Source organism: Pan paniscus, chromosome 21 (genome assembly GCF_029289425.2).
Source record: "Pan paniscus chromosome 21, NHGRI_mPanPan1-v2.0_pri, whole genome shotgun sequence".
Lineage (NCBI taxonomy): Eukaryota > Metazoa > Chordata > Mammalia > Primates > Hominidae > Pan > Pan paniscus.
Window position 1 is genome coordinate 39,780,655 of NC_073270.2, and position 72,089 is coordinate 39,852,743.

At 45.6% G+C, this 72,089-nt stretch overlaps 1 protein-coding gene and 1 pseudogene across 2 annotated transcripts; one reads left to right on the forward strand and one right to left on the reverse strand.

Moving 5' to 3' along the window:
• Positions 1 to 3,488: 3,488 nt before the first annotated feature.
• Positions 3,489 to 26,394, reverse strand: EIF2S2 (eukaryotic translation initiation factor 2 subunit beta). Of its 2 annotated transcripts, XM_008957195.4 has the most exons (9): positions 26,136 to 26,394; positions 19,416 to 19,593; positions 17,499 to 17,602; positions 12,545 to 12,680; positions 11,460 to 11,560; positions 10,705 to 10,853; positions 7,727 to 7,783; positions 4,566 to 4,651; positions 3,489 to 3,954 (listed from the first exon to the last, which is right to left on the reverse strand). In XM_008957195.4, exons 1-9 carry the CDS (start codon positions 26,148 to 26,150, stop codon positions 3,779 to 3,781), a joined length of 1,002 nt encoding a protein of 333 aa, XP_008955443.3. In that variant the 5' UTR covers positions 26,151 to 26,394; the 3' UTR covers positions 3,489 to 3,778. The 2 variants fall into 2 exon arrangements, with proteins under 2 accessions (XP_008955443.3, XP_034802832.1); XM_034946941.2 differs by lacking the exon at positions 7,727 to 7,783 and having other exon boundaries at positions 26,136 to 26,362.
• Positions 26,395 to 36,509: 10,115 nt separating this feature from the next.
• LOC100984429 (small ribosomal subunit protein uS5-like) lies at positions 36,510 to 39,860 on the forward strand (annotated as a pseudogene).
• Positions 39,861 to 72,089: the final 32,229 nt, after the last annotated feature.

Below are 72,089 nucleotides of genomic sequence, written 5' to 3' on the forward strand. Positions count from 1 at the left end.
TATTATTACACACACACACACACACACACACACACACACATACACACATATAAAATGTATTTTGAGATCAGGGTCTCACCCAGGTTGGAGTGCAGTGGCACAATCTCTCGGCTCACTGCAACCTCTGTCTCCCAGGCTCAAGCAGTCCTCCCACCCCAGCCTCCTGAGTAGCTGAGACAACAGGCATGTGCCACCACACCTGCCTAATTTTTTTGTATTTTTGGTACAGATGGGGTTTCACCATGTTGCCCAGGCTGGTCTTGAATTCCTGAGCTCAGGAAATCCTGATCCTGAAATTCCAGCCCAATAAAAGGAAAATAGTTCTATGTGCCAGGCAGGCCTGGGTTAAACATACTATCTTACCATTACCTCTTTAAAGTGGACATTTTCCCACTTTACAGCTGAGAATACAGGATAATAATCAGTGGCATTTGGGGACTGCCACTGTGGACTGTTCAAAGCCCATGCTCAGCATTATCAAGAATGAGCAAGCACTTGCCATTAGGGTACTGACTTAACAAACTATGGCATAATATGGATGGACTCTTAAGTAGTCTTTTAAAATTATGAAGCCTGTAATAACTTGGAAAAATGGTCTGGATACTAAAAAGTTATATGGTGGTAGGATTATGGGAATTTAACATTTTAAATTATAATCTCATCTTCCCAATTAAAAAAGACCACCTCACCTGCTACAAAGCCCAGCTTCTAAGAACACATTGCAAAATTTAACGTTCTGTTCAATTGTGAAGCCTCAGTATTGTCAGGGCAAAGATCCGGAAGGGGGAGCCCAGGTGCAGAGCTGGGACCTCACATACCACAGCAGCACTTCTTCCAGAGTGTCTGGCCCAGCACTTTTTCTGCAGAACCTATCCTGTGTTTGTCAGGTGGGGGGAGAGGTGTGCAAAATTCTGCATATTTTATACTCCCTTTAAAGAAACACATTCAAATACGTATCACCTACAACTTTCTAGGCATTGCCTGCTCTCAGTATTGGGGATACATGAGTGAACAAAAGTGTCTGCTCTCAACACTTAACATTATGGTGTGCTGGAGAAACCATCTTTATAGTGGGCAGGGACCCAAGGAAGTGTGGGAGTGAGCCAGGTAGACACCTCAGGAAAAGCTTTTCAAACTTTCCTGTAGGTGGGAGTGAGGGGCATGGAATCAAGGTTTTCTAAAAAGTAGAGCTGCAACTGCATGTTTTCTATATGCTGATGAAAATGCACAGCACTGGCCAGGCACGGTGGCTCACGCCTGTAATCCCAGCACTTTGAGAAGCCAAGGCGGGCAGATTGCTTGAGGTCAGGAGTTTGAGACCAGCCCAGCCAACATGGTGAAACCCCGTCTCCATTAAAAAACACAAAAAATTAGCGGTAAGGTGGCGAGTGCCTGTAATCTTGGCTATTCGGGAGGCTGAGGCAGGAGAATCACTTGAACCCAGGAGGCGGAGGTTGCAGTGACCCGAGATCTTGCCACTGCACTCCAGCCTGGGTGACAGAGTGAGACTCCATCTCAAAAAACAAAAGAAAATGCACATCACCATATTAAAGACTTGTCAGGCAGTTATGAAACCCACTTACTTACTCTTGACTTTTTTTTTCTTTGAGACAGACTTGTTCTGTTGCCCAGGCTGGAGTGCAGTGGCAGGGTCTCGCCTCACTGCAACCTCCGCCTCCTGGGTTCAAGCAATTCTCCCGCCTCAGCCTCCTAAGTAGCTGAGATTATAGGCGCCAGCCACCATGCCCAGCTAATTTTTTTTTTTTTTTTTTTTTTTAGTAGAGACAGGGTTTCACCATGTTGGCCAGGCTGGTCGTGAACTGCTGACCTTGTGATCCGCCCACCTCGGCCTCCCCACCACGCCCAGCCTACTCTGACTTTTCTTTACCATGGAACCCCTCCTCCTTTTCCTTTTCATAATTAGGAACAGTCCTCAACGTTGTTTCCTAAGACACTTTGGAAATGATGGTCTGGTTCCCTTCCAAAACTAGAAAGTGGCTCTTGATTGCCTTTGCTTTGTCACCACATTGCAAGGTTCCTTCAGCTGAGCTGTGTTTGGTGAGAGACAGTAGAGACAGAAGAGGTTGATGCTACTGTGTCTGAGTAACATAGGGCAACCCATTATTTTTCATGGGTTTTCAATCCAATTTAGTCAGTTATCTCAATTGGACTCTTACAGGGGCTGCATCAGTCCTGAGAATCTGCTTCAAGAATGAAGTTAAAAACGGGTTGAAATCACCAGTCTATTTGTCAACCTGTCACCAAACTGAAGAGTATCATTCCTTCTCCTAAAGGGTCCCACTAAGTAAAGAAATAAACCAAACACACATACATACACAAAAGCAATGGAGCGTTAATTACATAAGAGGCACTGATCCTTGCTTTATTCATGTAGAAATATCCAACATTGGGAATCGTGTGGGTGTAGATACAAAAAAAGGAAAATGGGGGCATAAACAGCAGTTGGGTTCATCGTGGCAGTTGGTGGCAGTTTCACCCAGTGTGTGGGTTGAGGGCCCTCTATTGCTTTACCCATCACCCTCCACTGTTTTAGCCAAGGTGTTTGACAACACTTGGCCTGTACTTTAAGGGTCACAGTGATTAAAAACAACACAGTCAAGACATTTGGGTCTGAGTGACTGCTCCTGAGCTGCTTAGTACGAAGTCGGGCAACAAGAAAGCGAGGAGCAGCGTGTATGCCCTTATCCTCAGCAAGTGAGAACAAGGCAGATCACAGCACAGACACAGAAGATGGCCTTCTCCCATGTGCCAGCGGAGAATCCCCTTCCAGCCAAATCCTCAGGAAGCAGAGCACCACACAAGCAGCATTTCTTGGTTTCTCATGGTCATATTCAAAAGCGACTTTTAAATCAGAAAATAGAAAAAGCATTTGTGGTGGGTCTTTTTCAAACCCAGAACACAAGTTGGCTAGGAGAACAGAAAGCTTCCTCTGGCATCCCTGTTTGGACTCCTCCTCCTCTTGGAGGAGTTTCCTGAATCGCACACACATCGCTTCCTCACCGAGAGAGATGCTCAACTAGGATCTTTTTTAGTGTGCCAGTTACAAGACACATTTACAGGCTATGTTTCTAAGACCTCTTAGTGGCCAACGAGGAAGGAGGGTACCTAGCACCTTGTATTCCCTCATGTGGTAACAGCTGGGGGAGGACTTGGCGGTGAGGTAGTAGCAACCATCCCCACGTACGGAAAAGAATTCAAATCTATGCAGTCATTCCCTGGACACTGAAAACAGGCAATCCTCCTAAGTCTCAAGGTCCCACCACACTCGCGTGGGAGGCCGTGTCTACTTTAACTATGTATCTCAAGAGGAGCAGAGAAGAAAAATGGCTGCCCAGATGAAGCGCCTGCCATTGTTCAGTTTCTCAGTCAGAGCCCGGCACACACTGTTTTATATGGTTGGTTTCTTGCTGATTTCACCAAGCACATTTATAGAAAAGAAAACTGAAGGACAAACCAAATTGAAAGAATCACTGTTATAATAACTTTAATTTATCTTGCATTTTACAGAAGTCTATGAACGATTTTAAAAAAGCACCTCCTTACCCCATATCACGTTTCTCTGACAGGTGTTAAAGTAGGCAATGAGTATGTCAACAGCTTGAGCATCAGCGTCTTGCAAGGACTTCAGACCAACCACTCGCCAAAAATCTTGGCAGCTTTTTTATCTTGTTTTTAATACAACGGTATATCCACTCTGATGGCAAACCTGTCCAGCCACATCTCCACAACAAGCTTTGCAAAATCAGTGATTAGCAAATTAGTTAGCTTTGGCACGGAGCTGTGCTCGCTTGCCCGTGACAGCCTGGAAGCCGGTTTTGATACTGGCAACAGAACATCTAGAATGACAAGTTTCGCACTGTAGGAAATAGAGTCGCGTGTCCTTCTGCAGGATTGTGTCCGGTGATCGGCATGTGTGACAAGTGACATATTCCTCTGCAAATAAAGCAACACACAGAATTACCTGGTGGCTGCAGTGAGGTAGAGAAGTTTCTGCCTTCTTAAATACATCTACAAAGAACTCCACAAGCCCAGGCTGAGAATTTAGCTGGGCACCCAGACCAGGGAAGCGCAGCTATTCGAGGGGTAAGAAAACACAAGCTGTCTGCTGTGGCGCTTCCGGCACTAAACATGGGCTGATACTCAATGCCCCAGGATGCAAGGAAGCCTGCCAGCTTGCTTATTCTCGTTTCTGTCTAGAGGAGAGCCACTCAAACATGTTAACAGACATGCCAATTTTAAATAACTAGGAACAAAAGGGGGCCAAGGCCAGGCCTGAATCACAGGCAAGTTTCTCTGACTTGGCCTTTAGCCCTACAATCAACCAGCAGCTTCAATCAGCTGGGCTTTCTTTAAAAATCCAAATCCTTTTCTATCTATACCCCTAGTTAGTAGGCAAGAGCCACCTCCCTTTCACTATCATTTTGTCTCTGATCTTTTTAAGGCCAGCTTTTCCCAGCTCACTGCAATCAAATGGCTCTTCCTCTAACACTGCAGCCTGATGAGAACATTTCAGGGTGATCTAATGAAATTAATTATACACTTACTGATATATCTTCTCAAGACATTTTCTATCTGTTTCTGTTGGAATCTTCCTTTGATTACAAGTTGGTTATTACCATCTATAGAACCACTATGAAAGAAAACAAAAATATCTCCATTATTATTGTTTTTTCCTAAAGGAACCAAATTCCAGCACCTTTAAACTTAATGAACTTAAAATATATTCAGTAGCATAGGATAAACTCTAGGACTGGTGCTATACTACTTGGTTTCCCAAAATTTATTTATTTATGAGACAGGGTCTCACACTCTGTCGCCCAGACTGGAGTGCAGTGGCATGATCATGGCTCACTGCACCTTCAATCTCCCAGGCTCAAGCAATCCTCCCACCTAAGCCTAGCAAGTAGCTAGGACTACAGGCACTCCCCACTGTGCCCTAATTTTTTTTTTTTGGTAGAGATGGAGGGGTCTCCCTATGTTGCCCAGGCTGGTCTCAAACTACTGGACTCAAGTGATCCTCCCACTATGGCCTCCCACACTGCTGGGATTACAGGTGTAGGCCACCACACCCAGCCTCAAAATTTATTTTTAATTAAATAGTTTGCATCTAATGATGTACCCATACTAACATCAAATCCAATTAAATCTCCAGTGATAACAATCAGATTTATAATTGATTTTAAGTCTAAAACAAACTGATTCCTTCATTGTGTGTGACAGTCCATCCAACAAAGGAAAAAATCTTTTACTGCATCATACCATATACAAAGCAAGGCAAAGGAGAGACCTAGAAATATAAAAACAGGAAAGGGGCTACGTTTGTTTTTTAAAATTCTAAGCACCAAATATTTTGATTCAGGCATGGTTAAAAGTATAGTTGATAAAAATATACTAAAATTGATTGTGGTAGCAGTTATACATATTAAGTTTAATATGTGATCATATTAAAAACCAATGGGGCCAGGTGTGGTGGCTCACGCCTGTAATCCCAGCACTTTGGGAGGCTGAGGCGAGTTGATCACCTGAGGTCAGGTGTTCGAGACCAGCCTGACCAATATGGTGGAACCCCCGTCTCTACTACAAATACAAAAAAATTAGCCAGGCGTGGTGGTGGGCGCCTATAGTCCCAGCTACTGGGGAGGCTGAGACAGGAGAATTGCTTGAACCTGGGAGGCAGAGGTTGCAGTGAGCCAAGATCCACGCCACTGCACTCCAGCCTGGGCGACAGAGCACAACTCCATCTCAAAAAAAAAAAAAAAACCCCATTGGATTGTATATTTTATTTATATATATATATATTTTTTGGTGGGGGGGTCCAAGGGTGGAGGTTTAATAGGCAAAAGAAAGAGAAAGAATAGCTCTCTCTTGCGAGAGAGACGGACGTCCGAGTGGGACTCTCCTGGATTATATACTTTAAATTTGTAAGCTGTTATCTCAATAAAGCTGTTTCAAGAAAAAAAAAGGATAGTTGAATCACAAGCCACAAACTGTCAATGGTACTTAATGATAAACTGATAGGAAACTGTTGACAGGCACTTTTGAGACAGCAAAGCTCTAGGCTAGATATTATCATTCATTCAAAATTATAAATCATAGAGTGAAACAACAAAATTCAGTCAAGCAGGGTTAAATTTCCTCCTCCACAGATTGTAACCCTTAATCTCCAGGCTACAGTGATTGCAATGCTTGATGTAGGAATTCTTTTTCATTCACTGTCAAAATAAATGGAATTTTCTCGAAAACCCATTTAACCCATTGACCATAAGTTTACTGGCCACAACTTGTTATAATAGTTTATCCCACCTCTAACAAAACCTCTAGATTATTCTAACAGTAGAAAAAACAATGCTAGCTTTTGCTCCCTCATTAGTTTGTGCAAGTTACAAATAACGATGGTAACAAATTTATATTTAAAACATGCTGGGTGCGGTGGCTCACGCCTGTAATCCCAGCACTTTGGGAGACCAAGGCAGGCGGATCACAAGGTCAGGAAATCGAGACCATCCTGGCTAATACGGTGAAACCTCGTCTCTACTAAAAATACAAAAAATTAGCTGGGCGTGGTGACGGGCGCCTGTAGTCCCAGCTACTCAGGAGGCTGAGGCAGGAGAATGGCATGAACCCGGGAAGCAGGCTTGCAGTGAGCCGAGATTGCGCCACTGCACTCCAGCCTGGGCGACAGAGCGAGACTCCATCTCAAAAAACAAAACAAAACAACAAAACCCACAATTCTTCTACAACAGAGCCTACATATCCACCACGGTCAAGTAAATTACCCCTTAACCCCACACCAAGTGTAGCAAATCCCAACAGTTTAAAGAGAGTAGGAAGAGAACACCTTAATTATCTCTGTACTGCCAGTGACGCACAGGTGTCAAGCCTGTTACGTGATCAAGCTGCAGGGACAGATAGACCTGATTGTATCTATCTTGACTGTGCCACTAACTAGCTATGTGACCAACTACAACTTCACTTTACTGAACCTGTTTCCGAACATGAAGATAGGAATATTACTTTCTACTTCATAGAACTATTGTGAAGATTAATTGAGATGGCACCCAAAAAAGCACTTGGCACAAAAGAGGTGCTCAATATGCATTAGTCATCATTATCATGACCTACTCTACATTACTTATTTTTAAAGGGACATTAGGCTTCCAGATAGTAGTCAAACTCATTGGCATGGGGTCCATGAGATCTTGGCCTTCCTGAATGGGAATGACTTGCTCAGTGCCTTCAAAAGGTGAGCCCTGAAGACAGGTAAGTACCTATTTCATCACAGATCCCGGTTTCAATGGTTTCTCCAGTGCCACTCATCAACTTACTAGCTGTATTTCTTCAATAGCCTGTTATCAATTTAGGAAAAAAAAGTCTGACTTTAAGAAAACCAGTTCCTCTAAAAATCTAATATTTGCTCCATAAAAAGACTCAAGAGTTTCAGTTAGTAACAGGAAAGTCTAAACATGGCAGTTCTGTGGTCCTCTGGTTGGTACACCAGCAGGCCTGTTCAGATGTCAACTCTGTGCCCTATTCCTAAGCAGCCAAGCTCTCCCACAGAAATGAAGTGATTTCACTCCTCCACTGGCCTAAAAGTTTCTCTAATAATCAGGTGAACATTTTCTCTAAGTGTGTTACATATCCTTTTCAAGAAAGGTTCTTATGAAATGTCCAGCAGTACTGTATGTAAATGTATATAGTTTCTTACCTTGTACCCAGTTCAGCCAACAAAAATGCAAGGAGATGTTTGGGCTGACGATGTAATCTAAAAAGAAAATCAAAATATATAAACCTTATCTCTCATGGAAATCTCACCAAACTTCTAAAAAATCTGTTCATTGTTTTGATCTGTGATTATTTAGCTATTAGGTGAACTTCACTGCATCATTTATTTAAACTTTGAAATAAAGATACAGTATATGACACCACTTTTTTTATTGTTAAGAGACAGGGTCTTGTTTTATTGCCCAGGCTGGAGTGCAGTGATGTTCATAGCTCACTGTAACCTCAAACTCCTGAGCTCAAGCCATCCTCCCATCTCAGCCTCCCAAGTAGCTAGGACTACAGGTGTGTGCCACCATGCCTGTCTAATTCTTTAGTTTTTGTGTAGAGATGGGGTCTCACTATGTTGCCCAGACTGGTATGGAACTCATGGTCTCAAATGATCCTCCTGTCTCAGCTTCCCAAAGTGCCAGGATTACAGATGTGAACTGAGCCAGATAGCACTTGTTTACACTTCAATGCCCATAAGACCATATTACATTTTATGACTACATACATGTGCGTAAGCATCTAGAAACAAGGATGGAAAACATCAACACCGACTTCAGAGAATAACAACTTCCTCTGGGAAGGAAAAAGGGGCCAGGAAAAGATACAAAGGTGGCCTTAATTATAACTATAAAACCACCTTTTTCTTTTGTTTTTGAGACTATCATAAAATAGCATAAAACCTTCTTTTTAAAGAAGTAAAAAAATCTGAAGCAAATGTGTCAAAAGTTCAACATATACCAAACCTAGGTGATGGATACTTGGATGTTATCAAACAGGCTAATAAATATATATGTTAATCCATATATATTTCCTGTGTAAAATTTTCATTAAAAGAAAGTGTATGTCTAGAAGGGTTCCATGGTAGCACAACAGAAAAATGGAAACATCTTAAATATTCACCAACTAGAGGAGTGGTTAAATAAATCCATTCAAGGGTGTATTCTACTTTTAGAAATATCTCAATATACAAAAAAAAAAAAAATGTACATACACATATAAAATAAAAAACACAAATATAGAGCAATGCCATTCAATATTTTCATTTCATTTTTTAAATCTATACTGTGGCACTGTTTGAACTTGTTCCAACAAGCAGGTGCTAACTGCAACAATTTTTAAGCTTTTTTCCCCAAAATGCAATAGGTGAGAACTGGTAAAAATATAATAAAATAGGTAAGCTCCTACATTGCTAGCGGGAGTATGAACTGGCACGACCTTGCTAGAAAGCAATGTGCTAATGTTTGCCATAAAAATATCCATTCCCTTTAACTCAGCAATTTCATCTTGCCTTAAGATTCTATTCTGAGCTACTGGAAAGATACATGTATAAAGATGTTCGGTGAAGTTTTGCCTCTGATAATAAAAACCTGGGAGCAGCCACGTCCAACTTATGGAACTGTTAAAATATGTTGTGTAGCTATTTAAAACACTTACTCAGACTAATGACATGAGTAAAACTTTCACAATATATTGAGAAAATAGGTTAAAAACCAGTATGATAGCAATTTATTTTTAAAATATGTACATAAAACTGGCTAAACAGAAAAATATTAAACTATGATAAGTTAGCTACCTCTTTTTTTTTTTTTGACACAGAGTCTCACACTATTGCCCAGGCTGTAGTGCAATGGCACAATCTCAGCTCACTGCAACCTCTGCCTCCCAGGTTCAAGTGATTCTCCTGCCTCAGCCTCCCAAGTAGCGGGATTACAGGCACGTGCCACCACGCCTGGCTTATTTTTTGTATTTTTTAGTAGAGCCGGGGTTTCACTATGTTGGCCAGCCTGGTCTCGAACTCCTGACCTTGTGATCCGCCCACCTCGGCCTCCCAAAGTGGTGGGATTACAGGCGTGAGCTACTGCACCCAGCAGTTATCTACCTCTTAATGGTGGACTTTGCAGATGATTTTCCATTTTCTTTAGCATGTCTTTATCTTCTAATTTTTCTACAATGAGTATATACTACTATTGTCATTAGCCAAAAAAATCTAAACTATTTAAATATATGTAAGTAATGAAAACAAGTGGTTATCTCTGGGTAGTAAAATTTTGAGTGAATATTATCTCTTTTGTGTTTACCATATTTTCTACAACAAGCATGTAGCACTTAGGAAATTAAAGAACAGAGTGGATAAACTCAGTGGTCCTAAGGAAACTGCCAGAAAACATGCAGCTGAGGAGCTCAGAGAAAAGCCATTCCCAGACAGTAACCCAGGGCTGACTCTGGCATAGAATGTGATGGTAATTAAGAAAGATACAATCTCATCAATTGTGTCCTGGCAATGATCATCCAAGGAAGAGGCACCCAAATTCAGGCACTTTCCCTGAGCTCACTGCTTGCTTGGCAGGCCTATCCTAGAGCAACTGATGAGCCTTTCCACTCCCTGGGTTCCCAAGGCTCCTGAGAACTACATTGAGCCTCCTCACTCTTCACTACATCTAGTTAGGATCCATCCTCAGTGGGTCAGCATGAGTTGATTTCTCTCACCTCTGAATGCACTAATAAAACAAGCCCTCCTGGGCAACACAGCAAGACCCACGTTTCTACAAAAAAAAAAAAAATTTTTTTTTAAATTGGTCGGGCATGGTGTTGTGCACCTGTAGTCTCAGCTACTTAGGAGGCTGAAGCAGGAGAACTGCTGAAGCCCAGGAGATTGAGGCTGCAGTGAGCCATGACCACTCCACTGCATTCCAGCCTGGGCGACAAAGCAAGACCGTATCTTTAATAAAATAAAACAGCCCTGAGACTTATGAATTGAAGAAAATGACAGGCTTGAACGGTGAACTCCCTCAACCCCTACACCTGTGTGTTCTTTCCATCTATAATAAAGTCGACAATAAGGACATTTAACATTCTTAAAACTGCAATGAGAATCTGGTATTTGGGATGAAGGTACTCCATTAACCAACTTACAGTTTACAGATATCTGTGAAGTTGACAAAAGAAGTTTTCTTGGTTCCTACTCGGACGACTTGTGGAGGTTTCATGACAAATTTCCTTTTCTCCCCAGCAACCATATCTGGATTCTTTTCCCTCATGATGTTGAACACTCGATTCAGCAGCTATAAAAATAAAGTGGTATTCATGAATACGCTTAGTAACTGCAGGGGTATAAAGTTCCCCTTTGAGTCATGTTGCTTAACAGCAAATACTTCACTTCTGATTAAATATACACATGCATTACTACAAGTCTGGGAGCTCCTTGAGGGCAGAGGTTCATCCCCAACCAGCATTTGGTTCATTATGCTCAGCAACTCCTTGTCCAAAGTGAAATGAATGAACAACCACTCATTCTGTTGTTTCTATGGCAAAGTACATGATACATGGAAAAGTAAGATTCAGGAAAGCCCAAACTAGCAAACTCCAGACTACCCTGGCCCTAAATTAGCTAATTCACCACTGCCCTCCTAATTCCTAGAGGGCTGCATGCCCTCAGCAGTCCACAAATTCAGGTGGGGACAGTGAGTAGTACTACATTGACTGCTGCACTCTGGGCAGGCTGCCCCACGGGTGCACACCAGGAATTGCTGTGCACTGGCTGTGTGACCTCTCTGCATCTGTTCCACCATCAGTCATTACTTCAACGGCCGTTCCAATAAGATTTATCTTGCTCTTCTTTGAGCACTAGTGAATAGCTTAGCCCCTTTTCACAACAGATTTTGTCTTACCTCCTCGTATGTGTAGTCTCTTTCTGAGCCTGCCCAAGCAGGGCCTGTCTGATTACTGAATGAGATACCATCATCTTTTTTGTTGTCTTCATCTTCTAGAGCTACAGATAAAAAAGATTTTAAGAATGAGGGGTAGGCCCTACTACAATACAAAAGTGGGGTGGGTCTAGAGAAATGAAGAGTTTCAAAGACATCTGTCTTCCCTTCCACAGCTGCATTCACAACAGCCTTAAGCATAAAGAAACCAAAGCTCACAACCCTTTTCCTTAGAAACAGGGATGTTATGACTTTCAAAAAAGGCCCTTAATAGAGACCTCTCTAATTAGGAGTTGATAACATACCGAAATGTTTCTTAATTTAACAAATCAAAGATAAAATAATGCATTGGAATAATTAGAGGAAAAAGAGTCCAACTGTTTTGAGCACTTAAGAAACATCAACATCCATAAAACTCATCTACTGACAAAAGTTCTCTAAAGCCCCTATAGCATTTAGAAACTAATAAAACTGTAAACACGAGTTTAAAAAAATTTTTTTAATTAAAAAATCGGGGCCAGGCGCTGTGGCTCACGCCTGTAATCCCAGCACTTTGGGAGGCCGAGGCGGACGGATCACCTGAGGTTGGGAGTTCGAGACTTGCCTGACCAACATGGAGAAACCCCCATCTCTACTAAAAATACAAAATTAGCTGAGAGTGGTGGCGAATGCCTGTAATCCCAGCTACTCGGGAGGCTGAGACGGGAGAATCGCTTGAACCCGGTAGGCGGAGGTTGTGGTGAGCCAAGATCGTGTCATTGCACTTCAGCCTGGGCGACAAGAGTGAGACTCCGTCTCAAAAAAAAAAAAAAATCCGGTTATAGTAATTTTCCCAAGCCTGAATCAGTATGTTTTTAATGTTATCACAGTTAACAAATTCTTTAACTGCCATTATCAAGCCAAACACTGTTTCCTTTCAGCTTCCATTATCAGTCAGTAGAAATAAGGGACAAGAAAAAAATTTTAAAAGCACCCTCCACCCCCATCAAGGAGACCAGGGCCAAAGGCTTGAGTAACCTCTAAATGTGCTGCTGAGTCCTCTGCATTACCTTCATCTTTCTCTAGTATTTCATCCTCATCTGGGAACTTAACATTCTTCTTTTTCTTCTTTTTATTGCCAAGCATAATGTCAAGGTCATCCTCTGGTTCAGTTGGTTCTTGAACATCACTTTCAATCTTAAGATCCTAAGAAAGTGAGATGAGTCTGAACATTTGATACTGGGACTATTCTTTTTTATTTATTTTATTACATTTTCTGTTGAGATGAGGAGGTCTTGCTTTGTTGCTCAGGCTAGTCTCAAACTCCTGGCCTCAAGAGATCCTCCCGCCCTGGCCTCCCAAAATGCTGGGATTACAGGCATGAGCCACCACACCCAGCCTGTTCTTTTTTAAAAATGACGTGGGCTGACATTATTTTGGCAGGGAAAAAAATCACATATTCAAAATTGAAGTTACAGATAAGAAACGCCTGTCAGAAATGGACCAAACTGGCTCACAGAGACTCTGCCATTTGAACTATGAATTCTTCAAGACACTTGTGGGATCTTTCCCCCTCATTCATCTCTTTATTCTTCAGCCTTAGGATCTTATAATTATTGTCCTTGTTTCCAAACCAGGCTACTGTCAGAATCACGGCAGAGGCCAGGCGTCTTGGCTCACACCTGTAATCCCAGCACTTTGGGACGTCGAGGCAGGTGGATCCCTGAGGTCAGGAGTTCAAGACCAGCCTGGCCAACATGGTAAAACCCCATATCTACTAAAGATACAAAAATTAGCTGGGTGTGGTGGCAGGCACCTGTAATCCCAGCTACTTGAGAGGAATCGCTTGAACCCAGGAAGCAGAGGTTGCAGTGAGTTGAGATCGTGCCACCGCACTCCAGCCTGGGCAACAAGAGGGAAACTCTGTCTCAAAGAAAAAAAAAAAAAAAAAGAATCACTTGAGAAAATTTAAAAGTTTAAATCGGATTGATGATCTTCAGCAGGAACAGGGTTCAGGAGTACTTTAAAGAAGTTTCTAAGTGATTTTGATATAGTCATTGGGAAAGATTTTTCCGGGTGACACCAAATATGTGTTTTTCCACACCAACCCTCCAATGCCAGTTAGGTGTCCTCCAGTTTATTTCAGACACACACTATCCAGAGTTATCATCAGATTTCACAGGTTTAAGGGCTCAGTTCCTCAAGACTGCCTTCACTTCAGATGCCAGTCACCACGTATTGGGTTCCCATGCTGCCTGCTTCTGTCCAACATGGCTATAAACTCGGAAGTTCCCACATTCGCCACCAAGAGTCAATAATTTGCCAAAACGACTCACAGAACTCAGGAAAGTACTTACTACTGCCAATTTATTATAAAGGATACAACTCACAAACAGCCAAACATAAGCAATGCATAGGACAAGTTATGGGGGTGGGAGCTGAGGGGTGGCAAGGAGGGCAGGCGTGGAGCTGCCACACCAGGGACACCACCCTCCTAGCACCTTGCTGTGCTCACCAGCATGTTAGCTCTCCGAACCCATGTCTAGGGGTTTCATTACAAAGGTATGACCAACTGATTACATTATTTACTTCTTATTATTATTATTTTGAGACTGAGTATCACTCAGGCTGGAGTGCAGTGGCGTGATCTCGGCTCACTGCAACCTCCGCATCTCGGGTTCAAGTGGTTCTTCTACCTCAGCCTCCTGAGTAGCTGGGACTAGAGGCGCACGCCACCACACCTAGCTAATTTTTGTATTTTTAGTAGAAACGGGGTTTTACCATATTGGCCAGGCTGGTCTCAAACTCCTGACCTCAGGTGATCCACCGGCCTGGGCCTCCCAAAGTGCTGGGATTATAGGTGTGAGCCACTGCGCCTGGCCAACTGATTACATTATTAACCACTGGTGACTGAGCTCAATCTCCACACCTTCCCTCTCTGGAGGTGGCAGGGGGACCACTGAAAGTTCCAACCCTCTAAAATCATAGCTTTGTCCTTCTGGTGACCAGCCCCCATCCTAAAGCTATCTAGGGATCCCCAGATAAGGGATCCCTTACTCATTAATTAGTATCTATTTTGTGTGTGCCTACATCCTGAACTGGGACAATGGCTACAGTCATTTCAGAAATCTCATTAGCATACCAAAGACCCTGTTATCACTTTGGAGATTCCGAGGATTTTAGCAGTTGTGAGCCAAGAACGTAAAGAACAAATATTTATTTTTTTATTATATGACAGTCAGCCTGGCACCAGTCTGTGGCGTGGTCTTTGGGCATCACTCCAATAGATGACTTTATCAAAGAGGGAAAGGCAGAAGCCATGGGGAATTAGGATCAAGTGATGGAATGGAATGGAAACAAAGTAAAGCTTGACCCCAAGATTAGTTGCCAGAGGCATGGATGTAAACAGGGTATATTAAAACCTAGAAATGAGTCATAAACATCCCAGAAGAGCAGAAAAGGCCAGTCTCAGTTTCCAGCTTTCTGATTTCTCCTTCCTTCTACCAGCTTATCCAGCTCCCTATCCTGAATTGTGCTGTCAACCTTACTCATTAATTAATATCTATTTTGTGTGTGCCTACATCCTGACCTGAGACAATGGCTACAGTCATTTCAGAAATCTTACCAGCAGAAAAGTTGGAATAGCTGGGAGTAAATAAAGCTCAGATTCGGGATCCCAAATCCAGTTGTGTAGTCTTAGTGCCACATGTGGCTATCAAGACCAATCTGCCAGCCAGGCGCAGTGGCTCACACCTGTTATCCCAGCACTTTGGGAGGCCAAGGCAGGCGGATCACCTAAGGTCAAGAGTTTGAGACCAGCCTGGCCAACATGGTGAAACCCCCTCTCTACCAAAAATACAAAAATAGCCCAGCGTGGTAGCGGGTGCCTGTAAACCCAGCTATTCAGGAAGCTGAGGGACGCTTGAGCCCAGGAGACGGAGGTTGCAGTGAACCGAGATCACGCCACTGCACTCCAGCCTGGGCGACAGAGTGAGACTTTGTCTCAAATAAATAAGTAAATAAATAAATCTGCCCATGGTATTAGCTACATACCATACAAACAGGATACCAGATACTCACCTAGTCTCTAAGTCAATAAATAAGAACTTAGAAATGCTGAATATAAGTTAGCATACACTAGCCAACTTCTAGTGCTATATTATTATTATTTTATCCCAGTAAGATCTACTTCCATACTGACACCAAGACACAGCAGAAGGTGGAGAACAGCAAAAAGTATTTTTCTTTTTTTTTTTTTTTGAGACAGAGTCTCGCTCTGTTGCCCAGGCTGGAGTGCAGTGGCGCTATCTCAGCTTACTGCAACCTCTACCTGCTGGGTTCAAGCGATTCTCCTGCCACAGCCTCCTAAGTAGCTGGGACTACAGGTGTGCACCACCACACCCAGCTAATTTTTGTATTTTTAGTAGAGATGGGGTTTCACCATGTTGGCCAGATTGGTCTTGAACTCCTGACCTCAGGTGATCTGCCCACCTCGGCCTCCCAAAGTGCTGGGATTACAGGCATGAGACAGCACGTCCAGTCTGCAAAAAGCATTTTTCAAGGCTTTTCAAAAGCCCTCGGATGGTCTGAAAATTCAGGTGAGAGAGTAGCCCAAGACCTCAAAAACCCTTCAAGTGAATGTCCGTGCCTTGCCTGATGACCAGGATACCTCTAACATCCTCTTATGTTATGCCTTCAAAAATAGTATTCAAGCACTTATTTAGAACTAATCTTCCAATAAAAGCTACTGGAGGAATCAACCAACAAAGCCTTGTTAACCAAAACTTTCTGTAGCACATCTCTACATGTCGCCCTGTTACCCAGGATATTTAAATCCCATTTCTGATTATAATCTGAGCATTTTTCTCAATTTCCCTATAGTAGAAGGAAAAGAGAATCCCCAAACAGGGAGAGAACAAGATGAATCCAGATAAAACCAGCTTGTTCTCAAGGATTCTAAATTATCCTTGAACCAAAATATCTCTGCAAACAGGAAAAATATCTTACTCATTTCAGTACTCTAGCAATTACCACACAATACTTCAAATGCTTGACTTGCTGTAATCACTCATACTTATTTACTGAATTAACTGTCATAAAATTATGACATTATTTCTAAAACCCAATGAATTACTGTATACATTTCCTGCTACATGTGGGATGTACTTTATTCACTTGAGTTTGAGCAAATAAACTACTTATCAAAGAAAATTTTGAGTAGAGGGCACAAGATATTTGGTGTATGTTTGCTGTTGTGTGTCTGCGCGCTCCCTCTATGTGAGTGAGTGTGTGTACTGCTATTATCTTGGGTTTTATAAATAGACATGTGGATTCTGCTAAAGTGATTCCTAGGCAGGGTCTTTAAAATGGTAACTCTAGGGAGGAAAACAGATCTTCAGCTCCTTCCCCTTTCATCCATCCACCTACCCTCCCTCCTATTCACCTTCCTGCCCACCTGTTACTCCCTGTCCAAAAGAATTTTGAGATATTTGTATTAGAAATCAATTCAGTAATAAGACTCACAGGGTCTCAAGTATCCACAAGATCAGAGAACTCCATAAAACTAGCCTGAGTGCTCTGGTTTGCCTACAGGCCACATTGTCATCAGCTACCAACCACCACTGTGGTTCATTCTTTGCTGCTTAGAGGTACACATATGAATTTGTGTATATTCAATATGTTACCAAAAGTTTAAGAAACCAAAGGAATATTTGCTCAGAAGGATTTCTCACTCATAGAAATAGTTCTCCACAGCCAAAAATCTCAGTATAGGACAAGGGACATTTGTGATCATCTTAATGGCACACAATACAATATGTAAGACCTAAATTTAAATTCCTTGAACCACAATCCCTTTAAGATACCTAGTCAGACACACTCCCAAGAAAATGACGCTACCAGTGGCAATTAAGTGCTAATAACAAAAGCAAAGCTAGTAAGAGATGAGTCAAAGAGAGGGAAACATCAGCCATTAGCAACCTTGCAAGAGGTCAAATTTTACCTTCAACAAGAAAGCAATACTACCTTTACACCTTCTTCAGCTTCATCAATATCAAATATCTTTTTAGTTTTTTTCTTCTTTTTCTTTTGATTAAAGAAGTTCAAGTCATCTAGATCATCAGAAGCATCTAAAAAGACCAAGGCATAATTATTAACAACTAAAAGGCAAAGCATCAAATTATGAGTTACACAAACATAGTTCAGCAATTAATCAAGTCACCAGAAAAGATTGACTGAGTATTAATTAGTCCCTCCACAATCACAAAACTTATGGTTCTTTTTTTTTTTTTTGAGATGGAGTCTTGCTCTGTCGCCAAGGCTGGAGGGCAGTGGCGCAATCTCAGCTCACTGCAACCTCTGCCTCCTGGGTTCAAGTGGTTCTCCTGCCTCAGCCTCCTGAGTAGCTAGGACTACATGCATGTGCCACCACGCCCAGCAAATTTTTTGTATTTTTTTAAGTAGAGACAGGGTTTCACCACGTTAGCCAGGATGGTCTCGCTCTCCTGACTTCATGATCCGCCTGCCTCAGCCTCCCAAAGTGCTGGGATTACAGGCGTGAGCCACCGCGCCCGGCCACAAAAGTTATGGTTCTGAAAAACAAAATAGTAGGTCATCTCAAAGATCTATAGGAAAAATCTGGTTAGGGGACCATGTTGAGAATATTTATTTAGTAATCTGACCATATCACTCTTCATTGTTCCCAAGACAAAGTCAGAGCTCTAACACAATTTCCAACCTCCAACTTTAAATCTTCCACTTCTGCTTCTTGCCTTCCTCACTTCCTCACTTCAATCCCTGGTTCTAACCCTACTGAACTACTTTCAGTTCCTACTGCAATATACGTGAGGTCTCTCACCAACAAACCTTCCCGTGGGCCCTCTTACCTCCATCTCACAGGATCTTGGTTAAATTACTTCCACCAAAGCCTTCTCTAAGCTTATCCATCTTTCCCCACAACTGGGTTAGGTATCCCCAGAGTGACTGGATAGTATCTTCTGCTTACTCCAACTGAGGTACTTATTACCAGCTTGCTTATCTATCTCCCTACTCAATACTAAGAGTATATGCCTTGTTCACCTAAATTCTACTGTCTAGCTCAACATTTTATTGAATCAACTAATCATCAAAAGGCCTAACAAATTATTTCACATTCATTAAAATACGGCTGTGCAGTAAATACAAGTTATCAGTGAAATTTTACCTACCATTAATGAGTAATAATAGGTTCTGTTCAACAAGTTTTCCATTTGACCTGCCATGTTATAAACTAGAAATATTTTAGGATCCTTCTGCTACAAAGTTTTTCAAGAAACTATTTACAAATCCATTTTATCTTATTACAACAGGAATGAGTTACTTTCCAAGTTTGTTTTAAACATGTAGAAGACACTTAGCACAGGGCAGATGCTCAGTGAATGTCAGTTGTCTCTATCCTGGCACAGTGTTATATTCAACAGACACATACAATGTTTATAGAATCATTTCTCTCTAATAGTCAAATTATGTCTATGTTACAGCACAGGGGTAAGTAACTAAAGCTGGTGTCTAACCCCAAATACTTTAGGCTATAATTTTAATCTCTCATATACATTTTCAGACTTGCTAAGACACAAAACTGCCTATCTTAGTACCATTTCTTTCTGCCCACACTCAAATACAACTACCATTAAAAAGTCAGAGAAGAGACCTGATGGGTTCAACTGGAAAACCAGCTCTGGAACAGCAAGGTTTCATCTTTGCAACTTGTGAATTAAATGGAAACATCCCTGCAACAAGCCTATCAGAAATCTAAAAAGGTCCACTGCATACAGACTACTGATGGCCTTGACTTCACTGGAACAGCCTTGTCAGGCTGAGAGGTCGCTGCATATACAAAAGCCAAAACGCTCATAGAACCAGGGCTTCTATGACAACAGTAACTCTCTCACATCAACCACGCACCTTTTTTCCTAGTGTCCTCTTCATCAGCTTCCAAATCCTTGTCCTCAGTTGGCTCTGGCTCCACTTCTTTTGTTTCTGAAGGCTGGGTTTCCTCTGTTTGGGTATCCCCTTCCTCATCTAACATAAAAGGCTTCTTCTTCTTCTTTTTCTTCTTGCTCATAGTAGGATCAAAAATCATCTGTTTAAAAGACAAAAAACAAAAAGGGACCAAATGATTGTTTTTAATGATGCTCACATTCCAAATATGCTTTATCCTCAAAAGGCATACTCTTAAAAGAGTATGTGATACATTAAAACACCAAAGGGGAGTTTACCAAAAAATAAAATAAATTGTCCACCCAACCTTCTTGTTACTATTAAACATCAGGTGAACTGAAACATGTACACATCTTTCAATTTGTAAAGTATCACAGATACTTCACTTTCAGTTTCCTAAGCAAATTTGGACATTTGAATGAATCATGGAATTTAGGGAAGGGACTTTGGCAACAACCTATGCTATGCCCCTCACTTTACAGATATAGGAAAACAATACCTAAGCGGGGTGTAAATTTTTTTGTATTGTTTTTTCTTTGAAACAGGGTCTCACTGTTGCCCAGGATGGAGTGCAGTGGCATGATCACAGCTCACTGCAACCTCAACCTCCTGGACTCAAGTGATCCTACCATCTTAGCTCCCCAAGTAGCTGGGACCACAAGCATGTGCTACCATGCCCAGCTAATTTTTTTATTTTGTAGAGACGGGGTCTCCCTCTGTTGTCCCAGGTGGTCACAAACTGCCAGGCACAAACAATCCTCCCACCTTGGCCACACAAAGCAATGGAATTACAGGTGTAAGCCACTGCACCTGGCCAGGGGTATCAATGTTTTATTCAAGGCTGGTAACTTGGGGCTGTTACACAGAGACTTGAGAGACTTTTGACCTGATTAAAAAAACAAAATTTTTTTTAACTACAAATCTTCAAGGAAATCCATCAGCAACTCTTCATATAGCAAATCTCTGAGTAACAGAAACCTCTATACAACATTTCACTCTGCTTTTTGTTTAACATTAAAGGTTCTTTTTTTTTTTTTTAAATGAAACAGGGTCTGGCTCTGCTGCCCAGGTTGGAGTGCAGTGGCATGATCTCAGCTGAATCCAACCTTGACCTCCCAGACTCACACCACCCTCCCACCTCAATTTCCTGAGTAGCTGGAATTACAGGAGTGCACCACCACACCCAGCTATTTTTTGTATTTTTAGTATTGATGGGGTTTCACCATGCTCCCCAAGCTGGTCTTGAACTCCTGGGCTCAAATGATCCACCAGCTTCAGCCTCCCAGTGTTAGGATTACAGGTGTGAGGACCATGCCTTGCCCCAAAATTCTCTTATTCTTATCTAAATGTCCACTATAGAGTAGGTGAAAAACTAATTTATAATTTGTAGACTATCTGCTTGCATTGATCACTTGAAGAAAGAAAAGTTATCTAGACATAATAGTTTAAACAACATACAGGGCAGACACCTGATAGAGTAGAAAGCGCAGGAGGCTGGGTGCGGTGGCTCACGCCTGTAATCCCAGTACTTTGGGAGGCTGAGGCGGGCGGATCATGAGGTCAGGAGATCAAGACCATCCTGGCTAACATGGTAAAACCCCGTCTCTACTAAAAATACAAAAAATTAGCAGAAGGTGGCGGGTGCCTGTAGTCCTAGCTACTCGGGAGGCTGAGGCAGGAGAATGGTGTGAACAAGGGCAGTGGAGCTTGCAGTGAGCCGAGATCGTGCCACTGCCCTCCAGCCTGGGTGATACAGCAAGACGCGGTCTCGAAAAAAAAAAAGAAAGTGCAGGGTCTTTGAAGTCAAATAGAACCTGATTCAAATCCCAAGTATTTTTTTCCTGAACCCCTTACCAATCTCTCTCCATATTCTATTAATACCATGCTTAAATTCAGCATTTTGCCCAGTGATCTGCTGTGGACAGCGTTAATAGTAAAGTGTTTAAAAGCACAAGTCTGGAGCCCATCTGACTAGATTTAAATTCTGACTCTGGCTTGTACCTGTGTTATTCAAATGGAGACAAGTAGCAGAATGACAACAAACCACACAAGGTTACTGGGAGGGTTAAAGAAGTATGTAAATGTAAAACACTTGCCATAGTGCCTGGTACGTTAAGTACTCGATAAATATTAGCAATTGTAATTTATATAATACTTTACCATTCATAAAGCATGGTTTTCTCTTGATTCCTATCACTGAAATTTCATCAACTCAGGTGCTCTAATTTCCCAAACATATAAAACTCTCAAAAGCTTCCCAAAATTGATTATAACATAAACTTATTTATGTCCCAAGATCATTAATGAAACTAGACTGAAACCAAGCTACAGTCTGTAATAAGGTAATACAGTTACTGTCCTTGCCCAGTAGAGAAGTATGGTATTTGCATAGCATTTTCAAAGTTAGTCTTTTCTCCCTTAACAAGGATCCAACTGTATAAATAATTAAATCTGAAATGCAGTCAGTCTGAAGAACATTATCTGGCCAACTTAAAGAAGTGTCCCTACCAAGATAGAAGAGCAAAGACGAAAGAGTCCCCCACTGCAAGGAGTACTGCAATAATACAGGGAAGTAGCTACATTTCATCTTCATTCTAGAAATAGGGAGACTTGGCAAAAGGACAGACAAAACTCTAGACACTATAAATTTGGTTCTGGAAGGGATTACCATCCATTTATTGCATTTTTTCAAGCATCAAGTTCCCTAGAATATTAATTGCCTTTTAACCATTATTCATCAAGACAGACTGAAGATGGCAAGGATCCTGATATCACCAGAAGACAGCCTCACAAGTGCCTTCTTATCCCCTGAAAAACCTTATTGTCTACAGCTAAACAGTTTGGTTGTAGCCTTGTAAAGGATAATAAACATCCAGGAATCATAAACTGAAATAATTAACATCTCTCTCAATTACTGTCTGGATACTTAACATACATACTCATTGCCTTATTTTATTCATACCATCCTGCAAAGTACAGTTTACAAATAAGGACCAGGGATCCCAAAGCAGCAACCAAAGCAGACCTCCCCAAAAATGAGGCCATGTTAGTCTTGACTAAAATCATGGCTTTTTAAGACTTTCATGTCTAGCTTCCAAATTATAAGCTGACTACACTCCAAATTGGTTTTCTTTTATGAAACTAGTTTGGATTTGAAAAGCAAATAGCTGTTGACAGTGCACATATGGAAAACCACAGATCACTTGAGTTATATATTAGGTTCACAACAAAGCCTTCAAAAGCATAAATTTTCTATTTTCAACTTCTCACGTTTGATTGGAGAGAGCAAAGAAAAGGTATACCAGCTAAAATTACCCTGATGCTCATCAAATTAGAAGCTTCCTCTCATAGATCATACCTTACCCAAGAAATCAACTTTATAGTCATACTATACCCAGAAGCAGGTGTGAGTCACAAAAGAACCCACAGAGAAGCAAGACATTGATCTAAAAGTTCCTTCCAAAGGTGACCAGAACAAATGCTAAGTGTTGCCATCTCTGTGTGATAGGATTGTGGGATTTTTTTTTTTTTTTTAGGGACGGGAGTCTCACTATGTTGCCCAGGCTGAAATGTAGTGACTACTCTCAATTGTAATTATAGCGCACTGCAGCCTCGAACTCCTGGCCTCAGCCTCCTGAGTAGCTGAGATTACATGTGAATGCCACCATGCCTGGCTTAGATTCTGCTGTTTTTCTTTGTATTCTTTTGTGTTTCATAAACTTCACACAACACACATCCCATTTTGAATCAAATACTTTTTTTTTTAATTTAAAGCTTCTTTTTGCAAAAACACCTTACCATATTTTATGAAAACCCAATGTTCTGACTCCTTGTGAATGGGACCTAGTAGCAAGCAGGCAAGTATTAAATATTGATGCTGCTTTTAACAAATAGTCTGAAAATTACTGAATGCCTATTGAGTAGGGGATTTTTCTTTTCCCTTACCAGGTAGCAGCCATATTTCTAGGATTCTGCTTTTTAAAGATCATGGTTCCATGTTGGGAGGCTGAGGCAGGAAGACTGTTTGAGGCCAGGAGTTCAAGACAAGCTTGGGCAACAAAGCAAGACCTCATTTCTACAAAAATTAAAAAATTAGCGGGTGCAAGAGCATGCAGGTGTAGTCCCAGCTACTTGCGAGGCTGAGGCAGGAGGATCCCCTGAGCCCAGGTGACAGAGGCCACCGTGAACTATGATTGTGCCACCGCACTCCAGCCTGGGAAACAAGAGCGAGACCCTGTCTCTAAAAAAACAAAACAACAAAAACAAACAAAAAAAATCATAGTTCTACTAGGTTGAAAATCGTTATGTTTTGGCAAGTTTCTGGCTTCATTACCAGGTTTAAAAATAAATGTGTGCAGTTTATTTCAATTATACATCAAGAAAAAAAAAAAACCAAAAACAGAAGGCTGGGCATGGTGGTTCACGCCTGTAATCCCAGCACTTCAGGAGGCTGAGGCAGGCGAATCAGAAGGTCAGGAGTTCAAGACCAACATAGTGAGACCCCGTCTCTACTAAAAATACAAAAAAAAAAAAAAAATTAGCTGGGCATGGTGGCAGGCGCCTGTAATCCCAGCTACTCGGGAGAGGCTGAGGCAGGAGAATTGCTTGAACCCAGGAGGCGGTTGCGGTGAGCCGAGATCACGCCACTGCACTCCAGTCCAGCGACAGTGCGAAATTCCATCTCAAAAAAAAAAAAACAAAAACAGAAATATGAATAAAACAGAAAACTACTTTTTAATAGCAGCCTCTTTAATTGTCTAGCCTGACCACCAGGCAGGATTACTTCCACTCTGGGAAAGTCCTTGGCAGTTTATAAATCATTTTGAAGTACAGAGTTTTATCTGATCCTCACAAGTCTGTACAGTAGCCAGATGTTAAAGGAATGGCCTAAAAATACTTACCTAGTCAACAGCACTACAGGAACCAGGCCCTATACCCTATTCTTCATACCCCTCTCTACTCCTAACTTCTACCTGGCAGAATGGAAGCCAAAGACCAGGGTTCTTGTCCTACTAACTTTCTGCATGATCTTGGACAAGTTAATCTCCCTCGGCCCTGGTTTCCTGTAAAATACAGTTGGACCGGCACCCCTAAGTGGCCAAACTAATATTTTATTGGCTTCCAAAGTCCTATGCTGAAATGCTGGTTCTGCCATCTTTGCTTCACAAAATTCTGTTCATCCAGCAGTAATGCATTCATATTCCACTTCTTTCAAAGCCTAATCCCACTGCTAAAAATGATCCCTCTAGCCCTCCAAGTCACTACGTTGATGGTCCTATTTCTACCTTGTGTGTCATCTAGTTGACCCATACACAGAATAACACCCCATGGAATCTTGCACACGTTAAGTACTGTATTTGCCAAAGGTTATGAGAAGTTTGAAAAATGAGTAGAAACAAAACAAGTGTGAAACACTGCCACTCTCAGAACTTTTGAAATACAGCAGCCTAGAGCAATGTCTATAACCGCCAAGGACCATATACAAACTTTCAGTTTCTCTAAGCCATTAAGATCCTAGTCAATCTGGAATTCTACTGGTTCAGCCACTTAGTATTTGATCATGGGCATTATACAACTCTGTAACACTCAAAATTTTCATCTCTAAAATGGGCACAACAATAGACCTATTTTACAGGACTGTTGTGAGAACCAAGTAAGAGACTGGAATCCCGTCCAGAATATATTCCAAATTCCTTAACTTCGTCTTCACAGCCCTCCAAGAACTAGTCATTACCTGCTTGGCAAGTGTTCACCCCTTAACTCTAATCAAACTGGAGATTATTCTACTTCCTGTGAGCACATTTACTGGCCTTTCTCGACCATTCCTTTGCCCTTGTGATCAAGGCTTCCTATTGCCTGAGGAAATTCTCAACAACTTACGGGGCCTCCCCCAATGTTAAGCAATACCTACTGGGAATACTTAACATCAACTTCATTTTAAGTCGTTAGACGTTATATCAACTAGGATAAATCTGAGGGAAAGGGATTCGAGGAAATTCACTGAGATCCAAGTACCACGGTAGAAAAAGATCCAGCCAGTTTCACAGCCCGCACTTCCCGCTCACGTCGCTGGTAGCCCTCTGTTAAGGGAAGCTCAGGGGCTCGCCCGGAAACTTTCCGGGAAGGTCAGTCACTTCCTGAGGCTGCAGAATCTTTTTCTCTCGTTCTAACCCCATCACCCCCTCGTCTTTTTAAAAAACAATGCTAGGAAGGCAAACAAGGGCGGGATACCGGCCCCGACAAGATAGCCTAGAAAGTTTTAACGAGGGCGTTATACCAAGCCAAGAGAGGCTCCTCGCGGCACCCCTGGCACCCAGTGAGGCGAGCTGGGGCGGCAGTGCCCAGCAGAAAGGAATGCAGAGATCGCCAGCCCCAGTCTCGTTCGGGGTTATTAACCGGGCATTCGAGCCCCTTCCGGGAGGACGACTCAACGTGTGCTCTCCATTCCGGAAACGCCAACCACGGCAGGAGGTCCGCCTCAGCGCTGCCGCCCTGAGGAAAGCGGGCTGCGGCCAAGCCTGCGGCTCCGGAGTCCTCGCCGGCTCTGCCGCTCCGGGCCGCCTAGGCGCGGCTGCCCCACATGGCGGCGGCCGGCTGCTAGGCCGCAGTCCCGTTCTCCCACACTGGAGTGGGTTAGGCTTCTCGCCTCAATCATTAGCCCTTACGCCGGGCTCAGATCCTCACCTCGTCTCCAGACATGGCTGCGGCTCGAGTGGGCTCGGCACGGACGGGAAGTCAGACGGGTCAGCCCCAGGCCCCGGCGGCAGCGCTGCCCCTGCTGATACCTCTCCCACCACCGCACTAGGCTCTTGCATCAGCGAAAGGAAACGACACCCCGCCCTCTCCTCCAAGCGTTGGAAATGCGCCTGCGCAGAGCTCGCCAAGGCGCAGGCGCGCAGAAGAGCCAACCTAACGCGCTTCGTGTGGCGCGAGTTACCAGGCGACGCCGCGTCGCCAGGCATGCCGGGACTTGTAGTCCACTTATAAGAGGGTTGCGCTTGCGCTGTAGCCGCCCAGCGACCTGTACGCGGCGTGTGAACGAGCTGCAGCCGGAAGAACGTTCGGTTGTTGATATTGCCTCAGCCTTTTGGAGCATTCTTTTGCGCTGCTTGTAGAGTGAATTGGGGTCCCTTCCTCCTGGGTTAGGGTAGTGGGTTAGACACTGAGTCATGTGAACCCGCTGGAGCTTTAGTTTCCCACATGACCCCCGGGCGTCATGGTGTTTGAGAAATTCTGAGTTGGAGCTAGAGGCGCCCACCTCCCTAAGGGTTTTTACTTCGTAAGAAATTTGACGGCTGGTTTTCTGCTTGGGAGGTCAGAAACCAAAGTATCTTCCCGGTCTTCCCCCAGGAGAGATAACATCTCCTGAGGAGAAACAACCACGCAAGAGGCAGCTGTCGGGGAGCCTCAGAATACTTGTTTATGAAATCTGATTGAACGCTGTGGGTGCGCCACGCAATTTCCCTTGAGACCTAACAACAGCAGCGACCCTTTAGGGAGCTCTCACTGCGGCTGTGCCCTCCAGCCAAAGACCATCGAGAACACTCCTGTAGCTGGACAAAGTGGAGTTTATGGTCTTGCAAGTAGGGCAGTACGCCGTGGGAAACACCGGGACGTCTTTGGAAGAGGGTGTTGGAAAGAATTTACAGGGTTTGGGCAGGGTTTAAGGAAGCAGAGCTTCTCTCTGGATTAGATGCAGTCAGGAGGTGGGGGTAATTCTATGATTGGGTAATTTAATAATTCTTTTTTTTTTTTTTTTTTTTTTTTTTTTTGAGACTCGCTCTGTTGCCCAGGCTGGAGTGCAGTGGCGCGATCTCGGTTCACTGCAGGCTCTGCCTCCTGAATTCAAGCGACTCTCCTGCCTCAGCCTCCCGAGTAGCCGGAATTACAGGCGTGAGCCAGCTCGCCTGGCCTATAATTCTTACATGATAAGAAAGTAGAACTGGCCGGGCGTGGTGGCTCACGCCTGTAATCCCAGCACTTTGGGAGGCCAAGGCGGGCGGATCACCTGAGGTCAGGAGTTCAAGACCAACCTGGCCAACATGGCGAAACCTTGTCCCGACTAAAAATACAGAAATTTGCCGCGTGTGGCGGTAGGCGCCCATAATCCCAGCTACTCTGGAGACTGAGGCAGAGAATCGCTTGAATTCGGGAGGCAGAGGTTGCGGTGAACCGAGTTTGCGCCACTGCACTCCAGCCTGGGTGACAGAGTGAGACTCCGTCTCAAAAAGAAGAGAAAGAAAGAAAGAAAGAAAGCAGGAGGGAGGGAGGGAAGGAAGGAAGGAAGGAGGGAAGGTAGAACCAAGCGAGGCTAAAGCTGCAATTGGTTTAAAAAAAAAAAAAAAAAAGCTCTGCCTTCTGAATTCAAGCGATCCTCCTGCCTCAGCCTCCCGAGTAGCTGGAATTACAGGCGTGAGCCACTGTTCCCAGCCTATAATTCTTACATAATAGGAAAGTAGAACTGGCTGGGCGCGGTGGCTCACGCCTGTAATCCCAGCACTTTGAGAAGCCAAGGCGGGCGAATCACTAGGTCAAGAGATCGAGACCATCCTCGCCAACATGGTGAACGCTCATCTCTACTAAAAATACAAAAATTAGCTAGGCGTGGTGGTGCGCGCCTGTAGTCCCAGCTACTCAGGAGGCTGAGGCAGCAGAGTAGCTTGAACCCGGGAGGCGGAGGTGGCAGTGAGCCAAGATCAAGCCACTGCACTCCAGCCTGGCGACAGAGCTAGACTCCATCTCAAAATAATGGTAATAATAAAAAAGGCCGGGCACGGTGGCTCACACCTGTAATCCCAGCACTTTGGGAGGCGAGGTGGGCGGATCACGAGATCAGGAGCTCGAGACCAGCCTGACCAACATGGTGAAACCCCATCTGTACTAAAAATACAAAAACTAGCGGGGCATGGTGGCGTGCTCCTGTAATCCCAGCTAGTCAGGTGGCTGAGACAGGAGAATCACTTGAACTCGGGAGGCAGAGATTGCAGTGAGCCGAGATCGCACCACTGCACTCCAGCCGACAGAGCTCTGGGCCACAGAGTGAGACTCCGTCTCAAAAAAAAAAAAAAAAAAAAAGGATAGAGATAGGAGATAGGAGCATATCTGTTTTGTTTTGTTTTGTTTTGTTTTGTTTTTTGAGACGGAATTTCGCTCTTGTTGCCCAGGCTGGAGTACAATGGCACGATCTCGACTCACCGCAACCTCACTTCCTGGGTTCAAGCGATTCTCCTGCCTCAGTCTCCCAAGTAGCTGGGATTACAGGCATGCACCACCATGCCCAGCTAATTTTGTGTTTTTAGTAGAGACGGGGTTTCTCCATGTTGATCAGGCTGGTCTCGAACTCCCGACCTCAGGTGATCCGCCCACCTTGGCCTCCCAAAGTGCTGGGATTACAGGCGTGATCCACCGTGCCCGGCCTTATATCTGGTCATTTTTTTGTGGTTGGCACAATGTTTATTTTTGTTTGTTTATATTCAGACATCATTGTGGAGTGGTTTTGTTTTTGTTTGGACCCACCGTGCTCACAGAATGGCCTTGTCTGATGTTGGTGTTCTGAAATTGTTAGTGTTCAACAGGGCAGCACATCCTAGTTAATAGTGCCAGCCGGCTTCCTGCTATCACGGGCTGCATCTCTTTTCACTGTGTTCCACATTACTTAATCATATTTGCTGCTTTAGGTCTCAACACAACTGTGTGAGATAATCCACAGACACCTAGTACTTTCTACTGGATATTAGTCCCTAATCTAAGCATGGCAGTTCCTTGCCTCCAAGGAGCTTACATCTTAGTGAGATGGATGGTTTATTAGCCCCTTTTTCCAGATGAGGAAACTGCTTTTGTGGCACTGAATAATTAGTCAGAAGCCATATACAGCCAGCAAAACAGGTAACCTGGGAATCCAAGTCCAGACAATCTGATGCCAGTGGCTGCCCCTTTACCACCTTGAGAATCTGAATCCCTAAGGAGCCTGGACTAGTGCCACCAAACCTCAGTCATTTTCAGCTACTGATATTTGTGCATACCAGAGTTACTCAATGGCAGCATTATTGACATATTGGCAGACAATTCTTTGTCAGGCCAGATAATTCTTTGTTGTGGGATGTTGTTCTGTGCATTGTAAGATGTTTAGCAGCATCCCAGCCTCTATATAATAAATGCCAGTGGCACCCTCCCCCTAGTTGTGACAACCAAAAATGTCTCCAGACACTCCCAAATATCCCCTGGGAGAGACAGAATCACCCCTGTTTGAGAACCACTGGTGTACATCATTTTTTGGATCTTTGAGAGAGAAACATTTGGTACATGACAGTCCCCAAATCATTTTAAGTGGGATGCCTTGAAGAGAAGAGAGGGAAACAGTGTGGCCTAAGTTTTGGAAAAGCCTGTTCAACTACAAAAATGACAGATAAAGGAAAAATAAATGAAATGGAAAAATGAAAGAAGACAAGTGGAAAAGGAGCTTATGAAATGATCTGTGGGCCAGACATGGTAGCTCACACCTGTAATCCCAGCACTTTGGGACGCCGAGGTGGGAGGATCGCTCGAGCTCAGGAGTTTGAGACCAGCCTGGGCAACACAGATCCATCTCTACAAAAAAAAAAAAAATTTTTTTTAATTAAAAAATAAGTTACTCAGATCACACCAAAGAAGTTAGTTCACACTAACTTAAGTTACTCAGATCACACCAAGGAAGTTAGCTTGTTAGTTCACACTAACGAAGACACTAAGAGAACTAAGAAAGTCTTTTTTTTTTTTTTTTTTTGAGACGGAGTATTGCTCTGTCGCCCAGGCTGGAGTGCAGTGGCTCGATCTCGGCTCACTGCAAGCTCCACCCCCTGGGTTCATGCCATTCTCCTGCCTCAGCCTCCTGAGTAGCTGGAACTACAGGCGCCTGCCACCACGCCCGGCTAATTGTTTTTGTATTTTTAGTAGAGATGGGGTTTCACTGTGTTAGCCAGGACGGTCTCGATCTCCTGACCTCGTGATCTGCCCGCCTCAGCCTCCCAAAGTGCTGGGATTATAGGCGTGAGCCACCACACCCAGCCAAGAAAGTCTTAATGAGACCTCATTGTACCTTCACTCCCTGTTTGGGAAATGCTGCTGTGTTTAGCAAATACTCTTGACCACTTTTATGAAAAAATTTATTTTCCCTTACAGCATGGTACCAGGTGTAATCTCCCTGAACTGGCTATGTGCAAGAAGACTTCCTTCAGAGATTTCAGGCTTCCTCCAAGGTAGCAATTTCTTTTCTAGGAAAAGCCAAGATTCCCTGGCAAAAGTCACAAAGCAACGATAGCTAAACTTTTCCTGATTTTCCAAGAGATTGATCCTACTAACAACACAAATAATTTATATTTTCATAACTTCTTTCCTCCAGGAATCTGCAATGCATATAGACACTTATGGATTTTCTTCTCAATACCTGTGAGAGAAATACTGTAATTTTGTTTTATAAATACAGAAGCCAAGTTATGGAATACACACACACACCAAGCAGAGATACAGAAACAAGACTATTGGACTTTTCATTCTGGGCCATGCTCAATACCACCCCAGATCTCCAACTGCCCAACAGTAAGCTAATGATGATAGTACTTCAATTGTATGCTTAATTATATGTTTTCATTGGCTTTGAACTATTCCACAGTCTCCACTTGACCCATAAAATAGCAGGCCTGTAGAGAATGTGACTTAAAGTTAAATAGTGACAGAACTTGAACTAGAACCCAGATCTCATGATTCTTAGTGCAATACTCTTTTTATTTAGTAAGCAAGGTCACACATCCTCATGGGTAATATTTAACTTACAGAAAACATGATTAAGATAAAAATTATAATCCACATAGAAATTGGTATTTTCTGTGTGGATTATAGCCAGATTTTCTGTGGAAATGCAAGATTTTCCACATAGAAAATCTGGGTATTTTCCACAGCAAGTCATCCTCATCTCAGTTAAGAGTACTGCTCTTTACCCAGTTGCTTAAGTCAAAACCCAGGAGTTAGCCTTGATTCCTTCCTTTCCCTCACCTTCTTCATTCAATTCACTATTGTCTTGTTGATTCAATGTCCAAAATAGATCTCAAATACAATCTCTTCTCTCGCCACTGCCATTAGCCTGGTCCAGGTGATTGTCATCAGTTTTGGGATACTGCAGCTTTTCTCTTGTTCCTTCATAACACTCACCACAATTTGTTTAATTTGTCTGTTGTATACTTGTAGTTTTCTTAATCTCACTTCACTACTAGAATGTATGCAAATTTCTTGAACATAGTACAAAAATCTGTCTTGTTAACTCTGATATTCCCAGCACCTAGCAGAGTGCCTGACTCATCATAGTCACTTAATAAATATTTGGTGGCTGGGCGCGGTGGCTTATGCCTGTAATCCCAGCACTTTGGGAGGCCGAGGTGGGCGGATCATCTGAGTTCAGGAGTTCGTGACCAGCCTGGCCAACATGGTGAAACCCTGTCTCTACTAAAAATACAAAAATTAGCTGGGCATGGTGGTGGGCACCTGTAATCCCAGCTACTTGGGAGGCTGAGGCAGGAGAATTGCTTAAATCCGGGAGGTGGAGGTTGCAGTGAGCAGAGATCCAGCCACTGCACTCCAGCCTAGGCAACAGAGCGAGAGTCCGTCTCAAAAAAATAATAAATAAATATTTGATAAATATTTACTGAATTAATGGTTGAAAACCCATTAGTCCCCAAAATTACATTGCTTACAATGAAATAGTTGAGGTTGGAGCCTTTATTTCATCATATATAGTAAAAATGACCAAAGCTAATGTAATTAATCTCAGTTGTATTATAATATGTCTGAAAGAATATGTTAGAATTGAAATGGTTTACTTGGAACCCAGAAGGAGAAGAATAAGCCAGGATGGCTTATTCCATTCAGCAATGTTCAGGATAGAGAAATTATGAATCCAAAGAACATGGTTAAAAGCTAGTCATTAGAGAGGTATACTTGTTCTAGAGCGAAGATAAGCTCAGGCCTTACCTGTGACCTGAATGAAATGGGTCTTAATACCATCTCTTTTTTCAAATGATCAGAAGATCATTTGCCAAATAACATTTTCATTAGTGACTTAAAATCCTTGGTTCCTTTGCACTGGGAAGGAAATGCTCTAGACAGCAAACAAATATTTTACTCACTGGAAACATACATTCTATGTTATATTCCACAGAGACTGTAACTGTGAGGATAGGAAATTGTTAATGACAGCTATGTCCCTAGTTCCTTAGAATAATGCTTCGCACAAAGTAGGTTCTTTACAACTATTTGATGAATGAATGAATGTACATTAGTAAATTAGGATTATCCTTTATACCACAATCTCTTATGAATTTGGTTATTGTGAATCAATCCTCAAGTATCTGTTCCATGATACATGCTTTAGGAAAATCAGATTTCTGGTTTTGGAGGCCAAATACGTGAGTTCCTCAGCTCTGGTGCTCTGCTCCCGGAGTCTTTGAATGGCTGGGCGTGGTGGCTCATGCCTGTAATCCCAGCACTTTGGGAGGCTGAGGCAGGAGGATCACTTGAACTCAGGAGTTTGAGAGCAGCCTGGGCAATATAGTGAGACCCTGTCTCTGTAACAAATAAAAAGCTCTGGGTATTTTTCACAACAAGTCATCCTCAATGACTGCTGTGGAACAAAACAAGGGTCTTTGAGATCTTATTTGGTTAGTTCCTGACCTCCTTCTCCCATATCTTTTCTTGGTTCTCTTATAACTCCAGTTCATCCTCCATCTAGCCCATCGAGTTTCCTGGGGCCGGGAAAAAAACACTAATCAAGCTGCTCCCTTGCCTAAAAATCAGTTAATTCTGTGTTACCTTCAGAAGAATAGATTTCCACAGTCTGCCTCCAAGCCCCTCTCACCATGCTACTGTCTACCCTTCTTACCATTCTCCATTGTGTATGCTGTTTCAGTCATACTAAATCATTTAATATTTCATAAACATGCTGTGCCATTTCATTTTTTCCATGCTGTTCCCTCTCTAGAACGTCCTTCCCTCCTGTTCCCGGAATCTGATGAACTCCTGTCATCCTTTAAGATCCAGATCTAGACTTTACTTTTTTAAAGAAGCCTTTGATTTCTCTACAAGGGAAAAAAATGATTCCTTTCTCTCTACTTGTCTTTTTTCTATTACAGCTCTTATATTATGTTGTAGCTGTCTTTGAGATCCTGGAGGGCGGGATCTGTACCTTACTCATATTTCTTTGCTTTCCCAAAACCTAGCACATGTTTGTGAATGCAGGCACCCATATGGGGTGATAGGTATAAGTGCTAATTACTAACTTGCACCAGTCTTCACTTCTTGAATGTCGCCTCCTTCCCAAGAGAGGATGGGAAAACCTCCCAGCTGTATTCTGTTTGGAATAATTGGATGTGAGCATAGGAAATAAATATGTTTTACATACTCCTTTCATGATTCACTATAAAAGGAGGTGATCAGTTTTTGTTTTTGCTTTTTTGAGACAGGGTCTCACTTTGTCACCTAGGCTGGAGTGCAGTGGCATGATCATGGCTCACTGCAGCCTCAAACTTCTGGGCTCAGGCAATCCTCCTGCCTTATCCTCTCAAGTAGCTAGGACTACAGGCAAGTACCTCCACACCCAGCTAATTAAAAAAAAAAATTGTAGAGATGGGGGTCTCACTGTGTTGCCCCAGCTGGTCTCAAAGTCCTGGCCTCAAGTGATTCTCCCACCTCGGCCTCCCAGTGTGCTGGGATTACAGGCGTGAGCCATAAAAGCACCTGATAGTCTTCTTGAAAGATTAGCAGACTTTCAGTAAGAAGTAATTAAGTGTACCTTGTATACACTCAGCACCTTGGTCACTATTCATTGCCCATCTTTCTCCCTTGCTCTTAAGAGACTTATAACCCCAGTACCCAGCACAGTGCATAGCACCTATTAGGAGCTCAGTAAACATTTGTTGAGGCTGGGTGCAGTGGCTCATGTCTGTAATCCCAACACTTTGGGAGGCCACAGTAGGAGGACTGCTTGAGGCCAGGAGTTTGAGACCAGCCTGGACAGCATAGTGAGACCCTGTCTTTACAAAAAAGTAATTTAAAAAAAATTAGCCGGGCATGGTGGCATGTGCCAGTGGCCCCAACTAATCAAGAGGCTGAGGCAAGAGAATCTCTTGGGCTCAGGAGTTCGAGGCTGCAGTGAGTTATGATCACACCACTGCACTCCACCCTGGGTAACAGCAAGACCCTGTTCTCTTTAAAAAAATCAAAAAAAAAAAAGAATATGAATGTTTTTTGATGATGTTATCCAAGGTTACTTAGTATCTTGCCATCTGTACAGAAGACTTCAAAACTCTTAAGAAAACCACAATCAGATACTACCTTACACCCAGTAGAATTGCTATTAATTAAAAAAAAAACCTCCAGAAAATGACACATATTATCAAGATGTGGAAAAACTGGAACGCTTGTGTATGTTGGCAGGACTGTAAAATGATGCAGCCCTATGGAAAAGAGTATGGTTGTTCCTCAAACATTTTTAAACAGAATTACCATATAATCTAACAATTCAATTACTACGTATATTTAAAAAATAAAAATAAAAAAACAAAAAAAAAAACCTGAAAGGGCTGGGCATGGTAGCTCACACCTGTAATCCCAGCACTTTGGGAGGCTGACGCGGGCGGATCACCTGAGGTCAGGAGTTTGAGACCAGCCATGGTCAACATGGTAAAACCCCATCTCTACTAAAAATACAAAAAATTAGCCAGACATGGTGGCCGGCGCCTGTAATCCCAGCTACTCAGGAGGCTGAGGCAGGAGAAACACTTGAGCCCAGGAGGCAGAGGTTGCAGTGAGCTGAGATCGTGCCATCACACTCCAGCCTGGGCAACAAGAGCGAAGCTCTGTCTCAGAAAAAAAATAAAAATAAAAACTGAAAGCAGTGTCTCAAAGAGATATTTTTATGTCCATGTTCACAACAGCATTATTCATACCTGGGAAGCACCCCGGGTGTCCATCAGTGGATGAATGGGTAATCAAAATATGGTGTGTACATACAATAGAATATCATTCAGCCTTAAAAAGGAAGGAAATTCTGATACATGCCACAATATGGATGAACCTCAAGAACATTATGCTTAGTGAAATAAGCTAGCCACAAAAAGACGAATACTGTGTTATCCCATTTATTTGAGGTACCTAGAACAGTCAAATTCATAGAAAGAGAAAGTAGAATGGCGGTTGCTAGGGGCTAGGGAGAGAGGGGGGAAGAGAGAGTTGTTGTCTAATAGGTACAGAGTTCCAGTTTTGCAAGATGGAAAGAGTTCTGGGAATTGGTTGTACAACAATGTGAATATACTTAAAAATAGTTGAAAAGATAAATTTTATGGTATTTGTATTTTACCATATTTTTTAAAAAGAGAGCACTAAACTGGGAGACAAAAGACCAAGGTTGGAGTTCTTGGTTGTTTTCCACAGATAGATCAGTCTCAAGGAATTTGAGACTTCCTTGAAACTCAAGGAAGTACTCAAGGAAGTTGAGTAAAGGAAGCTTCTTTACTCATTGTTTCTGTTAATTCATCTTTAAACAGGATAAAAAAGACTGTGGAGTCTAGATTTGTATGAGGATCAAATAAAAACCAAAAAAACAAACGTTTAAAATAATTTTTTGAGTTGTAGTTGTTCTCAATATTCCAGAGCCTCTGATCTCTTGATATTTGTTACAAGTTTCACATCTTATTTCATAATGAAATGCTAAAGATGCCTCAGCAATAGCCAGTTGACTTCAAAGGTCTTGTATGAGGAATCCTTTTAATTTGGGCTATTCACCTTATAATTTGGTCCTGGGAAAACAGCAACTAAATAAACTTTTATGAGGACTATTGATGATCTAAGATGCTAATTATCAATGTAGTTTAGCATGAACTAATGAAATACAAGCTCAGGATTTTCATGTTAGTATAAAAAAGCTCTTCTTCAACAAATCCCCAAATGGCGGATGACGCCTGTGCAGGGGGGGCAGGGCGTGGGGTGCGGAGGTCGGGCGGAGGCCGGGCGGAGGCCCCCGCAGCCCTGGGGGGGATGGGGAACCGCGGTGGCTTCCGCGGAGGTTTCGGCGGTGGCATCCGGGGCCAGGGTCACGGCCGTGGACGGGGCCGTAGCCGAGGCCATGGAGCTCGCAGAGGCAAGGCCGAGGATAAGGAGTAGATGCCCGTCACCAAGCTGGGCCACCTGGTCAAGGACATGAAGATCAAGTACCTGGAGGATGTCTCTTCTCCCTGCCCATCAAGGAATCTGAGACCGTTGACTTTTTCCTGGGGTCCTCTCTCAAGGAAGAGGGTTTGAAGATTATGCCGGTGCAGAAGCAGACCCGCGCCGGCCAGTGCACCAGGTTCAAGGCGTTTGTTGCCATCGGGGACTACAATGGCCACGTCGGTCTGTGCGTTAAGTGCTCCAAGGAGGTGGCTACTGCCATCCGCGGGTCCGTCATCCTGACCAAGCACTCCATTGTCCCCGTGCGCAGAGGCTACTGCGGAACAAGATGGGCAAGCCCACACCGTCCCTTGCAAGGTGACAGGCCGCTGCGGCTCTGTGCTGGTGCACCTCATCCCTGCACCCAGGGGCACTGGCATCGTCTCCGCACCTGTGCCCAAGAAGCTCCTCATGATGGCTGGTATTGATGACTGCCACACCTCAGCCAGGGGCTGCACTACCACCCTGGCAACTTCGCCAAGGCCACCTTTGACACCATCTCTAAGACCTACAGCTACCTGACCCTCGACCTCTGGAAGGAGACTATATTCACCAAGTCTCCCTATCAGGAATTCACTGACCACCTCGTCAAGACCCACACCAGAGTCTCCATGCAGAGGACCCAGGCTCCAGCTGTGGCTACAGCATAGGGTTTTTATGCAAGAAAAACAAACTGAATTAAGCCTGGGAAAAAAAAAAAAAAAGCTGGTCTCAAATTAGGGGCCAACATGGAAGAATTAATATCTGTTGAGTACTTACTAAGTGTCAGGCCCTATAGATGTTACATGCATTATCTCATTTAATACTCAACAACAGCCTTGTCAGGTTAAAAGTATTATACCCATTTTATAAACAGGTTAACGAAGGCTCAGAGAGTGTAAGTCACTTACCCAACATAACCCAGTGAGTAACAGAGATGGAATTTGAGCCCAAGTCTGTGTGAATCTGAAGCCCATATTCTTTCTACTATGTTACAGTGCCTCTGAAAATATATTTAACTGTGCCTACTTCTAATAGAGTTTATGATAAATGATATATATTTGATGTTTATATATTTATATCAATTATTTTACTTCATCATTACAAGTAAGATAGACTATCTAGGGATGATTATCACTACTTTACAGATGAGGAAACAGATGGTCAGAAAATTTAACTTACCTAGCTTCAGACCAGTAAATGATAATAACAGGGCTTGGACACATGTACCGCAAATCTCAGACTCCTACTTTTTCCACATTGGCGTATGAGAGTAGAATTTTATCTATATTTTACCTATGAATTTTCTTTCTTTCTTTTTTTTTTTTTTTTTTTTGAGACAGAGTCTTACTCTGTCGCCCAGGCTGGAGTGCAGTGGTGCAGTCTCGACTCACTGCAACCTCTGTCCCCCAGCTTCAAGCGATTCTTCTGCCTCAGCCTCCCAAGTAGCTGGGAGGGATTACAGTCGCCTGCCACTGTGCCCGGCTAATTTTTGTATTTTTAGTAGAAATGGGGTTATATCATCTTGGCCAGGCTGATCTTGAACTCCTGACCTCATGATCCACTCGCCTTGGCCTCCCAAAGTGCTGGATTACAGGCGTGAGCCACCTCGCCCAGCCATATCTATGAATTTTCTGGTTCTAACTTTTTTTAATAGGAGCAAAGAGTGGACATCTTGACAGTCTTGCACTTCTGTTTATGCTTGGACAGATTAAACACATATGTTTATCCCTGTTCACTCCCCAAATCACTGAAGTGACAGTGAGTTAACATTTTTAGGGTTACCAGTCTACAGACAAAGAGAATAAGAAAGAAATCAATAGCAGATTAAGGATATCAACACATTTTTGGAAGATGGAAAACCATAGCTGAGCTGAGAAAACAATTCTAAATGTTTGCTGAGGGTTATACTAACAAGGGACAAACAGATTCGTACTGCAGAACACTAGAGTGTCAGGACTGGGACAGAGCAGATCAGAGGTGATGTGAGAGGCAGAAGAGAGAGGGTTTGGCTGAAAGCCTTTATAGGAAGTGAAACTGCCAGGTCTTTTTCTCCATCCTACTCACTTAGACAACTACCCTTTCATCTCCCTAGCAGCCCCTGGGACAAAATTGAGGTAGAGAAGTTCCAGACACTGAGATACCAGGCACAGCTAAAGATATAATAGCAGGGAGGCTAAGGTAGGAGGATTTCAGACTGAAAACAGAGATTAGATGAATTGTCTACATGCTGAATGGTGAAGCGCACTCAGTCCTCCTGCTGAAATTTACTCCAGGAATGCTGACAGCAAGGCTTGTATTCTCCAGGCAAGATATCAGGGAATTAATTTTAATTAATTAACCCCAGAGGAAAGATCTATACATACTGATATTTGAGGTCCCCCAACAAAACACCTAGGTACCCACTTTATCATCCTACAGATAAACTTCCTGTTAACATAGAGCTTCCAAATACTTAGTGACTCACTCTTAAATATGAAGAGACAACAAAGGGTCACCAGATATTTAAGATAAACCTCCACCAGGAAAGACAGCATCAAATAGAGAAAAAAGAAACTCAAAGGGAACAGAAACTGAAGAGAACAGAAAAATATTTTTAAAAAACAATAAGCAGTCTATGAGAGATAATAGAAAATACTGCATCCATAAAGCAAAGATAAAATGCTCTAAAAAAAATAGAATAAGTAACAGCTCTGGGGAATTAAAAATATAATAGAAAAATTGGCTGGGCATTATGGCTCATGCCTGTAATCCCAGCACTTTGAGAAGCCAAGGTAGAAGGATTGTTTAAAGCCAGGAGTTCAAGACCAACCTGGGCAATATTAGATAGACCTCTTCTCTGCTAAACATTCTTTTAAAAAGAAAAATTAGGCTTGGTTCAGTGGCTCACGCCTGTAATCCCAGCACTTTGGGAGGCCGAGGCGGGCGGATCACGAGGTCAGGAGATCGAGACCATCCTGGCTAACATGGTGAAACCCCATCTGTACTAAAAATACAAAAAATTAGCCGGGCATGATGGCGAACACGTGTAGTCCCAGCTACTAGGGAGGCTGAGGCGGAAGAATGACATGAACCCAGGAGGCAGAGCTTGCAGTGAGCCGAGATCACACCACTGCACTCCAGCCTGGGCAACAGAGCGAGACTCCATCTCAAAAAAATAATAAATAAATAAATAAATAAATAATAAAAAAAAGAAAAAAAATTAGCCAGCTGTGGTGGCTCATGCATGTGGTCCCAGCTACTTAGGAGGCTGAGTCAGGAGGGCTGCTCAAGCCCAGGAGATGGAGGCTGCAGTGAGCTATGATCATGCCACTGCACTCCAGCCTGGGCAATACAGCAAGACCTGTTCTCAAATAATAATAATAGAAAAATAAATAATTTATCTAAGTCTTAATATATAAAGTTGAGGAAATCTCTCAGAAAGTAGAACAGAAATACAAATGGAAAAATAAAAGAGAAAAGATAATTAGAGGATGAATCCATAAGGTCGACCATTAGATTAACAGGAGTTCTGGAAATACAGAAGAAATGGAAGAAAATTATCAAAGAAACTGAGTTTCCAGAGTGGCAGAGCCTGCTGAGTGCCCAGCATAATGAAAGAAAACAAAACAAAGGAAAAACATTATGGCACATAATCATGAAATTTTTTAACACAAAGGATAAAGAGAAAATCAAAAATCTTGGTGATAGGAGGTGAGGAGGGGGCAGGGAAAGGGCAACAGGTTACTTATGAAAGAGCAGGTAATAGGAATAGCATTTTTGTCCGTAGTAACATTAGTGGCTAGAAGACGATATAGGGAGGCTTTCAAAATTCTGAGAGAAAATACGTTTTCAATCTAGAACTCCTATACTAAGCCATATTATCAGTCAAGTATGAGGAATAAATAAGTATATTTTTAGGCATGCAAGGATCAGAAATTTACCCCTCATCCCCACATAACTTTTCTTAGGAAAGCACTGGAGGATATGCTCTAGTAAAACAAGAAAGACAGAAAAAAAAAATCCTAAAATTTGTATGGAACAAAAAGTCCAAATAGTCAAAGCAATCCTAAGCAAAAAGAACAAAGCTAGAGGCATCACACCACCTGAATTTAAAATATACTGCAAGGCTCTAATAACCAAAACAGCATGGTATTGATATAAAAACACAGACCAAGAGAACAAAAAGAGAACCCAGAAATAAATCCACGTACAGCCAATTGATTTTTGACAAAGGTACCAAGCACATACATTGGGGAAAAATGTTGTTGGGAAAACTGGATATCCATATCCAGAAGAATGAAACTAAACTCCTGTCTCTCACCATATGCAAAAAATCAACTCAAAATGTATAGGGAAAAGAAAGAGAGATCAGACTGTTACTGTGTCTATCTAGAAAAAGGAAGACAAAAGAAACTCCATTTTGATCTGTACTAAGAAAAATTGTTCTGCTTTGAGATGCTGTTAATCTGTAACTCTTGTCCCAACCCTGTGCTCACAAAAACATGTGCTGTATTGACTCAAGGTTTAAGGGATTTTGGGCTGTGCAGGATTTGCTTTGTTAAAAATGTTTTTGCAGCCAGGTGCAGTGGCTCATGCCTGTAATCCCAGCACTTTGGGAGGCCGAGGCGGGCAGATCATGAGGTCAGGAGATCGAGATCATCTTGGCTAATATGGTGAAACCCCGTCTGTACTAAAAATACAAAAGATTAGCCAGGCGTGGTGGCGGGCGCCTGTAGTCCCAGCTACTCGGGAGGCTGAGGCAGGAGAATGGCATGAACCTGGGAGGCGGAGCTTGCAGTTAGCCGAGATTGAGCCACTGCACTCCTGCCTGGGTGACAGAGCAAGACTCCATCTCAAAAAAAAAAAAAAAAAAAATCACACCTGTAATCCCAGCACTTTGGGAGGCTGAGGCGGGCAGATCACGAGGTCTGGAGATCAAGACCATCCTGGCTAACAGGGTGAAATCCCGTCTCTACTAAAAATACAACAAATTAGCTGGGCGTGGTGGTAGGCGCCTGTAGTCCCAGCTACTCGGGAGGCTGAGGCAGGAGAATGGCATGAACCCAGGAGGCAGAGCTTGCAGTGAGCCGAGATCGTGCCACCGCACTCCAGCCTGGGCGACAGAGCGATACTCCTTCTCAAAAAAAAAAAAAAAAAAATGTGTTTGCAGGCAGTATGCTTTGTGAAAGTCATCGCCATTCTCCATTCTCTATTAATCAGGGACGCAATGCACTGTGGAAGGCCGCAGGGACCCCTGCCCAAGAAAGCCTGGGTATTGTCCGGGTTTCCCCCGACTGAGACAGCCTGAGATACGGCCTCGTGGGGAGGGAAAGACCTTACAGCCCCCCAGCCCGACACCCGTAAAGGGTCTGTGCTAAGGAGGATTAGTGAAAGAGGAAGCCCTCTATGCGGTTGAGATAAGAGCGTGGCATCTGTCTCCTGCACGTCCCTGGGATTGGATGTCTCAGCGTAAAACCAACCATATATTCTATTCTGAGACAGGAGAAAACCACCTTATGGCTGGAGGTGAGACATCATGGCGGCAATACTGCTCTGTTACTCTTTACTGCACTGAGGTGTTTATGTAAGCTTAAACATAAATCTAGCGATTGTGCACATCCAGGCACAGCACCTTTTCTTAAACTTACTTATGACACAGAGTCTTTGCTCACATGTTCCTCTGCTGACCCTCTCCCCACCTTCACCCTATAGCCCTGCCACACTCCCCTCGCTGAGATAGTAAAGATAGTGATCAATAAATATGGAGGGAACCAGAGACTAGTGCCAGTGCAGGTCCTCACTTGCTGAGCGCCGGTCCCTGGGCCCACTTTTCTTCCACTATACTTTGTCTCTATGTCTTATTGCCTTTTCTCAGTCTCTCGTCTCCACCTTGCGAGAAATACCCACAGGTGTGCAGGGGCAGGCCCTCTTCATCTGGTGCCCAATGTGGGTTCCTTTCTCTACGGTGAAGATACGCTAGAGTGTGATCATTGAAGACAAATCGACGAGAGATTCCCGAAGACTTCCATGGTCAGCCTTGCGGTAAGCTTGTGCACTCAGAGAAACCCAGGGTAAGAATGGGTCAAACTGAAAGCAAATATGCCTCTTATCTCAGCTTTATTAAAGTTATTTTAAGAAGAGGGGGAGTTAGAGCCTCCACAGAAATCTAATCATGCTATTTCAAACAATAGAACAATTCTGCCTATGGTTTCCAGAATAGGGAACGTTAGATCTAAAAGATTGGGAAAAAATTGGCAAAGAATTAAAACAAGCAAATAGGGAGGATAAAATCATCCCACTTACAGTATGGAATGATTGGGCCATTATTAAAATAGGTTTAGAATCATTTCAAACAGAAGAAGATAGCGTTTCAGTTTCTGATGCCCCTGAAAGCTGTGTAATAGATTGTGAGGAAGAGGCAGGGACAGAATTCGAGAAAGTAACGGAAAGTTCACAGTATAAAAAGGTAGACGAGTCTGGCTGGGCGCAGTGGCTCACACCTGTAATCCCAGCACTGTGGGAGGCCGAGGCAGATGGATCACAAGGTCAAGAGATCGAGACCATCCTGGCTAACACAGTGAAACCCTGTCTTTACTAAAAAAATACAAAAACTTAGCCGGGCGTCGTGGCAGGTGTCTGTAGTCCCAGCTACTCGGGAGGCTGAGGCAGGAGAATGGAGTGAACCTGGGAGGCGGAGCTTGCAGTGAGCCGAGATGGCACCACTGCACTCCAGCCTGGGCAACAGAGCGAGACTCCGTCTCAAAAAAAAAAAAAAAAAAGGGTAGAAGAGTGTAATGGCTCAGTCAACGGAAAATGTTGACTACAACCAATTACAGGAGGTAATATATTATGAACCATCAAAATTGGGGGGAAAAGGTCTAGAACTATTGGGGCCATCAGAGTCTAAACCACGATGGCCAACTCCTCCTCCCACAGTTCAGATGCCCGTAACATTACAACCTCAAATGCAGGTTAGACAAGTACAAACCCCAAGAGAATATCAGATAGAAAAGGATAGTCTCTATCACAGCAATGCCAATCCAGATACAGTATTCACAATATCAGCTGGTAGAAAGTAAGACCCAACCGCCAGTACCCTATCAATACTGACCGCCAGCCGAACTTCAGTATCAGCCGCCCCCCAGAAAATCAGTATGGACAGCCAGGAACGTTTCCAGCACCACAGGGCACGCACGGCGATATAGCCTCAGCTGCCCACTATGAGACTTAATCCTACACCACCACCTAGTGGACAGGATGGTGCATTACATGAAATTATTGAGAAGGCAAGAAAACAAGGAGAGATACTGAGGCGTTTTAATTTCAAGTAATATTAGAGCCCATACTACCTGGAGAAGGGGCCTCCCCAAGCTGATGCCAGATATGAGTCCTTTTCTATAAAAATGCTAAAAGACATGAAAGAGGGAGTAAAACAGTATGGACCCAATTCTCCTTATATGAGAACATTATTAGATTCCATTGCTCATGGAAATAGACGTATTCCTTATGACTGGGAAATTTTGGCCAAATCATCACTCTCACCTTCTCAATTTTTACAATTTAAGACCTGGTGGATTGATGGGGTACAACAACAGATCCGCAAAAATAGGGCCGCCAATCCCAGTTAACATAGATGCAGGTAAAAAATAGAAAAATTAAACCACAAAAAATAGAAATAAGAAAAGACACATTAAAAACATTAAATGACTTTCAAAAATTGCTAGGAGATATTAATTGGATTTGGCCAATTTTAGGCATTCCTACTTATGCCATGTCAAATTTGTTCTCTATCTTAAGAGGGGACCCGGACTTAAATAGTAAAAGAATATTAACCCCAGAGGCAGCAAAAGAAATTGAATTAGTTGAAGAAAAAATTTGGTCAGAACAAGTAAATAGAATAGATCCCTTGGTCCCACTCCAACTTTTGATTTTTGCTAATGCACATTCTCTGACAGGCATCATTGTTCAAAATACTGATCTTGTGGGGTGGTCATTCCTTCCTCACAGTACAATTAAGACTTTTACATTGCATCAAATAGCTACATTAATTGGTCAGGCAAGGTTATGAATAATAAAATTGTGTGGAAGTGACCCAGACAAAATCACTGTTCCTTTAAACAAGGAACAGGTTAGACAAGCCTTTATCAATTCTTGTACATGGCAGACTGGTCTTGCTGATTTTGTGGGAATTATTGACAATCATTACCCAAAAACAAAAACCTTCCAGTTTTTAAAATTGACTACTTGGATTTTACCTAAAATTACCAGACATGAACCTTTAGAAAATGCTCTGACAGTGTTTACTAATGGTTCCAGCAATGAAAAAGCAGCTTACATTGGGCCAAAAGAATAAGTCATCGAAACTCAATATCACTGGGCTCAAAGAGCAGAGTTGGTTACAGTCATTACAGTGTTACAAGATTTTAATCAGCCTATTAATATTGTATCAGATTCTGCATATGTAGTACAGGCTACAAGGGATGTTGAGACAGCCCTAATCAAATATAGTATGGATGATCAGTTAAACCAGCTGTTCAATTTATTACAACAAACTGTGAGACAAAGAAATTTCCCATTTTGTATTACTCACATTCAAGCACACACTAATTTACCAGGGTCTTTAACTAAAGCAAATGAACAAGCTGACTTACTGGTATCATCTGCATTCATAAAAGCACAAGAACTTCATGCTTTGACTCATGTAAATGCAGCAGGATTAAAAATAAATTTGATATCTCATGGAAACAGGCAAAAAATATTGTACAACATTGCACCCAGAGTCAAGTCTTACACCTGCCCACTCAAGAGGCAGGAGTTAATCCCAGAGGTCTATGTCCTAATGCGTTATGGCAAACGGATGTCACACATGTATCTTCATTTGGAAAATTATCATTTGTCCATGTGACAGTTGATACTTATTCACATTTCGTATGGGCAACTTGCGAGACAGGAGAAAGTACTTCCCATGTTAAAAGACATTTATTATATTGTTTTGCTCTCATGGGAGTTCTGGAAAAAATTAAAACTGACAATGGGCCAGGATACTGTAGTAAAACATTCCGAAAATTCTTAAATCAGTGGAAAATTACACATACAACAGGAATTCCCTATAATTCCCAAGGATAGGCCATAGTTGAAAGAACTAATAGAACACTCAAAACTCAATTGGTTAAACAAAAAAGAACTCTCCCTTTCCCTCTCCCTCTCCCCCTCCCTCTCCCTCTCTGTCTCCATCTCCCTCTCTTTCCACGGTCTCCCTCTCCCTCTCTTTCCACGGTCTCCCTCTGATGCCGAGCCGAAGCTGGACTGTACTGCTGCCATCTCGGCTCACTGCAACCTCCCTGCCTGATTCTCCTGCCTCAGCCTGCTGAGTGCCTGGGATTGCAGGCACGCGCCGCCACGCCTAACTGGTTTTCGTATTTTTTTGGTGGAGACGGGGTTTCGCTGGGTTGGCCGGGCTGGTCTTGTTATGCCCAGACCGTTAGTTCCCAAAAGAAGACCACCAGAGTCCAGAGTCAAAGCCAAGCGGCAAGGATCTTTACTACAAGTTCGAACCTGGTCCCTCCATTCCACAGCATACAAGAGGGCCCTGAACAATGCGAGTGTTTGCTTTTTATAGCCTGAAAGTTACAGGGGAACAAAGGAATTCTTTTGGTTCCTGCTCTTTCAGTAAAACTTTGAACGGCTGTCCCCTTATTGGAGACTTTCCTGGTGGTGTTTGTACTGGGCTCAGGAAGTTTGAGAGATATATGGCGATATGTGGTGGGATGGGAGGATGGGATGTGTTTGTACTGGGCTTGTTTGTTTTGAGCCCGGGGCTGAGGAATGTGCCCGGCTCCTTTCATTCCCCCCCCTTTCTTTTCAGGTATTTTTTAGAGCCAATCTTTGGTCTTATAAGTCTGATTCTGTTTCAGCGTTTACAGGTTGGTATTGGGCTCTGAGGACCATGAGTTGTACAGTGTTAAACCTTTCTTTAACGAACCGCAAAATTCTGTTAACAACACAAGGTCCTACGGTAAGAAGAAATAGCAGACTCAGCAGGGGTCCAAGGAAGGGGGCTAACAGAGAAAACATAGATGAGTTCCACCATTGGTCTGCAGCTAAAGCAAACTGCCGTGTTCTTACTTCTGTGCTTAACTTGCGTAACTGTTGGACCTGGTCTTCCACAAGCCCTGATTCATTTATGTAGAAACAACAGTCTTCCTTTAGAAACATACACGTTCCCCCTTTTTCAGCAGTGAGTAGGTCTAAGGCCCTCCGGTTCTGCAAGGTTACTTGTGCTAGGGACGTGAGCTGCCGCTGGAGGGAGGCAAGGGACTCAGCTGACTCCTCCATAGCAACGGCAAATTGTTGGTACAGCTTGTTACTTTCTATGAGGGTGTGACCTAGGGCTCCCCCAGCCAGTCCGGCCGCCATGAAGGATGCGGTGAGGGAGATTCCTGCAATGAGGGGGAGAAATATGGCTTGTGCAGGTCTCGGTCTAGGGTCTGGGTGAATAACAGCACTAGTCCAGTTACCGGTATACCCTAGGAACTCGCCAGCAGTAAGTAGAGTTAACCGGGGAACTAATGTGACAGGAAGACACAGTAGGTTGGTAACAGAGGGGCTTGATAGGTTTTTAGATAATGTTCCATTACACCAGAAGAATATGCCTGATGGAGCCCTTAAGGTGATGTTAGGGGGCATTGCAGTGATGCTGCAGAGGCTGGAATTAGTTCCTGAGAAACAGTAGGGAAACTTTTCTTGACTGGGGTTTAGGTATAGTGGCACGTTAGGGATAGGGGCATATGAGAGGTTTTGGTGGTTGTTAGCTTGGGCAGAGGTGGAGGATCCCCATGGCAGGGGGACAGCGGTTAGCGGTGGACACCCTAGAGTGGCACACAGAAAGCAGCCAGACAGGCTGTGAAGTCCTGTAAGGTTAGCAAGTTCTAATCCTTCTTGCAATAATTTTAACCAGGAAAAAGGACGTAAATCTTGTGTCAGGCGGTTTTCTTGTCGCTGGATATTTCCATGGACCAGGAGCTGTACCTGCACTAGACCCCGCCACAGATAGAGGTGACTGCTAGGCCATGTGGAGGCGGAGGAGTAGTATACAGCCTCGTGTTGAGGCGTGGTCTAGCGGGAGTTCTAGGGGTCTTTAACTATCCATGTATATGAAAGGTCTCTATCTCGTCTTCGATGGAAGGGCCATCTGGGATCTATCTGTTCTTTTCCACCCCACCGTTGGTATTTATGGATGTTACAATAGTTATAAGGGCAGCCGGCACTTTGGTGCCACTAATAGTGCTTACAATTGTATTTAGTCTGATCATACTCGAAGCATATTATTGGTGCCACTGGTTTGGCTACTGGGAAATCGGTAAAATTTAGTAAAATTGGGCTATTGCACCCTGAGGAGGGGCAATCTGCACTGGCCACTAATTTCCCGGGCTTATGAGGTTGCCCAGGGTGGGTTTGGTTTTCATAAAGCCAGAATCTCCAGACAAAGGGATTAGGAGCTGGCTTTATGTTTTCCTCAGCGGCCACTAGGGTGACTAATGTTAGAGTTAGACTACCTAACTGCATGTTTGCAGTGAGCTATGCTGCTGGCGCAGGGTGAGTTTTAAGGGGTTGTTCTTAGCTCTGTCCATAGTCCACGTGTCCGGTGCTTCAGCCGCCGCTGTGATTGGCCCCAGAAGGTCGGAGGTTGGGTCCACTGGCTTGACGTGGGTGTAGTGGATCCACGACGCAATGCCTTCTACCTTCAGGGCGGTGGGTGTGGTCAGGAGTACTTGGAGTGGTCCTTTCCACCTGGGCTCTAGGGTCTCTTGTCGGTGTCGCTTAACCAGGACCTAGTCTCCCGGCTGGTACGGATGGGGTGTCGGGGGGGGACTGGTCTCATATAGCTCTTTCAGCTTGGGCCAGATTTCTTGGTGAATTTTCTGTAAGGTTTGTAGGGAAAATAAGAATTCAGAGACATTTTCTGTTTCAGACTTAAGCAGATCATCTTTTAAGCTAGGAACCAGGGGTGGAGGTCTGCCATACATGATTTCGTAAGGGGTAAGGCCCAGTTTGTAAGGGGTATTATGGGCCCGGAACAGAGCATAGGGGAGAAGGACTACCCAATTAGCGCCAGTCTCTATAGTCAATTTAGTTAAGGTCTCTTTTAAGGTCCGATTCATCCTTTCTACCTGTCCTGAACTCTGGGGCCTGTAAGCGCAATGTAGTTTCCAATTTGCCCCAAGGATGGAAGCCAAGTCCTGACTTACCTTAGCGACAAAAGCGGGCCCATTATCTGACCCTATCTGGACGGGGAAGCCATACCTGGGAAGGATATCTTCCAGAATTTTCTTTGCTACGACTTGAGCAGTTTCTCTTTTGGTTGGGAATGCTTCAGTCCACCCTGAAAAAGTATCTACAAAGACAAGTAAGTACCGGTACTCGTACTTTCCTGGCTTCATTTCGGTAAAATCTACTTCCCAGTAGATACCGGGCCTGGTTCCTCTGAGCCTTGTTCCTGTTGCAGCTTGAGATTGGGGGTATGCATTGTTAAGCTGGCAGACTTTGCAACTTGTCATGATACTGCTGGCCGTCTCAGCTATATGTCTGATTTTGAGCTTGGAGCGTTTGATCAGGTCTATCATCCGCCGGGCCCCCAGGTGGGTGGTTCGGTGGATGTGTTCTAACACCTGTTGTCCTAATTTTTCTGGTAGGATGGTTTGGTCATTAGTATCAGTCCACCACCCATTCTGGATTTGTTTCAGGGGAAGTTTGTCAATCCACTGGAGATCTTGTTCTGAATATTCAGGGAAATATGGCAAGTCCCAGGGGCCCGGGTCAGGGAGCTGTAGTGCAAGGAGTCGGCTGGGAGCTTTCGCCACATTCCTTGCAGTTTGGTCTGCCAGAAAGTTGCCTTGAGCAGTTGGAGTAGTTAGTTTCTGATGCCCTGGGCAATGTACAATGGCTAATTTTTCTGGCCTCCATAGGGCTGTTAGCAGGGCTAGGATCTCTTGCTTGTTTTTTATCTCTTTTCCTTCAGCCGTCAGTAACCCTCGCTCCCTGTAAATGGCCCCATGTATATGCACCGTTGCAAAAGCATATCGGCTGTCTGTATACACTGTCAGCTTTTTCCCCGCCCCTAAGGTAAGAGCTTGGGTGAGCTCTATCAGTTCGGCCTTCTGGGCCGATGTCCCCGGGGGCACGGGTTCCGCCCAGATTACCTCAGTCTCTGAAGTTACTGCCGCTCTAGCGTACCTCTGGCCTTGATGCATGAAGTTGCTCCCATCAGTGAACCAGACGAGGTCGGCGTCAGGAAGTGGGCGGTCCTGCAGGTCTTCTTGAACTCCGTGCACCTGAGCTAGTATCTTGGTGCAGTCATGGAGTGGGGCGTCCAGGTCCGGGTTGGGCAGCAGCGAGGCAGGGTTTAAGGTCGTTGGGGGCAGGAAAATTATCCTGAGAGGATTTAGTAGCAGTCCTTGGTAGTGTGTGAGCCGGGCGTTACTCATCTTCTAGGTTTATAGTCAGGACGCACACGGGTCGACTGTGGGAGTTGGTCACGACGGGCCCCTCAGGGAGGAAATGGATCTGTGCTCCCATTTTAGTTAGCAGGTCTCTCCCCAATAGGGGACAGGGGCTCTCAGGGATGACCAGGAAAGAATGGGTTGCATTCTTGGCTCCGAGGTTTACTGTTCTTTGTGTTGTCCATGGGTATTTCTTAACTCCTGTGGCCCCTTGTACCCACGAGGATTTGGAGGATAATTTCCCATTAGTTTTAACTAAGACCGAGTGCTGTGCTCCCGTATCGACCAAGAACTGGACTGGGGACCCCTCCACTTGCAAAGTTACCCTAGGTTCGGGGAGGGGGTCCGAACCCCGTCTTCCCTAGTCTTCGTCTTGAGTGACTAGTACGGGTGTAGACTTAGGGGGTCCCTGTCCTCGTGGTTCCTTTCTGGGGCAGTCTCTTACCCCGTGGCCAGCCCCCTTACAGTAGGCACATTGGTCTTTGCTCAGATTATCATGCCGGGGGGGCCGCCTAGGTTGGGTGTACTCTGGCTGTAGATGCTCTTTCTGTACCACTGCTGCCAGGACCTTGGTCATTTTTTCAGTGGCCTTAAATTGCTTTTCCTCTGGAGTATCTCTGTTATTGTAAACCCGCTGGGCTATCTGAAGGAGGTCCTGAATCCGCTTTCCCTCTAAGTCTTCTAATTTCTGGAGTTTTCTCTTAATATCTGGGGCTGCCTGATTTGCAAAGGACATTACAACAGCTGCCTGACTTCCTGGAGCCTCTGGATCTATGGGGGTGTACTGTCTAAAAGCTTCCATTAATCTTTCTAAGTAGGTAGCTGGGCTCTCTGTCTTTCCCTGCAGAATAGAATATACTTTAGCCAAATTAGTGGGCTTGCGAGCAGCTGCCCGGAGACTTGCCATTAGAGTCTGGCGATAAAGGTGTAGCCGTCCCCTACCTTCTGCCGTGTTGTAGTCCCACGCCGGCCTGGTCAGAGGAAAGGTTGCGTTTATGAGGTCGGGGTTGGCAGTCGGTTGACCGTCGTCCCCCGGGACCAGCTTTCTAGCTTCTATCTGTATTCTCTCTCGCTCTTCCGTGGTGAACAAGATTCGGAGGAGCAGCTGACAATCATCCTAAGTGGGCTGGTGGGTGAACATGACACTATCCAGTAAAGCCAGTAAATCTTTGGGGTTGTCTGAAAACCGAGCACTCTGAGTCTTCCAGTTATACAGATCACTGGTGGAGAATGGCCAGTACTGGAGCCTGGGGATTCCTGTGTCATCTGGGGGTCCTATTTCCCGAAGGGGTAAAGCCACCGTGGAGTCAGGCGGCTGAGGGGGGCTAGTCCGCGAAGTGCGCCCTCGCGTCCACCCCGCCGGCCCTTCAAAGTTACTTTCCCTTTCAGCGGGCCCGTGTGTGCCGGCCACCTCCCGTCTGCCTGCTCCCTCCCACAGCTCAGCCAGGGGGGCTGGGGCCTGGGGCCCGGAGGGGTACGGAGGGGGTTCTGTGAAAAGTGGGTCCCTGCTGTCAGGTAGAACAGGATGGGGGGGGCAGTTGGTTGCTTGGATTTTAGTGGTCGAGCAACCAGTGCCTTACAGGGTTCAGAGGCTAATTGGAAAGGGGACAGACAAGGAGGCGGGTTCTCAACAAGGTCCTGCCATGTGAGGATATATGGGATTTGATCTAAGTGGCCCACACGCCCAGGTAGGAAAATCTTGGACTTTACCCTAGTGATGACAGCAAGTCGGAAGGTCCCTTCGGGTGGCCACCCCACATCAAAGGCAGGCCATTTGGAGCGACACAGAGTAATTAGCTTTCCTTTCCTGATTTCTATACTAAGATCATGGCCCCTTGCTCTAACTTCTTTGAAATTACTCATAAGGAGAGATAGAGGAGTGCTCTGGGTATTACCTATCCTGTAATAATTTGTAGTCTCTTCCTGTAAAGGAATGTGGGTTAGAATCCCTGTAAAGGAAATCTGATCTGACTTATTAATGATATCTAATCACAGGTGCACTTTGGCAGCCCTGGTCAGAGTTAGTTGCCTGGATCGCGATCGCGCTGGGGCAGCCCAGATCAGAGATAGCAGCTGCCCACCAAACCGGGGCAGTTCAGATTGCAAGCGCGCACCGGAAGCCCGGGTCAGAGTTAGCTGCCTGGATCGCGATCGCGCTGGGGCAGCCCAGATCAGAGATAGCTGCTGCCCGCCAAACCGGGGCAGTTCAGATTGCAAGCACGCACCGGAAGCCCGGGTCAGAGTTAGCTGCCTGGATCGTGATTGCGCTGGGGCAGCTCAGATCAGAGATAGCTGCTGCCCACCAAACCGGGGCAGTTCAGATTGCAAGCGCGCACCAGAAGCCCGGGTCAGAGTTAGCTGCCTGGATCGCGGTCGCGCTGGGGCAGCCCAGATCAGAGATAGCTGCTGCCCGCCAAACCGGGGCAGTTCAGATTGCAAGCGCGCACCGGAAGCCCGGGTCAGAGTTAGCTGCCTGGATCGCGGTCGCGCTGGGGCAGCCCAGATCAGAGATAGCTGCTGCCTGCCAAACCGGGGCAGTTCAGATTGCAAGCGCGCACCGGAAGCCCGGGTCAGAGTTAGCTGCCTGGATCGCGATCGTGCTGGGGCAGCCCAGATCAGAGATAGCTGCTGCCCGCCAAACTGGGGCAGTTCAGATTGCAAGCGCGCACCAGAAGCCCGGGTCAGAGTTAGCTGCCCACCAAACCGGGGCAGTTCAGATTGCAATTTAGATCAGATGAGAGCCAGGGGACGTCTCCCACCGGTCTCCGCTGGCCGTCCTATAGCACGTCCGCCAGGACTGTGCTAGCTCCAGTTTCAGACCTCGCGAGTCACAGATTCGGATTCAGAACAGACACAGACAGACAAACGGAGACGAGCCAGCTCACCTATCAGTAGATCGATCCTAGCAGATCCGTTGACCAGGGGTCTGGTGGGCTTGGGGAATCCCAGACGAGCCCCCAGATGTTATGCCCAGACCGTTAGTTCCCGAAAGAAGACCACCAGAGTCCAGAGTCAAAGCCAAGCAGCAAGGATCTTTACTACAAGTTCGAACCTGGTCCCTCCATTCCACAGCATACAAGAGGGCCCTGAACAATGCGAGTGTTTGCTTTTTATAGCCTGAAAGTTACAGGGGAACAAAGGAATTCTTTTGGTTCCCGCTCTTTCAGTAAAACTTTGAACGGCTGTCCCCTTATCAGAGACTTTCCTGGTGGTGTTTGTACTGGGCTCAGGAAGTTTGAGAGATATATGGTGATATGTGGTGGGATGGGAGGATGGGATGTGTTTGTACTGGGCTTGTTTGTTTTGAGCCCGGGGCTGAGGAATGTGCCCAGCTCCTTTCAGTCTCCAGCTCCTAACCGCGAGTGATCTGCCAGCCTCAGCCTCCCGAGGTGCCAGGATTGCAGACGGAGTCTCATTCACTCAGTGCTCAATGTTGCCCAGGCTGGAGTGCAGTGGCGTGATCTCGGCTAGCTACAACCTCCACTTCCCAGTCGCCTGCCTTGGCCTCCCAAAGTGCCGATATTGCAGCCTCTGCCCGGCCGCCACCCCGTCTGGGAAGTGAGGAGCGTCTCTGCCTGGCCACCCATAGTCTGGGATGTGAGAAGCCCCTCTGCCTGGCTGCCCAGTCTGGGAAGTGAGGAGCGCCTCTTCCCGGCCGCCATCATGTCTAGGAAGTTAGGATCATCTCTGCCCGGCCGCCCATCATCTGAGATGTGGGGAGCGCCTCTGCCCCACTGCCCCGTCTGGGATGTGAGGAGCGCCTTTGCCCGGCCGTGACCCCATCTGGGAGGTGAGGAGTGTCTCTGCCCGGCTGCCCCATCTGAGAAGTGAGGAGCCCCTCCGCCCGGCAGCCGCCCCGTCTGAGAAGTGAGGAGCCCCTCCACCCGGCAGCTGCCCCATCTGAGAAGTGAGGAGCCCCTCCGCCCGGCAGCCGCCCCTTCTGGGAAGTGAGGAGCGTCTCCGCCCGGCAGCCGCCCCATCCGGGAGGGAGGTGGGGGGCAGCCCCTGCCCGGCCAGCTGCCCCGTCTGGGAGGGAGGTGGGGCGCAGCCCCCACCCGGCCAGCCGCCCCGTCCGGGAGGGAGGTAGGGGGCGCCTCTGCCCGGCCGCCCCTTCTGGGAAGTGAGGAGCCCCTCTGCCCGGCCACCACCCCGTCTGGGAGGTGTACCCAACAGCTCATTGAGAATGGGCCATGATGACGATGGCGGTTTTGTCGAATAGAAAAGGGGGAAATGTGGGGAAAAGATAGAGAAATCAGATTGTTGCTGTGTCTGTGTAGAAAGAAGTAGACATGGGAGACTCCATTTTGTTCTGTACTAAGAAAAATTCTTCTGCCTTGGGATGCTGTTGATCTATGACCTTACCCCCAACCCTGTGCTCTCTGAAACATGTGCTCTGTCCACTCAGGGTTAAATGGATTAAGGGCGGTGCAAGATGTGCTTTGTTAAACAGATGCTTGAAGGCAGCATGCTCGTTAAGAGTCATCACCACTCCCTAATCTCAAGTACCCAGGGACACAAACACTGCGGAAGGCCCCAGGGTCCTCTGCCTAGGAAAACCAGAGACCTTTGTTCACTTGTTTATCTGCTGACCTTCCCTCCACTATTGTCCTATGACCCTGCCAAATCCCCCTCTGTGAGAAACACCCAAGTATGATCAATAAAAAAAAAAAAGCTAAAAAAAAAACAAAACAAAAAAGTAGGGGGAGACAGTAAGGAGTACACCACTCCTCAGATGCAACTTAATCTAGCACTCTATACTTTAAATTTTTTTAACATTTATAGAAATTAGACTACTACGTCTGCAAAACAACATCTTACTGGTAAAAAGAACAGCCCACATGAAGGAAAACTAATTTGGTGGAAAGACAACAAAAATAAAACATGGGAAATAGGGAAGGTGGTAACATGGGAGAGAGATTTTGTTTGTGTTTCACCAGGGGTAAATCAGCTTCCTCTTTAGATACCAACTAGACATTTGAAATTCTACAATGAACCCATCGGGGATGCAAAGAAAAGCACCTCTGCAGAGACGGAGACACCACAGTCAAGCACCATCGACTCACCAGATGAACAAAATGGTGATATCGGAAGAACAGATGAAGTTGCCATCCACCAAGAAAGCACAATTGAAAAAGCTGACGCTCTCCCTCTCCCTCTCCCTCTCCATCTCCCTCTCCCCACGGTCTCCCTCTCCCTCTCTTTCCACGGTCTCCCTCTGACACCTCTCCTCACGGTCTCCCTCTCCCTCTCTTTCCATGGTCTCCCTCTGAGGCCGAGCCGAAGCTGGACTGTACTGCTGCCATCTCGGCTCACTGCAACCTCCCTGCCTGATTCTCCTGCCTCAGCCTGCCAAGTGCCTGCGATTGCGGGCACGCGCCGCCACGCCTGACAGGTTTTCGTACTTTTTTGGTGGAGACGGGGTGTCGCTGTGTTGGCCGGGCTGGTCTCCAGCTCCTAGCCGTGAGTGATCCGCCAGCCTCGGCCTCCCGGGGTGCCGGGATTGCAGGCGGAGTCTGGTTCACTCAGTGCTCAATGGTGCCCAGGCTGGAGTGCAGTGGCGTGATCTCGGCTTGCTACAACCTCCACCTCCCAGATGCCTGCCTTGGCCTCCCAAAGTGCTGAGATTGCAGCCTCTGCCTGGCCACCACCCCGTCTGGGAAGTGAGGAGCGTCTCTGCCTGGCCGCCCATCCTCTGGGACGTGAGGAGCCCCTCTGCCTGGCTGCCCAGTCTGGAAAGTGAGGAGCGTCTCTGCCCGGCCGCCATCCCATCTAGGAAGTGAGGAGCGCCTCTTCCCGGCCTCCATCCCATCTAGGAAGTGAGGAGCGTCTCTGCCCGGCCGCCCATCATCTGAGATGTGGGGAGCGCCTCTGCCCCACCACCCCGTCTGGGATGTGAGGAGCGCCTCTGCCCGGCCGCGACCCCATCTGGGAACTGAGGAGCGTCTCTGCCCAGCCACCCCGTCTGAGAAGTGAGGAGACCCTCCGCCTGGCAACCGCCCCATCTGAGAAGTGAGGAGCCCCTCCGCCGAGCAGCCGCCCCGTCTGAGAAGTGAGGAGCCCCTCCGCCCGGCAGCCACCCCATCTGGGAAGTGAGGAGCATCTCCACCCGGCAGGCACCCCGTCCGAGAGGGAGGTGGGGGTCAGCCCCCGCCAGGCCAGCCACCCCGTCTGGGAGGGAGGTGGGGGTGTCGGCCCCCCACCCGGCCAGCCGCCCCGTCTGGGAGGGAGGTGGGGGGGTCAGCCCCCCGCCCGGCCAGCCGCCCCGTCCGGGAGGTGAGGGGTGCCTCTGCCTGGCCGCCCCTACTGGGAAGTGAGGAGCCCCTCTGCCCGGCCAGCCGCCCCATCCGGGAGGGAGATGGGGGGGTCGGCCCCCCGCCCGGCCAGCCGCCCTGTCCGGGAGGGAGTTGGAGGGGGTCAGCCCCCCGCCCAGCCAGCCGCCCCATCGGGGAGGTGAGGGGCACCTCTGCCCGGCCGCCCCTACTGGGAGGTGAGGAGCCCCTCTGCCCGGCCAGCTGCCCCGTCCAGGAGGGAGGTGGGGGGGTCAGCCCCCTGCCCGGCCAGCCGCCCTGTACGGGAGGGAGGTGGGGGGGTCAGCCCCCTGCCCGGCCAGCCGCCCCGTCCGGGAGGTGAGGGGCGCCTCTGCCCGGCCGCCCCTGCTGGGAGGTGGGGAGCCCCTCTGCCCGGCCACCACCCTGTCTGGGAGGTGTGCCCAACAGCTCATTGAGAGCGGGCTGGGATGACAATGGCGATTTTGTGGAATAGAGAGGGGGGAAGGGTGGGGAAAAGATTGAGAAATCGGATGGTTGCCATGTCTGTGTAGAAAGAGGTAGACATGGGAGACTTTTCATTTTGTTCTGTACTAAGAAAAATTCTTCTGCCTTGGGATGCTGTTGATCGGTGACCTTACCCCCAACCCTGTGCTCTCTGAAACATGTGCTCTGTCCACTCAGGGTTAAATGGATTAAGGGTGGTGCAAGATGTGCTTTGTTAAACAGATGCTTGAAGGCAGCATGCTCGTTAAGAGTCATCACCACTCCCTAATCTCAAGTACCCAGGGACACAAACACTGCGGAAGGCCCCAGGGTCCTCTGCCTAGGAAAACCAGAGACCTTTGTTCACTTGTTTATCTGCTGACCTTCCCTCCAGTATTGTCCTATGACCCTGCCAAATCCCCCTCTGTGAGAAACACCCAAGAATGATCAATAAAAATTAAAAAAAAGAAAAAAAAAGAAAAAGCTGACACAGTTCTCTGAAAAAAGCCTAGAGAACACAAGGGTGACACAAACTCCAGAGAGTATGCTGCTTGCAGCTTTGATGATTGTATCAACAGTGGTAAGTCACCCCATGTCTCCAGGAGCAGCTGCAACTAATTATACCTACTGGGCCTATGTGCCTTTCCCACCCTTAATTCGGGCAGTCACATGGATGGATAATCCTATTGAAGTATATGTTAATAATAGTGCATGGGTACCTGGCCCCATAGAGGATCGTTGCCCTGCCCAACTCGAGGAAGAAGGAATGATGATGAATATTTCAATTGAGTATCATTATCCTCCTATTTGCCTAGGGAGGGCACAAGGATGCTTAATGCCTGAAACCCAAAATTGGTTGGTAGAAGTACCTACTGTCAGTACCACCAGTAGATTTACTTATCACATGGTGAGTGGAATGTCACTCAGGCCACAGGTAAATTATTTACAGGACCCTTCTTATTAAAGATCATTATAATCTAAGTCTAAGGGGAAGCCTTGCCCCAAGGAAATTCCCAAAGGATCAAAAAGCCCAGAAGTTTTAGTTTGGGAAGAATGTGTGGCTGATAGTGCAGTGATACTACAAAACAATGAATTCAGAACTATTATAGATTGGGCATCTCGAGGTCAATTCTACCGCAGTTGCACAGGACAAACTCAATCTTGTTCCAGTGCACATGTGAGTCCGGCTGTGAACAGTGACTTCAGAGAAGGTTTAGATAAAAATAAGTACAAAAGGTTAGAATCTCCCTACCCTTGGGAATGGGGAGAAAAAGGAATCTCTGCTACAAGACCAAAGATAATAAGTCCTGTCATTGGTCCTGAACATCTAGAATTATGGAGGCTTATGTGGCCTCGCACCACATTGGAATTTGGTCTGGAAATCAAGTTATAGGAACAAAAGACCGTAAGCCATCTTATACTATTGACCTAAATTCCAGTCTGACAATTCCTTTGCAAAGTTGTGTAAAACCCCCTTATATGCTAATTGTAGGAAACATAGTTATTAAACCAGATTACCAAACTATAACCTGTGAAAATTGTAGGTTGTTTACTTGCATTGATTCAACTTTTAATTGGCAGCACCGTATTCTACTAGTGAGAGCAAGAGAGGGCGTGTGGATTCCTGTGTCCATGGACTGACCGTGGGAGGCTTCGCCATCTGTCCATATTTTGACTGAAGTATTAAAAGGAGTTCTAAATAGATTCAAAAGATTCATTTTGAAAGGAGCCGGGCACATTCCTCAGCCCTAGGCTCAAAACAAACAAGCCTAGTACAAACACATCCCATCCTCCCATCCTACCACATATCGCCATATATCTTTCAAACTTCCTGAGCCTAGTACAAACACCACCAGGAAAGTCTCCGATAAGAGGACAGCCGTTCAAAGTTTTACTGAAAGAGCAGGAACCAAAAGAATTCCTTTGTTCCCCTGTAACTTTCAGGCTATAAAAAGCAAACACTCGCATTGTTCAGGGCCCTCTTGTATGCTGTAGAATGGAAGGACCAGGTTCGAACTTGTAGTAAAGATCCTTGCCGCTTGGCTTTGACTCTGGACTCTGGTGGTCTTCTTTAGGGAACTAACGGTCTGGGCATAACATCTGGGGGCTCATCCGGGATTCCCCAAGCCCACCAGACCCCTGGTCAACGGATCTGCTAGGATCGATCTACTGATAGGTGAGCTGGCTCGTCTCCGTTTGTCTGTCTGTGTCTGTTCTGAATCCGAATCTGTGACTCGCGAGGTCTGAAACTGGAGCTGGCACTGTCCTGGCGGACGTGCTATAGGACGGCCAGCAGAGACCAGTGGGAGATGTCCCCTGGCTCTCATCTGATCTATATTGCAATCTGGGCTGCCCCGGTTTGGTGGGCAGCAGCTGTCTCTGATCTGAGCTGCCCCGGTTTGGCGGGCAGCAGCTATCTCTGATCTGGGCTGCCCCAGCACGATCGCGATCCAGGCAGCTAACTCTGACCTGGGCTTCCAGTGCACGCTTGCAATCTGAACTGCCCCGGTTTGGCGGGCAGCAGCTATCTCTGATCTGGGCTGCCCCAGCACGATCGCGATCCAGGCAGCTAACTCTGACCCGGGCTTCCGGTGCGTGCTTGCAATCTGAACTGCCCCGGTTTGGCAGGCAGCAGCTGTCTCTGATCTGGGCTGCCCCAGCGCGACCGCGATCCAGGCAGCTAACTCTGACCCGGGTTTCCGGTGCGCGCTTGCAATCTGAACTGCCCCGGTTTGGCGGGCAGCAGCTCTCTCTGATCTGGGCTGCCCCAGCGCGACCGCGATCCAGGCAGCTAACTCTGACCCGGGTTTCCAGTGCGCGCTTGCAATCTGAACTGCCCCGGTTTGGCGGGCAGCAGCTCTCTCTGATCTGGGCTGCCCCAGCGCGACCACGATCCAGGCAGCTAACTCTGACCCGGGCTTCCGGTGCGTGCTTGCAATCTGAACTGCCCCGGTTTGGCGGGCAGCAGCTGTCTCTGATCTGGGCTGCCCCAGCGCGACCGCGATCCAGGCAGCTAACTCTGACCCGGGCTTCCGGTGCGCGCTTGCAATCTGAACTGCCCCGGTTTGGCGGGCAGCAGCTGTCTCTGATCTGGGCTGCCCCAGCGCGATCGCGATCCAGGCAGCTAACTCTGACCAGGGCTGCCAAAGTGCGCCTGCGATTAGATATCATTAATAAGTCAGATCAGATTTCCTTTACAGGGATTCAAACCCACATTCCTTTACAGGAAGAGACTACAAATTATTACAGGATAGGTAATACCCAGAGCACTCCTCTATCTCTCCTTATGAGTAATTTCAAAGAAGTTAGAGCAAAGGGCCATGATCTTAGTATAGAAATCAGGAAAGGAAAGCTAATTACTCTGTGTCACTTCGAATGGCCTGCCTTTGATGTGGGGTGGCTGCCCAAAAGGAACTTCCGACTTGATGTCATCACTAGGGTAAAGTCCAAGATTTTCCTACCTGGGCGTGTGGGCCACTTAGATCAAATCCCATATATCCTCATATGGCAGGACCTTGTTGAGAACCCGCCTCCTTGTCTGTCCCCTTTCCAATTAGCCTCTGAACCCTGTAAGGCACTGGTTGCTCGACCACTAAAATCCAAGCAACCAACTGCGCCCCCCATCCTGTTCTACCTGACAGCGGGGACCCACTTTTCACAGAACCCCTTCCGTACCCCTCCGGGCCCCAGGCCCGAGCCCCCCTGGCTGAGCTGCGGGAGGGAGCAGGTGGACGGGAGGCGGCCGGCACACATGGGCCCGCTGAAAGGGAAAGTAACTTTGAAGGGCCGGCGGGGTGGACGCAAGGGCGCACTTCGCGGACTAGCCCCCCTCAGCCGCCTGACTCCACGGTGGCTTTACCCCTTCGGGAAATAGGACCCCCAGATGACACAGGAATCCCCAGGCTCCAGTACTGGCCATTCTCCACCAGTGATCTGTATAACTGGAAGACTCGGAGTGCTCGGTTTTCAGACAACCCCAAAGATTTACTGGCTTTACTGGATAGTGTCATGTTCACCCACCAGCCCACTTAGGATGATTGTCAGCTGCTCCTCCGAATCTTGTTCACCACGGAAGAGCGAGAGAGAATACAGATAGAAGCTAGAAAGCTGGTCCCGAGGGACGACGGTCAACCGACTGCCAACCCCAACCTCATAAACGCAACCTTTCCTCTGACCAGGCCGGCATAGGACTACAACACGGCAGAAGGTAGAGGACGGCTACACCTTTATCGCCAGACTCTAATGGCAGGTCTCCGGGCAGCTGCTCACAAGCCCACTAATTTGGCTAAAGTATATTCTATTCTGCAAAGGAAGACAGAGAGCCCAGCTACCTACTTAGAAAGATTAATGGAAGCTTTTAGACAGTACACCCCCATAGATCCAGAGGCTCCAGGAAGTCAGGCAGCTGTTGTAATGTCTTTCGTAAATCAGGCAGCCCCAGATATTAAGAGAAAACTCCAGAAATTAGAAGACTTAGAGAGGAAGCGGATTCAGGACCTCCTTCAGATAGCCCAGCGGGTTTACAATAACAGAGATACTCCAGAGGAAAAGCAATTTAAGGCCACTGAAAAAATGACCAAGGTCCTGGCAGCAGTGGTACAGAAAAAGCATCTACAGCCAGAGTACACCCAACCTAGGCGGCCCCCCCGGCATGATAATCTGAGCAAAGACCAATGTGCCTATTGTAAAGGGGCTGGCCACTGAGTAAGATACTGCCCCAAAAAGAAACCACAAGGACAAGGACCCGGACCCCCTAAGTCTACACCCGTACTAGTCACTCAAGACGAAGACTAAGGAAGACGAGGTTCGGACCCCCTCCCCGAACCTAAGGTAACTTTGCAAGTGGAAGGGTCCCCAGTCCAGTTCTTGGTCGATACGGGAGCACAGCACTCGGTCTTAGTTAAAACTAATAGGAAATTATCCTCCAAATCCTCATAGGTACAAGAGGCCACAGGAGTTAAGAAATACCCATGGACAACACAAAGAACAGTAAACCTCGGAGCCAAGAATGTAACCCATTCTTTCCTGGTCATCCCTAAAAGCCCCTGTCCCCTATTAAGGAGACACCTGCTAACTAAAATGGGAGCACAGATCCATTTCCTCCCTGAGGGGCCCATCGTGACCAACTCCCACAGTCGACCCGTGTCCGTCCTGACTATAAACCTAGAAAATGAGTACTGGCTCCACCAGGAGAAAGCAGCCCCTGACCAGGACATAGCAACCTGGCTCCAGCAATATCCAGAAGCGTAGGCGGAAACGGAGGGCTTAGGTCTAGCAAAACACCATCCTGCCTTATTTATTGAACTTAAGCCTAGGACAGACCCCGTGCAGGTACGCCAATACCCGATGTCCCTAGAGGCCAAGAAAGGGATTGCCCCGCATATCCGCTGGCTCCTTGACCAAGAGGTCCTTCGCCCATGTCACTCACCCTAGAATACTCCATTGTTGCCAGTACGAAAACCTAATAGTAGAGAATACAGACCTGTACAAGACTTAAGAGAAATCAACAAGAAAGTTGTGGACATACATCCAACTGTACCTAACCCGTATACCCTCCTAAGTACCTTAAACCCTAAACATCAATAGTACACTGTTTTAGATTTGAAAGATGCTTTCTTCAGTTTGCCTTTAGCCCCTCAGAGCCAAAAGCTCTTCGCCTTCAAGTGGAATGACCCTGATAAAGGCATAAGTGGCCAACTGACATGGACCAGGCTGCTGCAAGGATTCAAAAACTCTCCTACCCTGTTCGATGAGGCCCTCCATGAAGACCTAGGTAAGTACCGACGTAAACACCCTGAAATAATTTTACTACAGTATGTTGATGACCTCCTAATTGCTGCTGAGACCCAAGAAGCTTGCATCCAAAGGACCAAAGGTCTCTTACAAGCTCTGAGGAATCTAGGCTACTGAGCCTCAGCAAAGAAAGCTCAAATCTGTAAGCCAGAAGTAGCATATCTAAGGTACCTGCTGAAAGGAAGGCAGCGCTGGCTAACAGACGCCCGGAAACAAACTGTTCTGCAGATCCCCAGGCCACAATCCACCCGACAAGTGAGAGAATTCCTAGGGTCGGCAGGATTTTGCAGACTATGGATACCTAAGTTCGCAGAACTGGCTAAACCCTTGTATCAGGCAACACGGAGGCAACAGCCATTTAATTGGACAGACGAAGCCGAGTTGGCCTTCCAACAGATTAAAACCGCCCTACTCTCTGCGCCTGCACTAGGACTACCTGATGTTACCAAGCCCTTCCACTTATACGTGGATGAGAATAAAGGTGTCACCAAGGCGGTGATAACTCAGAACTTAGGCCCCTGGCGGAGGCCAGTTGCCTACCTGTCAAAGAAGTTAGACCCAGTAGCTGCCAGGTGGCCCCCTTGTCTCCGAATGATTGCAGCCACGGCTCTGATGGTGCAAGATGCTGATAAACTTGTCATGGGGCAAGAATTGCAGGTCGTTACTCCACATGCCATCGAAGGTGTACTCAAACAGCCACCTAATCGATGGATGAGTAACGCCCGGCTCACCCACTACCAAGGACTACTACTAAATCCTCTCAGGATAATTTTCCTGCCCCCAATGACCTTAAACCCTGCCTCGCTGCTGCCCAACCCGGACCTGGATGCCCCACTCCATGACTGCACCAAGATACTAGCTCAGGTGCACGGAGTTCGAGAAGACATGCAGGACCGCCCACTTCCTGACGCCGACCTCGTCTGGTTCACTGATAAGAGCAGCTTCATGCATCAAGGCCAGAGGTACGCTGGAGCGGCAGTAACTTCAGAGACTGAAGTAATCTGGGAGGAACCCCTGCCCCCGAGGACATCGGCCCAGAAGGCCGAACTGATAGCGCTCACCCAAGCTCTTACCTTAAAGGCAGGGAAAAAGCTGACAGTATATACAGACAGCCGATATGCTTTTGCAACGGCGCGTATACATGAGGCCATTTACAGGGAGCAAGGGTTACTGACGGCTGAAGGAAAAGAGATAAAAAACAAGCAAGAGATCCTAGCCCTGCTAACAGCCCTATGGAGGCCAGAAAAATTAGCCATTGTACATTGCCCAAGGCATCAGAAACTAACTACTCCAACTGCTCAAGGCAACTTTCTGGCAGACCAAACTGCAAGGAATGTGGCGAAGGCTCCCAGCCGACTCCTTGCACTCCAGCTCCCTGACCCGGGCCCCTGGGACTTGCCATATTTCCCTGAATATTCAGAACAAGATCTCCAGTGTATTGACAAACTTCCCCTGAAACAAATCCAGAATAGGTAGTAGACTCATACTAATGACCAAACCATCCTACCAGAAAAATTAAGACAACAGGTGTTAGAACACATCCACCGAACCACCCACCTGGGGGCCCGGCAGATGATAGTCCTGATCAGACGCTCCAAGCTCAAAATCAGACATATATCTGAGACGGCCAGCAGTATCGTGACAAGTTGCAAAGTCTGCCAGCTTAACAACGCATACCCCCAATCTCAGGCTGCAGCAAGAACAAGGCTCAGGGGAACCAGGCCTGGTATCCACTAGGAAGTAGATTTTACTGAAATAAAGCCAAGAAAGTACAGGTACCGGTACTTACTTGTCTTTGTAGATACTTTTTCAAGGTAGACTGAAGCATTCCCAACCAAAAGAGAAACTGCTCAAGTCGTAGCAAAGAAAATTCTGGAAGATATCCTTCCCAGGTATGGCTTCCCCATCCAGATAAGGTCAGATAATAGGCCCGCTTTCGTCGCTAAAGTAAGTCAGGACTTGGCTTCCATCCTTAAGGCAAATTAGAAACTACATTGTGCTTACAGGCCCCAAAGTTCAGGACAGGTAGAAAAAATGAATCGGACCTTAAAAGAGACCTTAACTAAATTGACTATAGAGACTGGTGCTAATTAGGTAGTCCTTCTCCCCTATGCTCTGTTCCAGGCCCGTAATACCCCTTACAAACTAGGCCTTACCCCTTACGAAATCATGTATGGCAGACCTCCACCCCTAGTTCCTAGCTTAAAAGATGACCTGCTTAAGTCTGAAACAGAAAATGTCTCTGAATTCTTATTTTCCTTACAAGCCTTACAGAAAATTCACCAAGAAATCTGGCCCAAGCTGAAAAAGCTATATGAGACCAGTCCCCCACCGACACCCCATCCGTACCAGCCAGGAGACTAGGTCCTAGTTAAGTGACACTGACAAGAGACCCTAGAGCCCAGGTGGAAAGGACCACTCCAAGTACTCCTGACCACACCCACTGCCCTGAAGGTAGAAGGCATTGCGTCGTGGATCCACTACACCCACGTCAAGCCAGTAGACCCAACCTCCGACCTTCTGGGGCCAATCACAGCAGCGGCTGAAGCACCCGACACGTGGACTGTGGACAGAGCTAAGAACAACCCCTTAAAACTCACCCTGCGCCGGCAGCATAGCTCACTGCAAACATGCAGTTAAGTAGTCTAACTCTAACATTAGTCGCCCTAGTGGCCGCTGAGGAAAACATAAAGCCAGCTCCTAATCCCTTTGTCTGGAGATTCTGGCTTTATGAAAACCAAACCCACCCTGGGCAACCTCATAAGCCCAGGAAATTAGTGGCCAGTGCAGATTGCCCCTCCTCAGGGTGTAATAGCCCAATTTTACTAAATTTTACCGATTTCCCAGTAGCCAAACCAGTGGCACCAATAATATGCTTCAAGTATGATCAGACTGAATACAATTGTAAGCACTATTAGTGGCACCAAAGTGCTGGCTGCCCTTATGACTATTGTAACATCCATAAATACCAATGGTAGAAAAGAACAGATAGATCCCAGATGGCCCTTCCATCGCAGACAAGATAAAGACCTTTCATATACATAGATAGTTAAAGACCCCTGGAACTCCCGCTGGACCACGCCTCAACACGGGGCTGTACACTACTCCTCCGCCTCCACATGGCCTAGCAGTCACCTCTATCTGTGGCAAGGTCTAGTGCAGGTACGGTCCCTGGTCCATAGAAATATCCAGCGACAAGAAAACCGCCTGACACAAGATTTACGTCCTTTTTCCTGGTTAAAATTATTGCAAGAAGGATTAGAACTTGCTAACCTTACAGGACTTCACAGCCTGTCTGGCTGCTTTCTGTGTGCCACTCTAAGGCGTCCACCGCTAACCGCTGTCCCCCTGCCATGAGGATCCTCCACCTCTGCCCAAGCTAACAACCACCGAAACCTCTCATATGCCCCTATCCCTAACGTGCCACTATACCTAAACCCCAGTCAAGAAAAGTTTCCCTACTGTTTCTCAGGAACTAATTCCAGCCTCTGCAACATCACTGCAATGCCCCCTAACATCACCTTAAGGGCTCCGTCAGGCATATTCTTCTGGTGTAATGGAACATTATCTAAAAACCTATCAAGCCCCTCTGTTACCAATCTACTGTGTCTTCCTGTCACATTAGTTCCCCGGTTAACTCTACTTACTGCCGGCGAGTTCCTAAAGTATACCAGTAACTAGACTAGTGCTGTTATTCACCCAGACCCTAGACCGAGACCTGCATGAGCCATATTTCTCCCCCTCATTGCAGGAACCTCCCTCACCGCATCCTTCATGGCGGCCGGACTGGCTGGGGGAGCCCTAGGTCACACCCTCATAGAAAGTAACAAGCTGTACCAACAATTTGCTGTTGCTATGGAGGAGTCAGCTAAGTCCCTTGCCTCCCTCCAGCAGCAGCTCACATCCCTAGCACAAGTAACCTTGCAGAACCGGAAGGCCTTAGACCTACTCACTGCTGAAAAAGGAGGAACGTGTATGTTTCTAAAAGAAGACTGTTGTTTCTACATAAATGAATCAAGGCTCCTGGAAGACCAGGTCCAACAGTTACGCTAGTTAAGCACAGAAGTAAGAACACGGCAGTTTGCTTCAGCTGCAGACCAATGGTGGAACTCATCTATGTTTTCTCTGTTAGCCCCCTTCCTTGGACCCCTGCTGAGTCTACTATTTCTGCTTACCATAGGACCTTGTGTTGTTAACAGAATCTTTCTTTCGTTAAAGAAAGATTTAACACTGTACAACTCATAGTCCTCAGAGCCCAATACCAACCTGTAAATGCTGAAACAGAATCAGACTTATAAGACCCAAGATTGGCTCTAAAAAATACCTGAAAAGAAAGGGGGGGAATGAAAGGAGCCGGGCACATTCCTCAGCCCCAGGCTCAAAACAAACAAGCCCAGTACAAACACACCCCATCCTCCCATCCCACCACATATCGCCATATATCTCTCAAACTTCCTGAGCCCAGTACAAACACCACCAGGAAAGTCTCCAATAAGAGGACAGCCGTTCAAAGTTTTACTGAAAGAGCGGGAACCAAAAGAATTCCTTTGTTCCCCTGTAACTTTCAGGCTATAAAAAGCAAACACTCGCATTGTTCAGGGCCCTCTTGTATGCTGTAGAATGGAAGGACCAGGTTCGAACTTGTAGTAAAGATCCTTGCCGCTTGGCTTTGACTCTGGACTCTGGTGGTCTTCTTTAAGGAACTAACGGTCTAGGCATAACAATTTTTACTTTGATTGCAGTGATTATGGGATTAATTGCAGTCACAGCTACGGCTGCTGTGGCAGAAGTTGCATTGCACTCTTCTGTTCAGACAGTACGCTTTGTTAACAATTGGCAAAAAAATTCTATGAGATTGTGGAATTCACAATCTGGTATTGATCAAAAATTGTCAAACCCAATTAATGATCTTAGACAAACTGTCATTTGGATGGGAGATAAGCTCATGAACTTGGAAATCGTTTTCAGTTACACTGTGACTGGAATACGTCAGATTTTTGTATTACACCCCGAGCCTATAATGAGTCTGAGCATCACTGGGACATGGTTAGACATCATCTACAGGGAAGAGAAGATAATCTTACTTTAGACATTTCAAAATTAAAAGAGCAAATTTTCAAAGTATCAAAAGCCCATTTACATTTCGTACCAGGAACTTAGGCAATCGCAGGAGCTGCTGATGGCTTCACAAATCTTAACCCTGCCATTTGGGTTAAAACCCTCAGAAGTTCCACTATTGTAAATTTCATATTAATCCTTGTGTGCCTATTCTGTCTGCTGTTAGTCTACAGGTGTACCCAGCAGCTCCGAAGAGACAGCAACCATCAAGAACAGGCCATAATGAAGATGGCGGTTTTGTCAAAAGAAAAGGGGGAAGTGTGAGGAAAAGGAAAAGAGATCAGATTGTTACTGTGTCTATCTAGGAAAAGGAAGACAAAAGAAACTCCATTTTGATCTGTACTAAGAAAAATTGTTCTGCTTTGAAATGCTGTCAATCTGTAACTCATGTCCCAACCCTGTGCTCGCAAAAACATGTGCTGTATTGACTCAAGGTTTAAGGGAGGGCTGTGCAGGATGTGCTTTGTTAAAAATGTGTTTGCAGGCAGTATACTTGGTGAAAGTCATCGCCATTCTCCATTCTCTGTTAACCAGGGACACAATGCACTGTGAAAGGCTGCAGGGACCCCTGCCCAAGAAAGCCTGGGTATTGTCCAGGTTTCCCCCCACTGAGACAGCCTGAGATATGGCCTCATGGGAAGGGAAAGAACTTACAGCCCCCCAGCCTGACACCCGTAAGGGGTCTGTGCTAAGGAGGATTAGTGAAAGAGGAAGGCCTCTATGCAGTTGAGATAAGAGCGTGGCATCTGTCTCCTGCACGTCCCTGGGATTGGATGTCTCAGCGTAAAACCGACCATATATTCTATTCTGAGACAGGAGAAAAACCACCTTATGGCTGGAGGTGAGACATCATGGCGGCAATACTTCTCTGTTACTCTTACTGCACTGAGGTGTTTATGTAAGCTTAAACATAAATCTAGCGATTGTGCACATCCAGGCACAGCAACTTTTCTTAAACTTATTTATGACACAGAGTCTTTGCTCACATGTTCCTCTGCTGACCCTCTCCCCACCTTCACCCTATAGCCCCGCCACACTCCCCTCGCCGAGATAGTAAAGATAGTGATCAATAAATATGGAGGGAACCAGAGACTAGTGCCAGTGCAGGTCCTCACTTGCTGAGTGCCAGTCCCCTGGGCCCACTTTTCTTCCTCTATACTTTGTCTCCGTGTCTTATTTCTTTTCTCAGTCTCTTGTCTCCATCTTGCGAGAAATACCCACAGGTGTGGAGGGGCAGGCTCCCTTCAAAAATGCATTAAAGACTTAAATGTACTCCAAACTGTAGAACTACTAGAAGAAAACATGAGGAAACACTCTAGGATATGGGTCTAGGCAAAGACTTTATGACTAAGACCTGAAAAGCACAGGCTACAAAAACAAAAATAGACAAATGGGACTATTTTAAACTAAAAAGTTTCTGCACAGCAAAGGAAACAACAGAATGAAGAAACAACCTGTTGAATGGTACAAAATATTTGCAAACCATTCATCTAACAAGGGATTAATATCCAGAATATACATGGAACTCAAACAACTCAACAGCAAAAACAATTCCATTTTTAAAAGTGGGCAAAGGATCTGAACAGACATTTCTCAAAAGAAGACATACAAAGGCCATCAAGTATATGAAAAATGCTCAATATTACTAATCATCATAGAAATGCAAATCAAGGCCAGGCATGGTGGCTCATGCCTGTAATCCCAGCACTTTGGGAGGCCAAGATGGGCCTGAGGTCAGGAGTTCAAGACCAGCCTGGCCAACATAGTGAAACCCCGTCTCTCTTAAAAACACAAAATTAGCCAGCGTGGTGGTACACGCCTATACTCCCAGCTACTCAGGAGGCTGAGGCAGGAAAGTCGCTTGAACCCAGGAGGCAGAGGTTGCAGTGAGCTGAGATCGTGCCATTGTACTCATTGTACTCCAGCCCGGGCAACAAGAGAGAAACTCTGTCTAAAAAAAAAGGGGGGGGGGAATCAAAACCACTATGAGATATTGTCTCACCCCAGTTAGAATGGCTAGTATGAAAAAGATTAAAAAAAAAAAAAAGTTGCTGATCAGGATGCAGAGAAGAGGAAACTTACACACGGTTGGTGGGAATGTAAATTAGTACAGCCATTATGGAAAACAGTATGGAGATTTCTCAAAAAAACTAAAAGTAGAACTACCATGCGAGGTAGCAGTCTCACTACTGAGTATTTATCCAAAGGAAAAGACATCAGTATATCAAGGGATAGCTCCACCCATATGTTTATTGCAGCACTATTCACAATAGCAAAGATATTGAATCAACTTTGTGTCCATCAGTGGATGACAGAAAGAAAATGTGATATATATACATAATGGAATATTATGTGGCAGTAAAAAAGACTGAAAGCTGGGCATGTTGGCTCATGCCTGTAATCCCAGCACTTTAGGAGATCAAGGTGGGAGGACTGTTTGAGGCCAGGAGTTCGAGACCAGCCTGGGGAACACAGTGAGACCACGTCTCTACAAAAAATAAAATAAAAAATTAGCTGAGCATGGCAGCCTGTGCCTTTAGTCCCAGCTACTCAGGAGACAGAGTCAGGAGGATCACTTGAGCCTAGAATTTCAAGGCTGCCGTGTGCCATGACTGCACCACTGCACTCCAGCCTGGGCAACAGAGCAACAGCCCGTTCAAAAAAAAGGTGGGGAGACAGGGCGCAGTGGCTCACGCCTGTAATCCCGGCACTTTGGGAGGCCGAGGTGGGTGGATCACGAGGTCAGGAGATCGAGACCATCTTGGCTAACATGGTGAAACCCCGTCTCTACTAAAAATACAAAAAATTAGCCAGGCATGGTGGCGGGCACCTGTAGTCCCAGCTACTTGGGAGGCTGAGGCAGGAGAATGGCATGAGAACCAGGGAGGCGGAGCTTGCAGGAGCCGAGATCGTGCCACTGCACTCCAGCCTGGGCAACAGAGTGAGACTCTGTCTCAAAAAAAAAAAAAAAAAAAAATGCAGGGTGCGAAGAATGAATTAGGCTGGGCATGGTGGCTCATGCCTGCAATCCCAGCACTTTGGGAGGCCAAGGTGGGTGGATCACTTGAGCTCAGGAGTTTGAGACCAGCCTGGGCAACATGGCAAAACCCCATCTCTACAAAAAAATTCAAAAATTAGCTGGGCATGGTGGAGTGCCTGTAGTCCAAGCTACTTGGAAGGCTGAAATGGGAGGATCGCTTGAGCCTGGGAGGTCAAGGCTGCAGTGAGCTATGATCACGCCACTGCACTCCAGCCTGGGTGACACAGTGAGACCCTGTCTCAAAAATAAATAAATAAATAAATAAATTATGTAATTTGTAGCAACATGGATGGAATTGGAGGTCATTATGTTAAGTGAAATAAGCTAGACACAGAAAGTCGAATATGACATATTCTCACTCGTGTGGGAGCCTAAAAAAAGTTGATCTCATGAAAGTAGAGAGTAAAATGTTAGTTACCACAGGCTAAAAGGGGTGTGGGTGTGTGAGTGGGGAGGAAGAGAGTTTGGTTAATAGGTACAAACATACAGTTAGATAGAAAGAATATGTTCTGATTTTTAATAGCAGAGTAAAGTGACTATAGTTAAACAACAGTATATTATGTATTCCAAAATAGCTAGAAGAGACAACTTGAAATGTTCTGAACACACAGAAATGATAAATGCTGAAGATGATGGATATCCTAAATACCCTGAATTGGTCATTATACATTCTATGTATGTAAAAATCTATCATATGTACTCCATAAATATGTACCAATATTATGTATCAATAAAAAAGAAAGACAAAGGGAATAGGTTTTAGGAAGTGGGATCAACCTAGGAAGGAAGCAGAAGGAAGTCCCAAGAGGACAGCTGTATGCAGAGTTAGAGAGACTGGAGAAAGAAGTGCTCAAGGGGTTGTTTCCAGTGAACCTGATAGGGTATCTGACATGTTTGACAGTGTTGAAAATAATGTAGGCATTTTTACATTTATGTTGGAAATTCTGGAAGAATTAGTGATAATGACAGAAAATTTGGCAAACAAAAACTGAGGCAATTGTTAATTCCAAGAAAAACCAAAAATCGTATAAGAAGGGAAATGTAGCTGGGCACGGTGGCGTGCACCTGTAACCCCAGCTGCTCAGGAGGCTGAGGTAGGAGGATCACTTGAGTTCAGGAGTTCCAGACCAGCCTGAATGAGAGAGATCCCATTGAAAGAAAAAGAGAGAAAGAGGAGAGAAAAAGAGAGAAAGAAAGAGGGGGAGAGAGAGAGAAAGAGAGAGAAAGGAAATGTGATCATAATATG

Coding starts and splice junctions, on each gene's coding strand:
- EIF2S2 (XM_008957195.4), bottom strand. Junction 7,784..10,704: donor TTCACAGATATCTGTAAACT/GTAAGTTGGTTA, acceptor TTTTCTTTTTAG/ATTACATCGTCAGCCCAAAC. Junction 4,652..7,726: donor TTGGCTGAACTGGGTACAAG/GTAAGAAACTAT, acceptor TTTCTTTCATAG/TGGTTCTATAGATGGTAATA.